The sequence below is a fragment of the Cebus imitator genome, unplaced genomic scaffold (genome assembly GCF_001604975.1).
Source record: "Cebus imitator isolate Cc_AM_T3 unplaced genomic scaffold, Cebus_imitator-1.0 Scaffold657, whole genome shotgun sequence".
In the NCBI taxonomy this organism is placed as follows: Eukaryota; Metazoa; Chordata; class Mammalia; order Primates; family Cebidae; genus Cebus; species Cebus imitator.
In genome coordinates, this window is record NW_016107972.1 from 339,844 (window position 1) to 409,533 (window position 69,690).

The following is a 69,690-nucleotide window of genomic DNA, read 5'->3' on the forward strand; positions in this document are numbered from 1 at the left end:
GCTCACGCCTATAATCTCAGCACCTTGGGAGGCCAAGGCAGGAGGCTCACTTGAGCTCAGGAGTTTGAGATCAGCCTAAGCAACATAGGGAGACCCTATCTCTACAAAAATAAAAAAAATTGCCAGTCTTGATGGTGCATGTCTGTGGTCCCAGCTACTTGGGAGGCTGAGGTGGGAGGATCACTTGGGCCCGGGAACTTGAGGTGGTGGTGAGTCAGGATTGCATCACTGCACTCCAGCCTGGGTAACAGAGCAAGAATCTGTATATGAAAAATAAAGTAGGCAGGTGCAGTATCTCATGCCTGTAATCCCAGCACTTTGGGAGGCCGAGGTAGGTGGATCACCTAAGGTCAGAAGTTCAAGACCAGCCTGGCCAACACAGTAAAACCCCATCTCTACTAAAAATTCAAAAAGTTAGCCAGGCATGGTGACGCGTGCCTGTAATCCCAGCTACTCAGGAGGCTGAGACAGGGAACTCGCTTGAACCAGGGAGGTGGAGATTGCAGTGAGCCAAGATTGCCTGGCGACAGATCAAGACTCTGTCTCAAAAAAAAAAAAAAAAAAGGGTAAAATATGAGTGGTAAAGACAATCCTGATGAAGTCTCAGATGGAAATGAGGAAACGTGTTATTGGAAACTGGAGGAAAGACTATTTTTGTTACAAAGTGGCAAAGAATTGAGCTGAATTGTATTCATGTACTACTGCTTTGTAGAAGGCAGAACATAGGAGCCGTGAACTAGGATATTTGGCAGAAGAAATCTAAGTGTTCAGGGTGCTGGATGATTTCTCTTGAATGCTTATAGTAAAATGTAAGAAGAGAGAAATGAATGAAAGATGGAATTTATAATCAAAAGGCAAGCAGAATTTAAGCCTTTGGAAAATTTTTAGCCTTGCTATGTACAGAATAAAAAAGCATGTTCAGGAGAGAATACCAAGCGGGTAGCCAAGCGAATGTTTGGTAAGGAGATTAGCATGGATGAAGGGGAGTCAGATGCTATTCATCAGGATAAAGAAAGAATGACCCCAAAGGCATTTTGGAGATTTTTGAGGCTGCCACTCCCATTATAGTTCCAGAGCACCAGGGCCTTGAGAACTGAATGGTTTCAAGGGAAGGGCCCAGGGCACCCATGGGACCTCAGGACTCACTGCCCAGCTCTGCCTTCAGTTTCTGCTCCCCAGATTCTGGTACAGTGTTCCTTAACCATCTGAGCTGGGGCTCAAGTGGGCCTAGGTATGGCTTGAGCTACTGCTCTGGAGGGCACAAATGGCAAAACTTGGCAATGTTTCTCTGGTGCTAACTCTGCAGGTGCACAGCGTGCACGAGCTGTGGAGGCGTGGCTACTTCCACCTAGATATCAAAGGATGCTTCAAAGAGCCTTGCCAATGCCTAATGACCATGGGAGTGGAGCCGCCGAGAGTCCCCACTAGGGTAATAGATAGCAGAACAGAGCTATGAGGTCAGAGATACTGCAGATAGCCCCCACTTGGGCAATGCTTAGTAGAGCTTTGGAGGCAAGGCCGCCCCCCAAGATCCCAGACCTGTAGAGCCACCAGCATGCAACGTCAACCAAGGAGAGCCACAGGCACCTGACTTCAACCCTTGAGAGCCTCTGTTTGGGCTGTGCTCAGAGAAGCCATGGGGTGGGGCTGCCTGGGGCCTTGGGGTCCAACCCCCATCTTACTGTGTCCAGAAGGTGGGACAGAGTTGGAGTCAAGGATTATTCTTAAGCCCCAAGACTGAATGCTGTTTGCCTTGCTGGGTTTTGGACTTACCTGGGCCTGTTACCCCTTTCTTCTTTTTACTCCCTTTTGGAATGGGAATGTCTGTCCTGTGCCTATTATGCCATTGTATTTTGGAAGCACATAACTTGTTCAATTTCACGGGCTCACAGCTAGGGGAGAATTTACCTCAGGATGAATCATTTTTTTGAGTCTCACCCATATCTGATTTAGACTTTAGACTTTTGAGTTGATGCTGAAATGAGTTAAGACTTTTGGAGCTACTGGAATGGAAGGAATATATTAGGTTGGTGCAAAAGTAATTGTGGTTTTTGCTATTACTTTTAATGACAAATATTTTGCATGTGAGAAGGACATGAATTTTGGGAATCAGGGGCAGAATGCTATGGTTTTAATGTTTACATACCCTCTAAAATTCATGTTAAAACTTAAATTGCCAATATTGTATTAAGATGTGGGGTAGGGCTTTTAGGAGGTAATTAAGTCATGAGAGCAGAGCCCTCATTTATGGGATTAGTGACTTTATAAAGGGCTGGATAGAACTGGCTAGGACCCCCTTTTTGCCATTCCATCCCTTTCAGCGTGAGAGAATACAGCATTCATCCCCTCTGAAGGTTACAGCAGCAAGGAGTCATCTTGGAAGCAGAGACCAGGCCCTCATCAGATGTTGAACCTATTGGTGCCTTGATCTTGCCTTCCCAGCCTCCCAAACTGTGAGAAATAATTTTTTTTTTAAATAAATTATCCACTTGCAGGTGTTTTGGCTACGACAGCAGCCAAGATTCACACCATCATGGACATAGTTTGCTTAGAATTCTCTATCTGATGATGCTGTCACTGGACATGTCCTGTTCTGTTTTTGGATTCTGTAGTCCCTGGGCACTCACTATCATACTACTTGGCTTATCTTTACCTTCCTTGTGCCTTTGCAGCACTTTCTGGAGAGTCCTGGGTGGAAGCATCTGGTTGGCTGAACTTAAGTCATGGGCTGTTTGCCCTGCTTGTTAGGTTCTAGGAGAAAGGTACTGTCTCTTCACTTTGGCTACCATAATGGAAGACAGAATCTGCCTTGAAATGATCTTAGGACTCTCCTCAATAGGAAGGGATTCATATGCCTGTTCAGAGATAGCTGCTAACCCCAAGGAAGATAATTCTCTTATTGAACTGGATTCCTATTTGCTCCATTTTATTATAACACCCAACACCTCCCCTGCTGCCGCCAGCCTGTCCCCACTCCAGGTCCAGGGATGTACTTTCCTTTTTGTGTTTCTTGCCAGCCTCTCATGCAGTATTTTGGAATTCAATTCTAATGTGGCTGTGGATAGGGTAGATCTCCCATGTTCTTTACTTTTTCATATTCTTTAAAAAACAAAAACAAAAGCAAAAATCTCATGGACTTTACTCCTGCTGAGTCCTGTGAGAATCTCTGAATCCAGTTTGATTACATTCTATAAATTTTAATGAACTTATTTCCCTGGTTCAAAAAATAGTTGCTCTTTGTAGGAATTCCCTGATTCTGAGCACTGGAGATGCATAGTTCACACCCTAGAAAGACCTAGATACCCATAATATAAAATTCCTTGATCCAGTTTTTTGACTCTTTGTAAAGCCTTTCAGATGTTGAGAAGTTTGGGACATTTTCACTTTTTGGCATAGTAAATATTATATATATATATATATATATATATATGCATATATATATAATTTTATTTTTTATTTATTTGTTTTTTTTGATAGAGTCTCACTCTGTTTCCCAGGCTGGGATGCAGTGGCATGATCTTGGCTCACTGCAACCTCTGCTGCCCAGGTTCAAGTGATTCTCCAGCCTCAGGCTCCTGAGTAGCTGGGATTACAGACACCTGCCACTGCTCCTGACTAATTTTTGTATATTTTGTAGAGATGGGGTTTTGCCATCTTGGCCAGGCTGGTCTTGAACTCCTGACCTTGTGATCCACCCGCCTTGGCCTCCCAAAGTTTTGGAATTACAGCTGTGAGCCACAGAGCCCAGCCTATTATTATATGTTTTTAAGACAGAGCCTCTTTCTGTTGCCTAGGCTGGAGTGTGGTGGTGTGATCTCAGCTCACTGCAACCTCTGCCTCCTGGGTTCAAGTGATTCTCCTGCCTCAGCCTCCTGAGTAGCTGGGATTACATGCGTGAGCCACCATGCCCAACTAATTTTTGTATTTTTAGTAGAGACGGTGTTTCACCATGTTGGCCAGGCTGGTCTCGAACTCCTGACCTCAAGTGATGCACCTGCCTCGGCCTCCCAAAGTGCTGGGATTGCAGGTGTAAGCCACCACACCCAGCCACCATAGTAAATATTAAAGAATTGTATAGACAGAGTTACAAACATTGTGGTATGTTTCAAATATGTGCATGTTAAGTGCTCTTTTAGCAGATGTGATAAAACACAATTGTATATATAACCTTATTTGTAAATAATATCAAAAATCCCATTGATGTTGCTATTGGACTGGTAAAGTTCTTGGTCTTGGCCTGTCCCTTGTTATCTCTATTCTAGATATGTCTGCCTCTGACATACCCTGCTATCATCTGCTTGGTCCTTCTGTAGTCCTCTCTAGAGATGGGAAGCCATGTGGGCTCCCTATCCTTGGTTCTGTCTTGGCAGGACTGACCGCCATAGGATAAGGCTGGTTCTTCCCATGGCTAAAGCTTGGCTTTTGCACCTGTTATCCTAACCTAATACCTGGATGTCACCTCTTGGAAAGCTTTATGGACCCTGTGCTGGAATTGACTTCCTGTGTCTGCCCTTCTTGGGAATTTACCCTCCCTTTACACAAGAGTTCCTATTTTTGGTTTTAGAGATTCCTCTGGGTCATTGCTGAGCTGAACTGATGGAGGTTCCCTGAAATTGGCAAATGACCTAGATAATCAGGCCTCCTAACCTCAGCCCTCTGTGATACTTTGCTTTTCTGTTTCCCATCCTGTGGGGTTGGGTGGAGCAAAGGATATGGTCATTTAGAAATAGTATTTTTCACTTAACAAAGACTTCAAACCCAGGAATAAGCATAATCTCCACCAGGGAATGCCACTTAATTGCATTAAGCTTCTTAGATTTATCAGATTAAGGATAAATCTGATTTATCAAAACCAGGAGTGACTAATATTCTGGTTGACAAAATCCAGATTTAAGAGGATAGTGCTTGTTAGTTGGATCAATGAGCTGAAGTAGATATGATGGCATTTAATTGGTGCAGATGTCATATTTGTCACTTTCATTGCCCAAATTCTCAATTACATAAACTCATATTTAGTAATAGCTTAGTGGCAGCCCACTTATAAAAGGCTCAGGGGTTTTAGTTGGAAATCTTTCCAATTTACTCTAAAACTAGCATAACCCTAGTTATAAAACATCTTCACGTTGGCACACACAGCTGTCAAGGAACAATTTTACTTAGGGCTTTTGGTAAAAATGTAAAATATAAAATGAGAATATGTGGTGTGATGAGATAAGGATTCCTGAACACTTAATTCAAATAGGCATTTTTTGGTGAAGAAGTATAAATTACTAAGAGAGATTTATGACAAAGAGAATTTGAACAGACAACTAGTTGCTGAAGATAGTTAAAAAGTTTTTGAAGAATGACATATAAAAAAGGCACTAAATCCAATTGGCTTTACAGGCAAGTGAAGTATCCAAACTTTCAAGGAATTATACTATTAAAATGATTATAGGCCTGAGTATAGGATTCTGGGTGGAAAATTGTGTTTCTCAGGATTTTGAAGGCATTGTTCCAGTGTCTTGTAGCTTCCGGTATTGTTACTGCAAAGTCTAATGTCATTCTGATTCTTGAGCCTGTGTGTGAAACTCTGTTCTTCTCTGGAAACTTGTAGACTCATCTCTTTGTCTCTGAAAATTTTCAGTAGAGTGGACCTATACTTATCCACTGGGCTAGGCACTCAATGGCTCTCTCAATCTAGAGATTATTGAATTTTTTTTCATTACTTTCATTCCCATTTTTTTTCTACTCCTCTTTTCTGTAATTTTTGTTAGAACTTCTAGATTTGTCCTTGAATCATTTCTATATCTTTTCTTTTAAAATTTTTATTTATTTATTTTTTAATTGTACTTTAGGTTCTGGGGTACATGTGCAGATCATGCAGGATTGTTGCATAGGTACATACATGGTATGATGATTTACTGCCTCTATCCCCCCGTCACTTATATCTGGCATTTCTCCCCATATTATCTCTCCCCAACCTCCCCCCCCGCTTTCCCTCCCACAGCCCCCCAACAGAACCCAGCATGTGATGCTTTCCTCCTGTGTCCATGTATTCTCATTGTTCAACACCCATCTATGAGTGAGAACATGTGGTGTTTGGTTTTCTGTTCTTGCGTCAGTTTGCTGAGAATGATGATTTCCAGATTCATCCATGTCCCTACAAAGGACATAAACTCATTGTTTTTTATGGCTGCATAGTATTCCATGGTGTATATGTGCCACATTTTCCTTGTCCAGTTTATCATTGATGGGCATTTGGGTTTGTTCCACGTCTTTGCTATTGTAAACAGTGTCACAATGATCATATGTGTGCATGTTGTCTTTATAACAGAATGATTTATAATCCTTTGGGTATATACCCAGTAACAGGATTGCTGGGTCAAATGGAATTTCTGTTTCTAGATCCTTGAGGAATTGCCACACTGTCTTCCACAATGGATAAACTAATTTACACTCCCACCAAGAGTGTAAAAGTGTTCCTATTTCTCCACATCGTCTCCAGTATCTGTTGTTTCCAGATTTTTTAATGATTGCCATTCTAACTGGCGTGAGCTGGTATCCCAATGTGGTTTTGATTTGCATATCTCTAATGACCAGTGATGATGAGCATTTTTTCATATGTTTGTTGGCCTCATATATGTCTGTATCTTTGTCTTTTACTCTAGTTTCTAGGGAACTTCATTATCTTTCAGCCTTTCTATTGAAGTTTTCAATTCTACTATTATACTTTTACTTTCCAATAACTTGGTTTTGTCATTGTTGTCTACGTATCTGTTTCTTAGAGTATTATCTTATTCCTTGGCTGTAATACCCTCTTTATCATATCAGAAAGACATTATCATATTTTTCTGAATAAAGTAATAATAGTTAAAAATGTTGTATTCTCCATGCATAATCTCTCTTTTCTCTGGAGAGCTTTATTCTGATTATTTTAGACTCTTTCATATTAGATGATTTTCTCAAATGCCTGGGATCCTTAGCCATGTGCTTATATTTAAAAGAGGGTCACTAAAAAGCTGTCTGACCAAGAGAGAACACTACTGTAAACTATGGACTTTGGGTAATAAGGATGCGTCAATGTAGGTTAATCAAGTGTAGCAAATGTACCTCTCTGGTGGGGGATGTTGACGTGAGGAGGCTGTGCATGTGGGAAGTGGGCAGAGGATATGAGGAAAATCTCTTTATCTTCTGCTCAGTTTTGCTGTTAACCTAAAAATATTCTAGAAGAGCATTTTTGAATATTCAGAAGATAAAGTCTGTTCAACAAACAAAAACAAAACATTTGTTTTGGACACTCTAACCATTGCAGTAGGCAAAGAAAAACTCAACTTAATGGGGAAAAAAAAGCTGTTTGGACTATCTGTGTGCATGATTAGGACTTCCTGACTGTGATTTTCACTGTGTGGCCATCTAGCTGTCTATTTCTTGGGGAGCCCCTGGTGCCCATGTCTTTAGGTTTTTTCTTTTGGATCTGTCAGATCCACTGACAAGACTCTTCCAAACACTTGCATAGAAAATATATACCTGGCTTCCAGGAGTCTCAAGAAAAGTAGAAATAACAAAAGGAAAATGGATCCTACCAGATATTAAGACTATATTGGCCAGGTGTGGTGGCTCACCCCTGTAATTCCAGCACTTTGGAAGGCGGGTGGATCACGAGGCCAGGAGTTCGAGACCAGCCTGGCCAACATGGTGAAACCCCATCTCCACTAAAAATACAAAAATTAGCTGGGTGTGGTGGCACACACCTGTAATCCCAGCTACTCTGCAGGCTGAGTCAGAAGAAACACTTCAACCCGGCGGGTGGAGGAGGTTACAGTGAGTCAAGATTGTGCCACTGCATTCCAGCCTGGCAGATCAGCCTGGACAACATAGTGAGACCCTGTCTCCACAAAAAAAATACAAAAATTAGCCAGGCATGGTGATGTGTGCCTGTGATCCCAGTTACTCGGGAGGTTGAAGTGGGAGGATGCTTGAGTACACGAGGTGGAGGCTGTAGTGAGCCAAGATCACACCACTGCGCTCCAGCCTGGGCAGCAGAGCTAGATCCTGTCTCAAAACAAAATAAAACAAGCAAAACAAACCAAAAAAACACCAGAAAGATTGTGTTAGAAAGCAACACTGATGAAAAGCATGGTGGTATCATATAAATTGACAGATTAATGGAACAGAATTATAGGTAGTCTATAAAATGTAGTGTGAAATGTAGTATAGTGAAGCTGTTACCACAAATTAGTATAGGAAGGAATATCCAATAAGTGCTGCCAAAACCATTGATTATTTGGTGGGTAAAGTTAGCACTTCACCTTTTATGCTAAAATTAGGTTAATTGTTCATGCTTTGTCTTATTTTGTTCAATAATTATTTGTCTCATATTATGTTCAAGGCAGATTAAAGTATTAAATTAAAAATAATATTAGAAAGAGGATAACAGTGTAAGCCCAAAATAACTGGAAAGGAAAAACATCCATAAATTTGACTACATACAAATTAAAAACATCTGCAGACAAAAGAACAAAATAATACAGAAAAATTTTTTATAACAAATATGCCGGGTAAAGGGTCTATATCCTCTGTCTACAAAGAGCTTATACAAATTGATCAGAAAATAGTAAAACCTGATAGAAAAATGGGCAAAATACATTCGTAGAAGGAACGAAAGTGCTGAAGAAGTATACGTTAAAAACTCTACCCTCACTAGCCAGCTATGGTAGCTTATGCCTGTAATCCCAGCACTTTGGGAGGCTGAGGCAGGTGTATTGCTTGAGTCCAGGAATTAGGGACCAGCCTAGGCAACATGATGAAATTCCATCTCTACAAATAAAAAAATGCAAAAATTAGCCAGGCATGGTGGCACACACCTGTAATCCCAGCGACTAGGGAGGCTGTGGCACAAGAATTGCTTAGGCCTGGGAGGAGGAGGCTGTAATGAGTCCAGATTGCACCACTACACTCCAGCCTGGGAAAAAAAAAAAAAAAAAAAGTCTACACTCACTAGTAATCAGGCCTCACCATTGAAAGGTGATACCATTTTTCCCCTGTTTAATTAATAATAGGCAAAGGAATTTAAAAATTATAATAATGCATCTTATGTATACCTTGAAATGAGCACTTTCATAAAATGCCACTGAATATATGAGTAATTTTTTTTTCTGGAAAGCAACTTGGCAGTCTGTATCAAAAACATCCCTGAGCAACAAATATCTCAAGCCCCTTCCTCCTTCTTCAGAGCCTTGAAAATGCTATTCCATCTGCCTGGAATTCTCTTCCCCATCTCTTCCTAGATCATTCTGTTCAGGCTGTGAAGCCCAGCTCCTCCAGGCAGGCTTTCATGACCTCAGGCTAGATCAGATTCTTTCTTTTTTTTTTTAGCCTCATCCATCAGCCAGTGTTTTGGGAGTCAGTTTTGGGGAGAAGGCAGAAGGACCCACTGTTCAGTATGTAAACTTCCACTTAATTCCTTTTATTTATGGTGCTCCTACCCTCAATTATGCCTGGCATTTCTCGATTTTTTTTTTTTTTGAGACAGAATCTCGCTCTGTCACCCAAGCTGGAGTGCAAGTAGCTGGGACTACAGGCGTGCACCACCATGCCCGGCTAATTTTTTAGTAGAGATGGGGGTTTCACCATGTTGACCAGGCTGGTCTTGAACTCCTGACCTCAAGAGATCCACCTGTCTCGGCCTCCCAAAGTGCTGGGATTATAGGCATGAGCCACTGCACCAGGCTGCATTTCTCGATTTTATCCTCTCCAGAGAATAAACGTCCACCCCTTCACAGAGTTGGGAAGGTGTGGTCACCTCGCTGCTCAGTGAAGGGAGGGAATCCCTGGGGCCTAGGTGCTTTCAATGAACACTCTTGTTTTTAGCTCCACCTCCATTCCCACTCAGAGGCAGTCTGTGGCTTCATTTCTTGTAATTTGTGCTTTCTGTGTTTCTGAATCATCTACAATGAATCACTTCCACAATCAGAAAAAAACCCCTAAATTTTCTTTAATTAAAATTTCCTACCTTTTGACCCAGTAATTTCACTTCTTGGAATGTCTTTTTTTTTTTTAAGGAAACAGAAAGTTGGAAAACATTTAGGTATAAACATCTGCATCACAGTACAGTTTATAATAGAGGGTGATTAGCTGCGAACATTCTAAAAATCCAATATCAGGGTCATGGTTTAAATAGGCATTAATAAAGCCTTTAAGTGGTATTTCCAAAAATATATTCTTAATGACATGAGAAAAAACTTATGATTTGTTGTAAAATGAAAAAAAAGCACAATATAAAATTGTAGGTATATCTTTACTAAGATTTTATTTTAAAATATACATGGAAGAAGGCTGGAGGGAATTACTGCTGAATATTAACAGTTGTTACCTCTGGGTGGTGGGGTCTCATTCACTGTCTTCAATGATCATCCATTATCTTTATAATTCAAAAGAATTTTTATATATGTAAAGGAGGAGAAAATTTAAAAAATGTAATCTTAGGCTGCATTAATAGAAGTAGAAGTTTTTTAGGGCAAGAGAGGCAATAATCTGGATTCTGACCAACCAGAGTGTCATGTCTAGCATACAGGGAGGGTGGCACATGGTAAGGGGAAAGTAGGCTGGGCGCAGTGACTCACGCCTATAATCCCAGCACTTTGGGAGGCCAAGGTGGGTGGATCATCTGAGGTTAGGAGTTCAAGACCAGCCTAGCCAACATAGTGAAAAATACAACTGTTAAAAGAAAATACAACTATTTTAGTCTCTACTAAAAATACAAAAATACAACTATTTTAGAAAAATACAACTATTTTAGTCTCCACTAAAAAGATAAGAATTAGCCAGGCCTGGTGGTACACACCTGTAATCCTAGCTACTGGGAAGGCTGAGGCACAAAAATTGCTTAAACCCGGGGGGCAGAGATTGCATTGAGCCGAGATCATGCCACTGCACTCCAGCCTGGGCAACAGAGTGAGACTTCATCTCAGAAAAAAAAAAAAAAAGAAAGTAAACAAATTGCAGGTTGGCCAGAGACTTCTGGAAATCAGGATTATCTGGAGGAATGGGAGGGAAAGGCAGGCTCAGGCTGGACCTGGTGGCTGTCTGTATGTGGCTGCAGTACTATTTGGGAAGGACAGAACTGAGTGTCCCATGGCTCTGGGATCAGAGCCAAGGCTGGAGAGAGATTCTTAGAGGTGGAGAGAGATGTTCTGACAATGCTGTGATGATACCTCTTCCTGCAAATGTCAATGGTCATGCTGAAGTTGGTGTGAAAAGGAAGAATCCCTAGTCAAAAAACTGGAGGTCAATGATAGAACCATAAGGCCGGAAAGCCAGTGGCTAGTGAGCCAATGTGTTAGATTGGGAAGAAGTTTTGACATCACCCAGCTTGACAGCCTTCTACTTTGTTTATGTGCAGCTTGTGATGTCCTCATGCTCCCATGGGTCATAGATAAGGTGACCTTGGGTTATGCAAAATTCCCAGTGCACTCCACATAACCCCATCCTTGTCTTTCCTATTCAGGAAGGCAATGTGAATCTAAGTGACTGGAATTAATCTTATTACAGAAACAACCTTGACTTCTTTCTGATTCATGCAAAGTAGCAACATCACTCGTGAGTTTCAGATCAATGATGAGTGACAAGTTACCCCATGCAACGCTCCTCATACCTAATTGTCACGTACATGTTTCTTATCCAACTCTTTCATTTCACAATGGGGAAATTGAGGCCTGGAGAAGGGAAACAGCCACAGTCAAGCGAGTATGAGAGGTGTGAGGTAGGAGCCGAGTCTCCTAACTGCAAACGGTGGCTCTTTCTGTAACTGAGAACCATCAGCTGTCAACCTAGATTTTGGTTGATGGCAGCAAGGGAGAGACTGGTGAGAGGTAAGAAGGAAGCAAAGGAAAAGAAAGGTGTGAACCTGCTGTGTTCACAGGGAGATGAACACAGCCACATCACCAGGGAGATGCCTGCATCCAACAAACCTAGCATTTTCCAGAGCTCCTGCCTGAGAGGGTTTCATGGTGAAACCCCATCTCTACTAAAAATACAAAAATTAGCCGGGCACAGTGGTACACACCTGTAATCCTAGCTACTGGGGAGGCTGAGGCGCAATAATTGCTTGAACCTGGGAGGCAAAGGTTACAGTGAGCCAGTGCTTAGAGGTGAGGTGGGGCCATGAGGGTGGTCGTCTGGGTTGAATCGTGCCTCCTGCCAGTTACATGGAAGTTTTAACCCCTAATACTGCAGAATGTAACCTTATTTGGAAATAAGGTCTTTTGAGGGGTAATCAAGTTAAATTGAAGTCGTTAGGGTGGGTCCTAATCCAATATGGGTGATGTCCTTATAAAAGGGAAATTTAGACACAGAGACAGACACAGGTAAAGGGAGAACACCAGGTGAAGATGAAGGCAGAGATGGGAGTGATGCGTCTAAAAGCCAAGGAGTGCCGAAGATTGCCAGCAAAACACCAGAGCTAAGAGAGACACATGGAGCAGTCTCCCTCACAGCCCTCGGAAGGAACTAGCCCTTTGGATAGCTTGATCTCAGACTTCTGGCCTCCAGACTGAGAATCAGTTTCTGTTGCTTAAGCCTTGCAGTTTGTGTCACTTTGGTACAGTACCTGGCAAGGGAATACAGGTGGGACAGAGCTTACAGCCGCTCTTCACTGCGTAGCCTTCACCATACCCCACCCCAAATGGTATGATCCCAGCCCCACAACACTGTCCCCACTCTTAAACCCCCAGCCCATATGTCCTTGTGTTTGTGTGGCCACCAGTCTAGGACCCAACTCGTCTTGCCAAAGGTCTGAGTTCCTGAGCCCCAGCCTGATCCCAGCTCTGACACTAAGCTCAAAGTGGGTGAGCTTTGAGGGAAGGGAAGGATGCCATCTCTGCTCACCAAAACCTTTCTTCTCCTACCTTTCCAAACTAGGAAAGTTTGGGGATAACAGAAACACCAAACAAGGGTTCTCAGGCCCCTTGGGTAATGCTGGCTCTAAAAGGACAACTTTTTTTTTTTCCCCTTGAGACAGAGTTTCACTTTTGTCACCCAGGCTGGAGTGCAATGGCACAGTCTTGGCTCACTGCAACCTCTGCCTCTCGTGTTCAAATGATTCTCCTGCCTCAGCCTCCTGAGTAGCTGGATTACAGGCATGTTCTACCATGTCTGGCTAATTTTGTATTTTTAATAGAGATGGGGTTTCTCCGTGTTGATCAGGTTGGTCTCAAACTCCTGACCACAGGTGATCCACCCGCCTCAGCCTCCCAAAGTAAAAGAACAACTTCTAACCTGCAGCCTCTAGCCTCTCACCCTGGCCAGAGGAGAATCTCTTAGACAAGGACCTCAACTTCCTGGGGTCATGGACTTCCAGTGTGCGAACAGCCTCCTTTTTGAGGCTTTCAGGATTGAGCCCAGCCTCACTCAATCCAGCAGTGGTTCAGATCCCTGAGAGGTACTGGCGATTGCTGGAGACTAGCTGGAGAAGTCAGGAGGGCTTCCTGGAACCTCTGTTAGCCTGGCTGAAAGGTGTGAGCTTAATTTTACTGCATGATTCCTGAGCCAGGCACAGTCATGTACTTTCACTTATTTGGTTTCCCATCACTTGTGAGGCAGGTGATGCTATTTGCATTTTAGGGAATAGAAAACTGAGACTTAGAGAAGCGAAATAATTGACTCCAGACCACAGCATTTAAACTCAGGGCCCTCTGATGCTAAAGCTCATCTCATTATTCTGCACTAAGGCCTTTTCCAGGGTCCAGTAGTATTTAAAGGATTGGCGGAATTTTGAGGTATGGGGTCAGGGACACGGCATGCTGACACAGGAGCAGGGTGGGAATGTACTGGGTGAATCTGGGGAGCCACGAGGAAACTGGCCTGATCGATTTAAGGGATTCAGAGGGAACAATGCAAACCACAGCTGGAAGAGGAAGAGGGTGGTAATTTTATTAGGCTGAGCATTCAGACTTGCTGGGTAAGCAGCAAGTGAGTGAGTGAGCTGTGGATGAGGGGTACAGAGCTGGTGTTTTCAACACATATCCTGATGGGAGAGGGGCCAACTTGCCAGCCTGCTGTAAAGGCATCATGGCTTTCAAGAAGGATGTGGCCGTATCAGATAGGCCCCCTTCCCTTCTTCAGCCCTAGCCCAAGAGGTCTCCCTGGAAAGGGAGGACAACCAGCTTGCCTCTGAGGGTCACTACCTAGTGCTCTCCCCTGCCTGGGTCACCTTCCACATAGGTCAATTCTGCCAGCAGTGGACCCATCCTCAGCCACGCCTCCTGTATCTCGATGGCTCATCAGGACCTAAGTGCCCCCTCAGCCTGTCAGTCCCTCCTCTGACTTTGCACAAGCAGTGTTCTCTTTCCCTCCCCAGTGAACTCCTAGTCAAGACCCAGTTCAATTGTTCATTTTGTTTCTGCAGCCTTGGTGACTCATTGGCAAGATTCAACCTCTTCCACTTCTGTACATTGCCATTGTCCTTACTGAGGTCTGGGTGCATGGAGAGCAGATAAAAAGCAGATCCTTAAGTTGCTCCTCCTGGTGGGCAGACTAGAAAGGGCCAAGGTAGGAAGGACAAGTGACCTAAGCCTCCATTCCCAAATACCAAGGATGAGGATGAGGTGGGGTGAGCGCAGGGCCTGCCTGAACTGGACCGTGAAGGGTTTGGCTGGCAGGCATGCTTGGGGAGCAAACCATCCAGTATGGAAGCACTTTGCAGGGGGCAGTGTGGCCAGATTAGCGACGGGCATGGGGGAGGCAGGGCAAGGACACTTATGCTTAATGGGCTGGAGCAGTGGGGACGAAAAGAAGATAGTGTCTGAGGCTTTTCAAAAGGCAGAGCATTTAGGAATCAGGGCTGTTGGGGCCAGAAGGTATGAGTTTGAGGGTTCAAGGTGCTGGCTGGAGTTGGGGGTTGCAGAGACCAAAGAGATTATGGACCAAAAAGAAAAGGAAGCCTGGGCAAAATAACTCAATCCCTCCCACCCCCAGCACATATGATTGTATAAATACACACCTAGCTTGTGATCAAGTCCTGTTTATTTTAGAAGCATGAACAGCAGAACTAGGAAGGAGTGATGAAAACAAGGCTCCAGTTCCCTTGACAGGGCCAGATCCGGCATAGGCTCTGTCTGTGAGATCAAGGCTGACCCAGCAGCCTCAATCTGCCTTTTCCTGTGAGGTGAGGTTGTGAGGCCAACCTGCGCATGGGTGACTCTTCCGTAGGGTGAGGTTGGGGTAAGTTGGCTCTGGGTCCCTCTGGATCAGTTGCAAAAGGCCAGAGGGCCCCCAATACCCTTGGCCAGGAGCCTCCCATGCTGACCCTGTCTGTGCTCAGGCAAAGCCACATACTGGAGAGGAAGCCATAGTGCCTGGTGGGCACCAGGAAGGCCTCAGGTGTTCAAGAACAACTTGCAATGCGGCTCTATGGCCAGCAGGCATCTGCTTCCCTGGCCCAGTCATCAATGCAGAGCCTTCAAGGCGGGGGCATCCCAGGCAGCCATACTTCTCAGGACCCCTCTGTTGGGTGACATAAGCCCCAGGCCTCTATACATACTGCTTCTTAGAAGCAGAGCTGCTGGGGCGACTGGGGGATTTTCGGCCATTCTGAGGGGGTGGGTCCAGGAAGAGAGGGGGCCTAGAAGAAGCCAGCCTCTCCTCCGTAGTCAGGTTGGCCCAGTTCTGCTCACTGGATGAGAGCCCATTGTAGGTGGGGCATGGCGGGGATGAGGGCCCCTGGCCCATGGGGAGGTAGAAGAAGACCTGGTCCGTGTAAGGGTCTGAGGAGGTGCCCTGGGTTGGGGGTGCGTCTTGGCCCTGCGGTGCCTTCATCCCCCGGCTGAGGCAGCGACACAGCAGATGCACCAACTCCAGCAGGTTAAGCACCAGGGAGATGAGTCCAACCACCAGCATGAAGATGATGAAGATAGTCTTCTCCGTGGGGCGAGAGACAAAGCAGTCCACGAGGTAGGGGCAGGGCGCTCGCTGGCACACAAACACAGGCTCCATGGTCCAGCCGTATAGGCGCCACTGGCCATAGAGGAAGCCTGCCTCTAGCACGCTCTTGCAGAGCACGCTGGCCACATAGGTGCCCATCAGTGCTCCACGGATGCGCAGGCGACCATCTTCTGCCACCGAGATCTTGGCCATCTGACGCTCTACAGCCGCCAGCGCCCGCTCCACCTGTGGGTCCTTGGCCGGCAGTGCCCGCAGCTCTCCCTCCTTCTGCCGCAGCCGCTCTTCTCTCCGAGAGAGGTAAATGACATGGCCCAGGTAGACCAGGGTGGGCGTGCTGACGAAGAGGAACTGCAGCACCCAGTAGCGGATGTGGGAGATGGGGAAGGCCTGGTCATAGCAGACGTTGGTGCAGCCCGGCTGGGCCGTGTTACACTCGAAATCTGACTGCTCATCACCCCACACTGACTCGCCGGCAAGTCCCAGGATAAGGATGCGGAAGATGAAGAGCACTGTCAGCCAGATCTTGCCCACCACGGTGGAGTGCTCCTGGACCTGGTCCAGCAGCTTCTCGAGGAAGCCCCAGTCACCCATGGCTCCTGGGCCTCCGTCTGCAAGGAGACAGAGTGTGTCAGCATGTCAGCATGGCATCCTTCTCGTTCGTCCAGCAACAAGTCTGCAGGGACGTCTGCCTTGCCCGTCCTACCTACAAAGAAACCCAGGCTCAGGAAGGGGAAGGACCAGCCTGGGGGCTCCCACTCAGCAGTGCAGGCAGGACCCAAAGCAGATTTTTGGATGTTGGCTGCCAACCTCTTTGCATGGTCTCATTCTGCTATGGCTAAGGGCTCTACCTAATCACACATCTATGTCCCTCTTGTCCCCGAGCCATCGCCCCAGGATGGCCACAGGCCAAGGAAATCTGGGTGGAGTTGAGGCTCCTTCGCCTATGGGAACAGAATTAGAGGAACTTATCCAAGGCTGTGCAGCTGGGCTATGCCCTTCCTCCCTTTTGCCCAAAGTTGGCTACCCACAGAGCGCAGGGGCTGGTGCTGTTGGTAGAGGTGTTATCTTCTGCTTCTTAGGGGGCTCAAAGCCTCAGGTCCTTGCTCCCGGCTTCATATCTTACCCAGCTGGCGTCATTCTAATCTTTGAGCCACAGGGGCTGGGAGGAGGGAGAGCTTTTAGAAGCTGAAGGCAGCAGCATCCTTTAGCTCCACCTGTCAGCAATAATGACCATGGACTTCTTCCTCCACCTCCACTCCCACCCCCTCCCACTCCTAAAGCTGATGCTGCCAAATTCTAGACTCTTGAAAGGAATCGTTCACTGCAGGGTGAGGCACAGGCCACAAAGTTCCCAAGGGGGAAGTGCCTCTTCCCAGGTGCAAAGCTGTTTCTAGCCAGGCTCTGGAAGCGGCCCTGGGTTCAAATTTGCGGCCCCTTGGATAAGGAACAAACCTCTGGGCGCCTCAGTCTCCTCCACAGTAGCGTGGAAACAATAGTATTCCCACCGCCTCCGGTTGTTATAAGGATTCCATGGAAAGAGGGTGGGAGCCTGGCCAAGGCCACCTGGGTGAGCGCGGCTCTGTCGCTGCTGCGTTCCGCAGCAACCCCGGTCCGGGCCTCGGAGGACCCAAGACTCCGCCCGGCCTCCTGCGAGCAGGTGGCGTCCCCGGTCCCCTCCTACCTCGCGACTCACCACCTGCCTGCCGGGCGGCCCAGGTGGAGGTGGGGACGATGGCCGGAACGGCGCCCGCGGGAGCCCTGCTGGACCGCGCGGGCGGCGGGGGCGCCTTAAATAGCGCAGAGGGGCGGGGTGGGGGCAGGAAACGCGACGGGGAGGGCGGCGGGCGCTGGAGAGAGGGCGGGGGCGGGGACTGGGAGGTGCAGACTCCCTAAACCCACTTCGGGGAGGTGGCCCTGTGATTTGGGGTGGAGGCAAGAGGGGCTGACCTACTCCTCTTCTCCTCCGTTCTTTCTCCATCAGGTATTCCAGACGGCAAACTCTCCTTCTGTAGTTTCTTTGGTGGGGGAAGGGGAGTTCTCCCAGGCCAGGCTCTCTCAGGGTGGCTGGTTTTGAAAGGGCTGCAGGAAGAGCTGTTGATCTGGGCTACTGGCCTGGGGGCCTGTGAGGGTGGGTGGATGGGACTGGCGTGTGGGGACCCCTCATTTGCTAGGTGGCCCTAGTGTGCCAGGATGAGGTGATCCAGGCTGATTACGGTGTGGAGAGCCACAACGCGGGACAGGGGTTGTAATCCACACTTCCAGCATCTGTGGTAGAGCTGGGGTCTGCCTACACCTAGCCCTTGTTCTTCCAGAATTCTCAAACATCTCCATGCCTGGGCAGGCTACACAATCAGAGACCATTAAGCAACTGCCATAGACTCCTTGAGATGGGGTCGGGGAACCGCCTGACCTTTAGCTTAGACTCAGTTCTCATGCCTGTAAATGGTGGCCGGGTGATGCGGGGACATCCCTAGGAATGAAAGGGCTACGTAGAGCTTGCATTCAGGCATCACAGGTGGGTGAACATCGATGAGGGTCTGCTGTGCTGCAGATGCTGCCTGGGGACCTGGGAATGCCATGATGAACCAGCCAAACCTGCTCTCTGGCCTTCTCCCTCACTGGCTGCTGGTACAGGGATTGAGCATATCAGCACTTGGATAATGGTAAAATGATAAATGTGGAAAGCTCTCCTGAGAGGCACTGGATGATTCCCAGGGGACTTGGTTAGGAACATTTCCCGGAGGAGAGGAAATGCTCTTCCCCCTCCATTAGCCAAGTGGAGGGGATGAGCATTCTAGGTAGAGAGGCAGCAGGAGCATGGCTAGAGGGCCTGGAGCTGTGGGGCCCTGAGACGGTGGCCACTACCCTCAGTGCTGAGACTTTGTTGGTGGCTGAGCCCAGGAGTTGAGACTTTGCTATTGACTACTGTACCTTTAGGCAAGTGACTCAAATCCCTGTGCCTCAATTTCTTCCTCTGCAGAATGAGGATAGTAATAGAATCTACTCTGTAGGGTTGATGGCATATAGTGTGTACCATCATCAAAGCACATAGTGTAATGGTGGTAGATAAAGTTTTTCAAGCGAGTAGAGGCTAAAAACATTGTGATACTATAACAAAAAGGGCCTGTGGGTTGTTCTTGGAGGGTGGTAGGGGCTGGTGCAGCTGAGGAAAGGGAAGGTGGCAGGGGGCTACTGGCGGGGGGGAGGGGGGGCTGGTGGCGCAAAAGTCCCTGTTCCTCCACAACAGGATTCAATCCTTGGATTCCCTGGGCCCCAGGGCTGGGTCCCTAAGGGTTCTGTCTTCGGGCCCAGCAGGAGGACATCTTTGGCGGCGAGTGGGGACACTCAGACCTGAGAACTTCAGGGATGGCTGCCCCTGGGGGGGTCCGGCTGAGCTGGCTTCCCCTCTAGTCTTCTCCCTCAGGGCCAGGCTGAACTGAGTCTCCTGGATTTCTGAAGCTGACAACTGCCCCATTTAGTTCTGACCCTTGAGGGCATGAGAACCAAGGCTCCTGGAGGCTGGTTCTCACCACGCCCCCACTGCAGCTCTGCTCACTCCCGAGTTCCTCTCCTGGGGCTGGCCCCAGCTCTCCCAAAGCCTTTCTGATTCGGTCTATTGGGAAGAGGCAGGAGCGAGGGGAGAGCTGGGGAGTGACGTCAAGGCTGCCCTCACCCTGCTCTGACCTCTTCCTCAAATTAGGAGGTTCGAATAACTCAGCCTCTTCCCCAGAGGATGAAGAAGCTGGGATCAACCAAGACAACAGTTACCACAACCTGGCCTTTCCACCTGGGAAACGTCCCGGGAACCCCACACTTCCCTGCATTCCCACTGCCCTGGACCTGTTCAGGCTGCCACCACCTCAGTGGCCTCCCAGCTGGTCTCCTGGCCTCTGGCCCCACCCCTTCAACCAAGCCTCCACACTTCCCTAGGAATCTGACCAACATTGCTCTGCTGAAAAGCCATCTATAGCTCCCTATCACCTTCTGGGTAAGCCCTAGGCTCCCCAACCTCCAGTCCTAGGCTACTTCTCCAGCCTTACTCCTCACCCTTCTCTCTGTGACCCAACCATATCTCACTGCTGGGGTTCTCTGTGCACTCCTGCCTTCGTCCGTGCTGTTCCCTCTGCATGGAGCACCCTCATGTGCCGACCCCTGTGAATCAGGACAGGGGTTGTTTGCCTTCTCCCAGAAGTCCCCGTGCTGTCCTCCTCTGGGCTAGCTGTACCTTTGTGCTCTCCGTGGCTCAGCTACTACCCATGCTGCATTGTTTTTGTTGTTATTTAAACATTTTTATTTGTGTTAAAAAGCACCTACCATAAAATGCATCATCTTAAGGGTTTTAAGCGTACAGTTCAGTAGTGTTGAGTATATTCATGTTGTTGTGCAACATATCTCCAGAGAATTGTCATCTTGCAAAACTGAAACTCTGTCTCTAGGAAGCCACTCCCCTCTCCCCCCTTTCCCCATTCCCTGGTGCATGGTCTACTTGTCTTCCATTAGACTGTGAGCCCCTTGAGGGCAGGCAGCTGGGTCTTTATATCTCCACCATTTAGCAGTGCACCAGGCCTGTATGTAAATTTGTTAATTCAACAAGTAGTTTGGTGCAAAAGTAAGCTGAGCACCTCCTGTGCACTGTGACGCTGTCCTACACATTGGAAATAACCAAGGAACAACAACAAAAAATCCCTGTCCTCGGGGGTTTTGCATTCTAGCTGGCCAGAAGACAGATAATAAAATGTAGAACATGTTAGATGGCGATGAATGCTGTGAGGGAAATAAAGTAGGGAGGAGTGAGAGTGCAGGGGTGGCAAGTTTCAATTTCTTTTTTTTTTTTTTTTTTTTTTTGAGACGGAGTTTCACTCATGTTACCCAGGCTGGAGTGCAATGGCACGATCTCGGCTCACCGCAACCTCCGCCTCCCGGGCTCAGGCAATTCTCCTGCCTCAGCCTCCTGAGTAGCTGGGATTACAGGCACGCACTACCATGCCCAGCTAATTTTCTGTATTTTTGGTAGAGACGGGGTTTCACCATGTTGACCAGGATGGTCTCGATCTCTTGACCTCGTGATCCACCCGCCTCGGCCTCCCAAAGAGCTGGGATTACAGGCTTGAGCCACCGTGCCCGGCCTCAAGTTTCAATTTCTAATAGAAGAGGAGAGGATGTCTCACTCAGCAGTTGACATTTGATGCCAGCCCTGAAGGCAGGGAGGGAGCCCTGTGGCTACTTGCGGGCATAGCATTCCATGTGGAGGGAACCTAGTGTGCAAAGGTCCTGGGGAGGGAGTGTGCCTGGTGCTTCCTGGCTTGGGGACAGCAGGAAGTCACGTGGTTGCAACAGGTGAGCAAAGAGAGGCGTTTAGCAAGGCAACAGGCAAGATGCAGGTGGGGCAGATCTTGTGGGCTCTTGAAGGCCTGTGTAGGTTGCCTTTGGAGATTTGGGACCGAGGAGTGTTGTGGCCTGACTTAGATTTTGACAGGATCACCCCAGCTGCTGTGCCGGGAGTAGACTACGGTGGTGGGTGACAGGCAACCGCCTTCAATGTAGGACTTGCTGTCCAGCTGTGTGAAGCCTAGCCAGCTGACTGCCTCCACCTATTAGGACTTCCAGGGGTGCTTCTGCTGTCTAGATGGCCATGTTCTTCCTGGGATGGCCTCAGGCCATGACTGGGCCAGGGGATGGCCAAGGCCTCGCCTTTGCTGTTCGATGCAGAGCTCCCCACGTCCCAGTCTCTGCTTCTGAGCTCCCTGGGACACGTCTTGCTGTCAATCCTGCTTCCTGCCCTTTTCCGCTTATAGAAGCCACTCCCCAGTGTACCCTCTTAACCCTTCCTCAGGGTCCATGTCCCAGAGTCAGAGGCAGGAAGCGAGAGATGGAAGCAGTCATCTCAGTGAGAGATGATGGGCTGTCAGTTTGGGCTGCTGTAAGACTGAGTAGCTTAAACAACAGACATTTATTTCTCATAGTTGGGAAGCATAGAAGTCGGAGATTCAGGTGCCAGCATGGTGAAGTTCTTGGTGATGGCCATTTTCTGTTTGCATTCTCACATGGAGGAGAGAGGGACCATCTCTTTCCTGTGTCTTCTTATAAGGGCACTAATCCCATTCAGGAGGCTCCATCCCATGACCTAGTGACCCCTGAAGGCCCCACCTCCTGATGCCATCACACTGGGGGGTAGAATTCAGCTTATGAACTTTGGGTAGAAATTCAGCATATGAACTTTGGGAAGACGCAAACATTCAGTCCATATGGGGACTTGGATCAGGGTGAATGAATGAATACAAAGGAATCTCCTGTTTATCTTGGGCTGCGGGGTGACTGTGACGTTATACAGTAGGTGTAGATTTGAAGACTATATGAAATCCCAATCTGTCATATGCATGATTGAAGGGAGTTTGCAGTGAATACTCATGTGGTGGGGAAGGAGGATGTAGAGGCATGTACCTTGAGAAGGCCAAGGGGACGTGAGGGCCACCTTGTGGCGACACGATGTGTCCTGCGACTTGGTGGTGAACCGTAGTCACCCAACACATACTGGATGAGATCAGTGAACTGCACTGCTCGGAACAGCTCCAGGTCAAAGGCAGGCTGTGCAGGGCTGGAATGTCCCCTCCTCCATGGTCCTGGCCCATAGCCTGGAGAAATGGGGCCAGGACTAAACGCTCAGTCCTTGCTGAGCATTAATTCTTTGCAGGAATAGCCCGTGATGTTCTCTGGTTGCTCTGACCTCCAAGCCACCCTTGACCAGGCAGCCAGAACCACCCAGGGAGATGCTGGAATGCATATCGGCAACTAGGTGGAGATCACCCCTCCCTGAGACCTTTGCAACCCTCCAGCCTGAGCGGAGGCCGACCTCCAGTGCATCAGGCAGAGACGTTCTTGAGCACAGTCATACCTGGGAATTTGTTAGATACATTGGTGCTGTGCTAAAGTTTTACCTACAGTGCTTCCTTCTACCTCTACAACAGTCCTCTGTGTAGGAAGAACTGGGTGCCATGCTGACTCTGTTCTCCTGTGCTCTCCACCCTGCCCTGTGCGCTGGGAGGCTGAATTGCCCTCTGACTTCTGGTTTGGTTAAGTAAGTGGGAGCCACTGGCCGGCAAGCAGGAGATGGGAAAGTGAATTTGGGGGATTTACCTGGTTGCTGGCATTGGCTGCATCCCTTAGCTCCTGTTCATTGTTACTCGCTACTAACCTCAGGGTGCTACAGTGTCCATACGGTTGAAAACGGTCTTTCTAGGAAACTCCCTTTGAAGTTACTTGGTTTAAATGTGCCATCTGTTTTCTGCCAGGACCCTGATTGGTACAATTCCCATTGTACTGATGGCAAGACTGAGGTTCTGAAGGCCTGCCCAAGATGTAGTATGCTGAAGCTGTGCTCAGGAAGTGGTCAAGCCATGAATCCATCATGGGGGTGTGGGAACAGTGTCAGCCAGCCCTGGGCTCTTTAAATTTGGCTGGCTTATCTACCCTCTAATGGCCACCCATGAGGGCACAGGTGACCCACTGGCTATTCTGTCTCTGCGACGACCTCACCTCTCCTTGCTCGCTGTGGCACTTGGCTCACTGGCTCCCGAATTGCTGGCTCCCAGCCTTGGCTCTGATAGTCACTAAGTGTTCCTCTGGGTTAATATAGCCTTGCACCCCGTTTTGCTTCCCATTCTGGTCTGGCCTTGGGTATTGGTGTCCCCTAAATTTCAGGTCATGACAGAACACCGGAGCAGGGCTGTGAGCCACCTCAGGGGTTGGTTCGTGCGCGAGATGAGCCTGTGTTCCTGTCTCTTAGCTCTGCGGGCACAGGTCCTACCTCCCTGTACAGTCCCAGCATCCTGCCAGGGCCCTGGTGCAGCGAAAATGCTCAGGGAAAATGGGATGAGCCGAATAAAATGTGGGTGAGGCTGGGACCGCATGCTTGAGGGCAGACTACCTGCCCTGTTGAGTGCACATAAGGAGTGAGAGTATGAATAACAGAGATTGTGTGCACACAGGGTGGGGATGTGTGTTGTGATGGCAGTGACCGGGTGACAGAGGAGGGAGTGTGGTTTGTCTATAATGAGAGTGGCAGTGATTGTGTGTGTACTCAGGGCGGGGTCTCATTATGAAGGCTGGAAGCGCCGTTGCAGAGGGAGCCCAGTGCTCTCTTGTGGCCACAACTAGAATCTCAACATACATATCCGTAGGTTCCACCCCAGCCTCCTCCTCTAATAGAAACCCCGCTCCCAGCTGTCAACCTCAGTGCCAGCCTAGCCCAGGTCCAGCTGCAGCTGCAGCCACAGCCACAAGCACCCACCCTAGCTCCACCCCGAGCCATGGAACTCTTTCTCTTTCTGAGGGCTACCTTCCCTACCTTCAGGGTCCTGTGGGTGGGAGTGTGGGAGAACCAGGGACAGAGCCAACCTGTATAAAACACAGCCTTTATTGATTTCAAGGAAGCTGTCTGGAGGATGTCCTATCAATGCATCCACCCCGAGTCCTTGGGAGCAGGGTCTGAAAGGCTGGCACCAGGCTGAGCACAGTTGAGGGGAGGAGGATGGGAGCATCCACTGCCTGAGGCTGAGGGAGTAGGATTTGGAGGAAGGGGGCTTCCACTGAGCCAAGTGATGACCTGGGGGACCCCTGGGTGTCTCCAGCACCTCTTGTCAGGCTCACTCTCAGGCCCCCAGACCTGCTGCTGGGAGAAGACCTCCTCTCCACTGCAGGAATCTGGGCGGCTCCTCTGGAGGGAGTGGAGATGCCTTAGATCCACCTAGTCTAGCCCAGGGCGAGCGTCTCTGTTTGCGTGGGCTCCAGGGTTCTGTGGCTGCTGCTGTCTCTGCTTGGGAGCACTCCTCACCTCTCTTACACATTATGTCCTCAGAGAAGCCCCTTCCTGGGTTAGCTAGAAGCCCTGCTAGCAGCACCCTAAGTGGCCCCTTGCACGTGTAGATAGTTAATTCGCTTGTTTCAAAGTCTGCATCCTTTGAGGGCTGCCACTGGTCTGTGGGTTACCTATACCCGGGTAGAGAGCCCAGTGCCAACTGTCAAAACATATCTGCCAAAAATGAAGGTTGCATAGCTTAGTGAATTCAAAGTGGGGCCACTCAGCCCTCATAGGACCTCTCCATTCTGCCACACCGCCCTGCCTGTCCCACGGGCAGCCCCCGTGTTGCCCCGCCCCTGGCCTGTGGTCAGATGGGGGTCATGTTGGGTGCGGAAGCCTGCAGCTTGTTATTGCCTGGGTCTGGATCCAGCTCACCTGCCTCCACCAGCTTGTGGTGGCAGCGGCAGGTGGAAGCCCGGCTGGCAAAGGACGAGGGGGTGCGGCCCCCTTGAGGCTTGTCCTTGCGCACGGCTCGCAAGACCCTGTGGCAGATGAGGTAGCAGAGCTCGCAGATGGTGAGCACAATGCAGACAGCGGAGGCGCCCACCATGAAGTAGGTGAAGATTTTCTTCTCGGTGGGCCGGGCAATGTAGCAGTCCACAGTGTTGGGGCAGGGGGCCACGTTGGCACACTGCACCAGGCGTGGCATATCGAAGCCATGCCAGAGAGTGTGCAGCAGGTAGAGGAAGAGGAACTCGATGATGAGCTTGAAGATGAGGCTGAACAGGTAGGTCCACCACAGGCCCCCGTGCTTCTTGCCTGCGTTGTCGTACAGCTTGGTGCACTGGTCCCCATGCTTCTGGCGGTGCCGACGCTCCCGCTCCTCACGGTACGCCACATGCAGGATGACCAGCAGTGAGGGGCACGTGACAAAGATGAGCTGCAGGGCCCAGAGGCGGATGTTGGAGATGGGGAAGAAGTTGTCGTAGCAGACGTTGGTGCAGCCGGGCTGCTTGGTGTTGCAGTCAAAGTCCTTCTGCTCGTCCCCCCACACGCGCTCTGCAGCCACCACGTACACCAGCACCCGGAAGACAAACACCACGGACAGCCAGATGCGCCCGAAAGCTGTGGAGTACTTGTTCACGCCGCTCAGTAGGGCCTGGAGTGTCTTCCAGTCCATGGTGCCTGGCTGGGGCTGTGCCTACCTGAGAGAATGAGAGGGAAAACCATCGTGTGAATGAATAAGTGACTTTATTGAGCATTTACTGTGCACCATGCAGTGTTCGGAGACCTGACTTGTGCAGTCCTCACAACGAACATTTGAGATCAGAAATGTTATTCTTCCCAAGCTGCAGATAGGAAACTGAGGCACAGCAAGGTTAGGTAACCTACCCAAAGGCACAGAGCTAGTATGCTGGAAGGAAGCAAATGTGCCTTTGCTGATAATAACAGTCACCATTTATTGAGCATTTACTCTGAGCCAGGCATGAAGCTAAATACATAAGCAGAATCTCATGTTCCTCACTTACAGATGAAACTGATCCCCTCTGAGCCTGTCAATCTCCACCTACCAGGCTCAAGGGATCCTCCTACCTCAGTCTCCTGAGTAGCTGGGACTACAGGTGTGCACCGCCATGCCCAGCTAATTTTTCCAGCCCCCTTTTTTTCTTTATAGTACGTAGTCACTATTTGAAATTAAAGAATATGTTCTTTTTATTGGTCTTATTTAGCATCTGGCTTCCCCTCTAGAATGTCATCTTGGTCTTGCTCACTCTGCAGTCGAACGATTTCAAAACAAGTAGTATGTAGTAAGTGCCTCATAAATGCTGGCTACTTATTACTGTGAAATTTAGAGAGGTCAAGTCACTCACTTAAAACAAGAGGTGGACTCAAGGCTGGACTGGGGTGCTAGAGCCTGTGCTCTTCTCTACCTCCTCTTCCCTTCCCCGCTGGACTCCTGCCCCAGACCAGATTCTTGAAAGTGTTACTTTGTGGATGCCTCACTACTGTCCTTGAAGTTGCGATTATGAGTCCCATTCTACAGAGGGGAAGCTGAGGCTCAGAGAGGGGAAGTAAGCAGTCCAAGGTCTTACAGCTGCTAGGTGGTGAAGAGAGGAAACCAGCTTAGGTGGGGGGTGCATGAGGGCTTCTGATCTGACTCCTGGGAGGATACTAGATCCAGGGAATATCTAGAGACAACTCCCTGCTCCCTGTGCTGGGCCTGAGGGAGCCCAGCCACCCCCAGCCATGCTTGTTTCTGCTGGTGGGCAGGTCTTTGTGGTGGAAAGATGTGCCTTGTTCAGGCCTCAACTCACATCTCCCTCCCAGTCCTGGAGTGACTCAGAGGGTGTGGATGGGTGGGTCTGCCTGAGTGTGACTTGTTTCTGTTGTGGGTGTGAGAGCACCTGCCTGCCTGTCCATGCGTGTGTGTGTGGGCCTATGTGTGTGAGTCCCACTGGAGCTGATTTGTACCTCTGAGCATGTGTGATGCCTGTGAGGCCACCACCCTGTCCCAAACCGCCATCATTCTGGCCTGTGGTTATGGCCTCTTTACTGGCCTTTCACCTTCCCTCCTGTGCCCTTAGAGTCCATTAAATCAGTTCACGCCACTCCATTGTTTAAGACTCTACTAGTTTCTCACTTGGCTTAGGGAAACCCCAGATTCAACATTCCCACCCTGCCACACTGGAATAAGGGCCCTGGGGGCTTTTTGTTGATTCCTTCTGCCTGGAATGCTCTTCCTCCAGAACCTCACATGGCTGACCCTTCTCATCACAGAGGCCTCTGCTCAAACCTCATCTCTTTAGAGGACTCCCCAGATTACCCTGGCTCTCAAAGAGCCCCTGCTCCTGTCACTCTGTGCCTGTCTCCTTTCTTTTCTTTTTAATTTTTTGAGACAAGGTCTTGCTCTGTCACCCAGGCTGAAGCGTGGTGGTTCGACTTTGGCTTATTGCAACCTCCGCCTCCCAGGCTCAAGGGATCCTCCTACCTCAGCCTCCCGAGTAGCCGGGACCACAGGTGTGCGCCACCATGCCCGGCTAACCTTCCCAGCCCCCTTTGTTTTCTTTATACCACTTAGTCACTATTAAAGAATTTGTCCTATTTTGGGGTCTTATTTATCATCTGGCTCCCCCTCTAGAATGTCAACTTGGTCTTGCTCACTGCTTTATATTTAATGCCCAGTGCTTGGCACATAGTAGGCTCTCAATGCTGAATGGGTAAAAAATGAACACTAAGTTCTCGGGAGGCAGCTTAGAAGGAGGGGACAGGAGGGGAGGGCAGGATCCTGGTGGGGGGTGCAGCCTAGACAGGGGGCTTGGGCGAAAGACTTCCCTACCCTGGCGAGAGGGAGAGAGCACAGTTCCTTCTCAGCACCTTCGCCCTCCTGCATGCATTTCCTTGGGGAATCACAGTCTGGGCAGGATGGGGCAATTGGGAAGACCTCATTCCTGGAAAGCCTCCTCTTCTCCCCTACTCTGCTCCTTCTAAGCCCCGGTGGTGGGGGAAGGCAGTGGCATAGCCCTGAACAGGGAGTCCCACTTGGATTCAAACCTCAGCTCTGCCATTTAGTAGCTGGGCGATTTCCAAGAATTCCCTAATCTCATTGACCCCATTTACTTATCTCCAAAGGGAAATACTTTCTACTTTCTGGGGCCATTGTAAGAATCTTGAGACTGTTTCCTCCCAGCCCCCCACTCACCTGGTGGGAGTTCTCAAGAACCCAAGTGGATGTGGGAGCCCTGTCTCCCAGGACAGAGAGCAGAGAGGGACCCTGACGGCTGCGTCCACTTGACACCCTCCCATGGCTGCCCGCCGGGGTGCAGCTCCCTCCTGGGCCTCCGCCTTCCACCCTCGGGTGCTGTCTGCCCAGTCCCTCCTGACACACCCCAGAGAGGAGACTCACTGGCAAAGAATTTCCTTCCAAGTCTAGGCTAGGCACTGGTGGAGCCGGTTCTGATTCCCCCTGCTCCCCGCAGAGCCAGCTCCCAGCGCAACCGTTTTCTCCCAGACCCCCAGATTGTACTCTGCCCAGCTTTGCCTCCAGCCCCACAGTGTCCCCCAAGGATAAAGCTTCCCTTCCTCCCCAGGTTCCCTCCATTCCAGGCAGTTTGGGAGCCTGTGGACTTGGGAAGGGGGTGTCTCGGAACCTTTCCAAAGCCAGGACCCCTTCTGGGCCCAGGACTGAGAGGCGAGAGGGCGGATTGGGAGGGGCGGGGGGGGATGTCCCCGCAACCCCTCTTCGTGCCCCATCCCAGCCGCGCAGGCAGGCTCAAGCCCCAGCCCTGCCGCTGGGGGTCGCCGCGAGCGCTCAACGCGCTGGGGGTCCCGCCCCGCCGGGTCCAGCACTTACCAGCAACAGCGCGGCCGACGCGGAGCCCTGAACCCTGCGACCCCGGGGCCCGCAGCAGAGGCGAGGGCGCAGGAGCCGGGCTCGGCAGTGGTGCAGGCGGCGGCGGGCGCACCCCGGGGCGGCGCGGAGGAGGGAGACGGAGGGAGCCGGCTCCTAGACCCGACACTGCCACGCGCTCCCGGGGCAGCCTCCCGAGGGGCTGGAGGCCTGTCTGAGCCTCGGCTTCCTCAGGCGTGAAATGGGGGCATCGGTGGCCATGGGCAGGGCTGTCCGAAGGCTCCAATGAGATCAGGGGCGGGAGGCATTCTGCAAACTGTTGAGTGCCTCGGCTGCAGGTCCGACTGCAATCAGGACTCGCCCACGCTCGTTTACCGCGGGTACCTTGCCTGCTTCCGGCCCAGCCCGGTCCCCGCCAGGCGCGGGACCTTGACCCCGCGTGGGGCACTCCTCCGGGGAGGCCGGTGCGTTTTGGAGAGCCGGGGTGGGGGGCAAACCTTGTGCCCACAGGAGGAAGGGGCACAGCGAGTCCTGTACCAGGAGAGACGTGCAGGAGTGAGGGCGGGGTGGGGGGCGTCACGGCCTGGAGGGACTCCGAGGGGCAGACTGCGACCCGAGCTGTCGGGTCCCTAGTTTCTTGTTTTCATTGCCGAATCAACCTGTTCATATTCAACTATATATTCTTTTTATGTTGAACCTATGGAAGAATGCTATCTACACTCTTCTGCACTTTGCTTTTTTCATTTTGCAAAATATGTCATTTCCCCCATTAGTCTATATAGAGCTGTCTTGCTCTCTCGCTTTAAAAACAGCTGAATAGAATATGTACTGTAATATGTTTAATAAGTCCTATTCTGATAAAAACGAAGGCTGTTTCTAGCCTTTTATTTCATTTTATTACAAATACCATCGCAGTAAAATATCCCCTGCCAAAGCAGGTGGGTCTGCGGCTGGGGCGGGGCAGGGCTGTGCCCGGGGGGATAAGACCATTGTGCTATTTACTAGTGTGTCATGACCGGAAGCTCATAAGAGCCCGCGGCACCCCAGCCTTTTTTGGAAAACCCGAGGGTTCCCAGCCTCCCTGGGAGTCCCTGGATCTTAGGGTGGGGCCCGAGTCCTCTCTGCACATGTGGTGGCTCGGAATGGCGTTTGCCCAGGACTGTCCTGGTTTATGCCTGCAGTGCTGGCATCATTAACAATGCCTTCTTTTACTTTCAAAAATGCCCCAAAGTTAGGAGCATCAACTATGGTCACCCTCCTCCTACTCATTTTGATAGAGAATGAGCACTGAGTTGGGAGCCCCGAGGCATCTTTGCACCCGACACTGTCCCAGATGCTTTATTTCATCCTTGCAGCATCCAGAGGAGGAAGGTCCGATCCTTCCTGCTTTTAGGAATGAGAAAGCTGAGGCACACAGGGGTGAGGTGACTTGCTCAGGATCACACAGCTACTAAGCAACAGAGCCAGCTCTGGAGGCCTTAGCAGTGCTGTTTCCAGATACATCAAAGCCACAGGGCAGAGGCTCCCTTGCACTCACTGGGGTCTTGGTCCTTGAACATCTTTGCTGAAACTGATCATTGCCGGGTGGCCCAGGTGCCCATGTCGTGTTCTGTGCATGGGTGACGGCAGAGTGAGCCTGATGGTGTGGGGCCCCGGACTCTGCCATCTGCTGCTTTGCTCACTGTCAGAGCAAGACTCGCTCCGCTCTACCTCCCCTCCTTGTCACTGTTTGACTTCTTTGAACAATGTTCCTATTGCTACCATGTCACTAAAAACTGCCTGTCAAGGTCTCCATGGATCTCCACAATGCTAAATCCAGCAATCACACCTCTGTCCCCATGCCCCTTGACCTTCAGAAGCACCTGGCACAATGGACCACTCTGTCCTTTTAGAAATACTTTCTTCCCTGCGCTTCCTTGACACCACAGGCCTCACATCCTGGTCTCTAAATGGGGCATGTCCCAGGGCCCAGTCTCTTTCTTCTCAGGTGTGCTCACCTGGGGCTCTAGATGCTATTCATTCAACGCTGGATGTGACTACTCCCTGAACACCAGACTGCATCCAGAGTTGTCTACCTGAGTACCAGGGTCCCTAGTTTCTTGTTTTCATTCCCAAAGCACCTGTTCATGCTCAACTATATATTCTTTTTACATTTGACCTATGGAAGTATGCTATGCTATCTACACTCTTCTGCACTTTGCTTTTTCCTTTTCCTTTTTTTTTTTTTTTTTAGATGGAGTCTTGCCCTGCTGCCTAGGCTGGAGTGCAATGGTGCAATCTTGGCTCACTGCAACCTCCGCCTGCCGGGTTCAAGCGATTCTCCTGCCTCAGCCTCTCAAGTAGCTGGGACTACAGGCGTGCACCACCACACCCATCTAATTTTTGCAGTTTTAGTAGAGACAGGGTTTCACCATGTTGGCCAGGCTGGTCTCGAACTTGTGACCTCATGATCCACCTGCCTTGGCCTCCCAAAGTGCTGGGATTACAGGTGTGAGCTATCACGCCCAGCCTGCTTTTTTCATTGAGCAAAATATTAGACATTCCCCCATCAGTCACTATAGAGCTGTCTTGCTCTCTCATTTTAAAAACAGCAGAATAGTATATTTACTATAATATATAGTCCTATTCTGATGAAAATTAAGGCTGTTTCTAGTCTTTTATTTTATTCGATTACAAATACAATTGCAGTGACTATCCTTGGATAATCATTATTTAACACATTTGAAAATTATATTTACAGGATATATTCCTACAAGTGGAATTTTTGCCTTAAAGTTGTATGTACATTTAAAATTTTGATAGATGTTGTCCAATCATCTTTATAGGTGTTTCAGTTTACACTCCATGAGACAAGGGAGTGCCTGTATTCCCATGTACTTAACAATAGAGAGCATTATCAAACTTTATGATCTTTTTCGGTGATATCTCGTTATACTTTATTTTGCATTTCTCTTGGTATGAATGAGATTGAGCATCTTTTCATATATTTAAGAGCTGCTTTTGTTTGTTATTCTGTGAACTGTCCTTTGCTCATTTTTCTATTGGATGGTTGAGGTTTATTATTTATTTCTCAGGAGCTCTAAAGAAATAAGCCCTCCTCTGCCTGTGTTACAAATAGGAAGGATTCCCTCCGTCTCTGCTGTTTGACACCTGTAATTTGACTTTATAGATGGGGGTTTTGCCATACGTAGCTAAACATGTTTTATGTAGTCCAGTGTGTTAATCTTATCTTTTATGGCCTTTGGGTTTGTTGTGATTTTGTTGTGAGAATGGCAATCACATTTTTTCCCATGGTTGCTTCTAGTTGAAGTAGTATTTTAATGATCTATTAGGTTGGTGCAAAAGCAATTGCAGTTTTTGCCATTACTTTCAATGTCAAAAACCGCAATTACTTTTGCACCAACCTAATAGATCATGCCACTTCTGTATGAAAACCTTACAGTGACTTAGCATTAACCTTAGACTGATAGCAACTCTCTCAATGTTGACTCCCAAGGCACCAGGCAACCTAGCCCTACCTCTCTCCCTATCTCTCATCCGCTTGGTCACTTTAGTGGTCTTCTTTCTGGTCCTTGAACAAGCCACATTCAGGGCAGCCTTCTGTTTTTTGCTTTGGCTGTTCCCTCTGCCGGGACTGCCTTCTTCTGACTCTTCACCTGGAATCTTCCTCCTCCTTATTCAGGTCTCACCTTCTTATGGAGGTGTTCCTTGGTCCCCACCTCCAAAGATTCCTTGCCCCACTTCCTCAGCAGACACCCTTCACAGCCATCTCTGAAATTATCTCCAGGAGAGCAGGGAACTCGCTGGTCAGGTTCCCGCCACATTACCAGGGCTGAGAGTGTACAGACTCTCAGTCACTATTTGTAAACACTGGGTGGGCATAAGGTTATGTACAAAAACTATTTCTGTGTGTGTCAGCCTGGAGAGCCGGGTGTTAAGGGTGGTATGTGGGCCACGTGTGTGTCGGCTTTGATGTGTATGGTTGTGAATGTGTGTGATGGTGGAGATGGCTGGGATGGTTTGGGAGGCTGTGTGCATATGTGGCTGTGTGTCAGGTGGTGGTGTGTAGTGGTATCTATGTGTGTGGTTGGGCTACTCTTCTCTGGTGACCAGGTAATTTTATCAGCTAGGCCTGTCATTCTGACCCTGCCAGATGCTGGCTCTTCACTCTTGACATGAGGTAATGCCTCCAACAACTGGCCTTGGCTTTTTCTGGAGTGAGCTAGCAGAGTTTCCCATTCCAGAGAGAATGGCTCTGAGGACCTTAAGGCCTTGTGGTCCCACACTAAATTTCTGCTCCCTGAGTAGGGGAATCTGTAGGAGGCCATCTAGGCCTTCCCCCTGCCTCAGGACAAAGCTGGGTTGCACCAGGGCTTGGCAGCCGCCCTCAGGGTCTACACCTGCTCTCTGGGGGTGGCAGGGCTTGGGCTTGCATCTCTCCCAGCCCTGGCCTTGGCCCAGGTGTTATTGTTCCTAGGCCGCCCTCTTCACCTAGAGCTCTGCCCAGGCCTCAGGCAGGTGCTTCCTGGGATGGGCAGGGCCCTCACCTCTCAGACTGAAGTTTTCCATGTCTTTGTGTATCTGCAGCAGAGGCATGAAGGCCCTTTTCTCCATTTCGTGGAGAGGTGGGGCAGGCAGAAGCCATGGAAAAACAGGTCAGGCAGAGGGATGGGGGCTTTCAAGCCCCGCTCAGGCATGTCTGGGGCTGCAGGCAGGGAGGAGGCGATCTTCCAGGCCCTGGGCTGGAGTGTTGCTTACTTTCCAAGACACTTAGAGTTGCTCGAAACTTCTGCCCACACACCTTTCTCCTCAAATGGAGGTAATACGTGACATTGTTGAGCTGCTGTTGGGAGCCAACCGTGCTAACGTGCATGTACACTTTCTTTCCCACCATGCACCTCCCGCCACCTCCTCTTTCTCCTTCATCATTGATCTTTTGCTCTTTACTGGATCTTTCCTGTTAGAATAAATGTGGATATTTCTCCATCTTAACAACAAAACACCTTAACCTGAACCCCACGTCTCCTTCCAGCATCTGCCTCATTTCTTTCCACTCTTTTTCAGCTAAATTTCTCAAAAGACTTGTCCTGATTCATTATCTCCATTTTTTTTCTTTCATCTTCTCTTGAACTTATTCTAATCAGGGTTTTGCTTTCTATATGACACCAAAACTGCTCTTGTCAAAGTCCCTATAGTTAAACCTCACGGCCAAGTTTCAATCCTCATCTTTCCCCGAACCCTGAGCAGCGTTGAATGAGGTTGATTCCTCTCGCCTTGACACTCTTCATTGACTTCAGAGATGTCACACTCTCCTGACTTCTCTTTCTGCACTTTCCTTCTCATTCATTCTCCTTTGCTGGTTCCTCCAGATCTCCCTGACTTTTAAATACTGGGGTACCTTGGGGCTCAGTTCTTGCACTCCTTCTCTTCTCTGTCCTCCCTCACTCTCTTGGTGACATCATCCAGTCTCAGGGTAAAAAATATCAAAATTCAGCTGACAACCCCGAAATACGTATCCTTAGCCCAGACTGTTCCTCTAAACTCTGTACTCATGTTTCCAGCTGTTAGTCAACTTTCCCCTACGAAACATCACAAACCTGTGTTAAGCTCCTTACCCACTAGGATTGCCAGATTTCGGAACAAAGCAAAAACACAAGCAGGACACCCAGTTAATTCTGAATTTCAGCTAGTACATGGGACACACATGAAAAAATGGTTTATCTGAAATTTGCATATCTGGCAACGTACTTACTCCTTTTCTTCCTCTCTGACCTTTTTTCTCACTTGTTCTTCTAGTAAATGGCAGTTTTACTCATCGACGCACTCCGGCCCCAAACCTTAGAGTCTTCATTGATCCTCTTTTCCCATATCCCACATTCAATGTCTGTGAATCATTTTGGTGCGACTCTCAAAATATTTTCAGGATCTGGCCCCTTCTCGCTGACTCCATTAATGTAATTGGGGTAACATGAAATCGAGAACCATTTCTTTCCTGGATCATTGCAGTAGCCTTGTAACTGGTCTTCTTGCATTAGCCTTTGCCCCTATCCATCTGCTGCTAGCACAGCCGCCAGAGGGATCATGCTCCTGTTTGCTTAAAAATGCTGCACCAGCTTCCGACTCACTCAGACTGACAGCCGAGGGCGTCAGTATGGCCTGTCAGACTCTACACAATTGGGTCCTTTTCAGGCCTCACCCAGAGGCCCTGGCCTCATTTCCGTGTCTCTTGGCTCACTGGCGGCCCTGCCTCATTGCCTTCCTTGTGTCCTGGGTCTGTGCCACGTGTTTCCGGGTCTCAGTGTCCCTGCACTTGCTCTTTCTTCTCTCTGAAACAGACTTACGGACCTTCCCTGGCCTCCCCATTGAAAATCATAGTTTCCTTCCCAACCTTCCCTACTCCCCTGTCTGTTTTATTTTTCTCTGTAGCAGCATACCCATCTGACATATACTATATTTGTTTGTGTTTTATGTTTTCATATGATTAGAAATCTTCGAGGATAGCCATTTTCTTTCTGTTGTGTTCACTGCTATATTCCCAGTGCCTAAAACAGTGCCTGGCACTTAGTAGACACAAAGTATGAGTGAAGAAAACCCCCAAAGCATGGTAAGCTCCTGTCCCAGGCCAGTGCATGGCAGTTGTGTCATCCGTTCCCTTCTAGCTCAGCATCGCCGCCTCCTGGCTGTCAAAAGTTCCTCCCTGACCAGCTGCCCTCCTCCAGGAAGCCTTTTTTGGCTGAGCCTGATTTTTCCTCTCTCCTTCCTGCCACCAGGTCAGAATCCCCGGTGCTCAGGGGTCAAGCGGGTTGCGTGCCTGGCTGGAATCTGTCTGTCCTCATCCAGATTCTTCCCTCCTTCCTGATGGGAGGAGGCTCTTTGCTTGGGCTGTGCTTCCAGCTGCAAGGGTGTGGGGCACCAGAGTGGTTGGGGAAGCCAGCTCAGGGTGAGGTGTGTGCAGCAGGCCCTGAAATCAGCCTGCAACCTGTCATCTGGGGGCGTTTGGTGCCTTGATCCTGGGCTGAAGAGGCGATGGCGATGGACTTATGCATAGAGCTTAGATTGTATCTGGGCTGTAGGGCCATTGTTCCTGGCCTCACTGTCTCCACAAATTAGAGACACCCTGACATAAGCACCTGATAAGATGGTTTGCCGTGACCTGAGCTGTGAAGCATGAGGAAAGGAGCATATTGGGAGCGGCAGAAGAGAACAACAGGGTCATCGTGCCTGGAGTTTGCTAAATGATCTATATGTTTGTAAATGTATTCGGGTGCAACCATTTTTTTCTTTTTTTAAATTTTTATTTCAATAGATTTTGGGGAACAGGTGGTTTTTGGTTACATGGGTTACATGGATAAGTTCTTTAGTGATGATTTTTGAGATTTGGTGCACCTATCACCTGAGCAGTGTACACTGTACCCCTTGTGTAGTCTTTTATCTCTCACCCCCTCCTCCATCCCCACAAGTCCCCAAAGTCCATTCTATCACTCCTATGCCTTTACTTCCTCATAACTTAGCTCCCACTTGTAAGTGAGAACATATGCTATTCTGTTTTCCATACCTGAGTTATTTCACTTAGAATAATGGCCTCCACTCTATCCAAGTTGCTGGTGCAGCCATTTAAAAATTTTTTTAATTTTTAGAATTTTACTTTAAACTCTGGGATACATGTGAAGAATGTGTATGTTTGTTACATAGGTATCTATGTGCCATGGTGGTTTGCTGCACATATCAACCTGTCATCTAGGTTTTAAGCCCTGCATCCATTACGTATTTGTCCTAATGGTCTCTCTTCCCTTGCCCCTCACCCCACAACAGGCCCCAGTGTGTGATGTTCCCCTCCTTGTGTCCGTGTGTTTTCATTGTTCAACTCCCACTTATGAGTGAAAACATGTAGTGTTTGGTTTTCTGTTCTTGTGTTGGTTTGCTGAGAATCATGGTTTCCAGCTTCATCCATGTCCCTGCAAAGGACATGAACTCATCCTTTTTTATGGCTGCATAGTATTCCATGGTGTGTATGTGCCACATTTTCTTTATCCAGTCTATCATTGACGGGCATTTGGGTTGGTCCCAAGTGTTTGCTTTTGTAAATAGTGGGTGCAGCCATTTTTGACAAAGCCATTGGAACATTCTGACATGACCTTAACAAACCATTTCTTATTATGATGAAAGTGCACAACAGAAGCTTCACCCCATCCCACACGCATCCCCAAGCCTCACGCCAGCACTTAACCCATCCCAAAGCCTCGGGTAGGGTATGGCTCAGGACCAGTTGTTTTCACACAGCCAAATTGTCTTCTGCCTCCAGATGCCCTGCCATCGTTGGGTCTGAGTTTCCCAAGAGACATGTGTGTTTGGATGTCCAGAGGCAGCTGTATGCATGAGACTGGGTCTCAGGAAAGAGAAGAGGAATTGGAACCCTCGTGCGAGTTGGTGCAAATGTAAAATGGTGCAGCCTTTTTGGGAAACAGTGTGGCAGTTCCTCAAGCACTTAAACACAGAATTACCATAGGACCCAGCAAGTCACTCCTAGATATACATGCAGAAGGACTGAAAACAGAAACGTAAAGACATACGTGTACATGAATGTTCTTAGCAGCGCTGTTCTCAATAGTCAAAAGGTGGAGACAACCCAGATGTCCATCAGTGGATGAATGGGTAAATAAAATGTGGTCTATCCACACAATGAACTGTTATCCAATCATAAAAGTGAATGAAGTTCTGATACGTGGATGACTCTTGAAAACATTATAAGCGAAATAAGCCACACACCAAAAGGCAAATAGTGTATAATTCCACTTTTTTGAAGTATTGAGAATAGGCAAATTCATAGAGACAGGAAGTAGGTTAGAGGTTACCAGGGGTACCAGAGGTAGGTGGGTGAGTGGAGGTTATTGTTTAATGGGTACAGACAGAACTCTTGTTGGGGGTGAAGGGTGATAAAAAAAAGCTCTGGAAATAAATAGTGGTGATGGTTGTACAACGTTGTGAATGTAATTAACACTACTAAACCGTGCACTTAAAACAGTTAAAATGGTCATCTTTATGATAACTATATTCTATCACAATATAAAAATTTAAAAAAAAAGAAGAGTGGAAATACAGATTTTGGAGTCAATAGTGTTGAGATGGTAGTCAAGGCCATGGGAGAGGATGTAATCGCCCAGGGAGGTCATGAAGACTGAGGAGAGAAGGTGGCCTGAGACGGAGCCCCAGGACCGTCCTAATTAGAGAGGGGCTGAAGAAGATTGAAAGGGAGTGGCTGGAGCAGTGGGAGGAAGAGCAGCTGAGTGCTGTCCCAGAAGCCCAGGTGTATTAGTCAGCACCCTTAACTGCAAATGACAGAAATGCAGCTTGAACTAGTTGCAGGCACAGAGGGCAATTCATCGGTTTATAGAAACATGGGAAGGCCAGGGGGATCTTGGGGCCCCAGGGGTATCTGGAATTAGGTCTGGGGTGCATCTGGAGCCCCTCTCCTGCCCTCTCTGACTGTTGGCTTTCAGGTTACTGTTAGCTTCCCAAGTTTTGCCATGGTACTCTTCTCTCAGAAACGGTTGAAATCATCTGTGGAAGAATTCTGATTGGCCTCTCCTAGAGGACACCCTGAGGGCAAGGGGCCTGGGCATCAGCTTGGCAGGTGCCTTTAGAACCCCAGTTTAGAGGAAGAGGAGAAATGCTGAGTGAGCAGAACAAATAAGGACTCCATGGTGTGGGGGAGAGGCTGCAGAAGGAAGGCCATCTACCCTGCTAAATGCCTCATCACACAAGACAAGGGCTGGAAATCATCCACTGCGCTTAGTGACAAAGGAATCGTAGGTGAACTTGGCAAAGGCAGGGCAGTTTGAATGGATGGTGAGGACAGAGACAGATCATAGCTGGTGGGTGACTGAGTGGGAGGTGACGAAGTAGAGACAGTAAGTCAGACATCTGTTTTATGAGGCACAGCTGTGAAAGCCAGGAGAGAGATAGGAGGTAGCTGCAGGGAACGTGGGGTCAAGGAAGGGTTTTGCTTTTGTCTTTGGATGGGAAAGATGTGAACATGCTTAAATGCTGAGAGATACAGCAGAGAAGTAGGTGTAAAGATACAGAAGAAAGCAAGGAGGTGGGGAGAAAGAGGATTTTGTGCAAAGGCCCAGGGTTTAGAGGATTAGTGGGCCCACCCCTTTGTGCTACCGGAAAGGAGAGAGAGAGGTTGTGGATGAGCATTGGTCTGTAGGTTTGGTGGCAGTCGAGAGAAGAGCATTCTTCTCAGATAGCTTCTACTTTCTTTAAGAAATATTATGTAAATAAGATGGAATGTGCTAGAAAGTTTGAGGAGAGTGGAGAAATTGAGGAAGCTGCCACCGTGTACAACAACAGAGAGACCAAAGCAGAATTCATCAGGTGGCACCGAGCACCCAGGTTAGGCTGGACAGCAAGAATTTGCAGTGGCCTCACTCTGGTTGTGTGGTTTACTCTAGCAGAGTCCAGCACAGGGTGGAGAGATAGAAAAGCCCCATTGGATTGATCGGGGCCTGGAGTTCTGCTAAGGAGGGACAGAGGGTAGTGGGAATGTTGTGTGACAGCAATTCATTCCAGTCACCATCTCAGCAAACACTCATTACCCTTTTACTGTGTGCTGGCCACGGCGAGAGGCCTGAGGATACATTACCAGACCAGACAGATACTGTTCCTGCCCTCAGAGAGCCTGCGGTCTAGTAGGGAAGGCAGCTCCCACGTGAGATGAGGGTGATGATAAAGACAGTGTGGAGCTCAGGCCTAGGCTGGGTGCAGAAGGAAGGGAATGTAGGGCAGGGAGTCCGGTAGATTGGGAGAAGGTCATAGGGTCAAGTCTGGAAGTCCCTATGGGGTCATGAACAGATGGTGAAGGAGGAGCTAAGTGAGGGGATTGGGGTGGAGGCGGTGGTCAGAGCATGGGAAGACCTGGCCCTGTCTCACCATTTCCTCCTTCCCTCTTGACACAATAGCTGACCCGTCCTTCCCTGGTCTAAGTCTGAGCCTCCTTCTTGTTCTGGATCTCATTCCTTCCATCTCTCTTTGGGATCTTGACCCTCCTCTACTGGACTCATTCCACCGCTAAATAATTCTCAATAATTCTTAAAAACATTCTCACGCCTCTCCCATCATTAAAAACTCTTCGCTGGTCCCTGATTCTCTTGCCAACAAACAAACACCCGTTCATTTCTCATCTTTTCACAGCCACATTCACCAGCCAGCTGTTCACACCTGTCTCCATGTACCTGGCCCTCACTGTCCCTTTGCTGCCCTGGGACCTGGTTTCTGCACCCCACTCCCCTGCACAGGCACCCATGACCATCTTGTGAATTGAATGAACACTTTTCAGTTCTCATTTGATTTGGCCCGTGTCAGTGTTTGGCTCTGATGATCACTTTCTCCTTATAGAAACACTCTTCTGGCTTCTGTTGACACCATCTTCCTCTTCTACGATGTCATACTCCTGTGACTTCTATGGCCTCTGCTTACCCTGCCTGTAGCTGTGTTTCCCCCATGTGATTTGCCCTGCAGGTCTCCATCCTTGGATATCTTCTCATCTCTCCCCTAGTCTCTGTATGGTCTTACCCACTCCCAAGGCACAAGCTTCTAACTGCTGTAGAGTCCCCGTTACGTCTCCAGACAAAAAGTGACCCCCCATATTCCCATTGAGAAGGGCCTCAGAAATGTGTGGGGGCCAATTTGGATATATAAACTTTTAGTGTGGTTGAAATAAAATGTACTTTATTAACTTTGTTATATATTTTAAAAATCACAAATTTTGTATAAAACAATGTATTAAGAAGTATTACTTAGTTTTTCTCTCCTCATGCTTTATGAAGTAATTTTATTTACATTTTTAACATTTTTCTCTAACATCTGAGTTCATATTTTTAGTGCTTTGGTTGTTGTCAACATTTTACGAAACATAAAGACTTTATTTCTGCCTGAGTTGTTTGTGACATAGTACTTTTTGGATCTGTGTATGATGCTGGAGATTTTATTCTTTGCCATGAAAGTCTGGCTGCATAATATTAGGTTGCATAAATTTAAAAAATATCTTCCAGTAGGCGTCTATTTGTCATCTCCATAACATAACCGCTTCTTTTATTGTTTTAAAGTAATTTTTAAAAAAGGACTTGCTTACATAGATAATACTTGCAATTGTAGAATCCTGCCCTTGGGAATAATGATTCAATCTGTGTGAAATGCCTTTGCCTTCACTTTTTTTTTCCTGATTCTGCCAAGCAACCTCCATGACTATCCAAAACTTCATTGATTGAGGTTATTTCGGGCTAATGAGTTTTCTCCAAAGAGTGTTTTGTTGTTCAAAATGCAATAATTGAGAGCATGCCCCCCAAATGCAGGGGACTTTGTAAGGACTTAAATGTAAGACAAAGCCTTCCAACCTAAAGGGTAATTTTGGAGCAAATTCATGTCTTATATTCAGGCATTTATGCTGACAACTCTTAAATAGATATTTCCTGACTAGTCCTTTTCCCTCTTACGTCAACAGCCTACTAAACATCTCCTCCTGGGTGCTCATCACCAGTCAGTCAATCCATTTTCATTGAGTGCCTACTATGTGTCAAGCACTGTTCTAGGGGCTGGGGGTTAAAAGGGTGATGACAACAGAGTCCCACTTCTTAAGGAGCTCATCCCAGTGAGACAATAAAGAGAATAAATATGTAAAAAAAAGGAAGAAAATTTAATATACTAGTAAATGCTACAAAGCAGATAAAATGAGGTCACATAATGAAGAGTAACTGTGTGCCTGCTTCTTCTGGGGAGGGTGGGTCAGCAAGGGCCTCTTGGAAGAGGGGTTGTCTGAGTTGAGATGTGAATGTTGGGGAGACAGACATGTCAAGCTGGGGGGAAAGGAACTCGGTCAGCGAGGCAGGTGCAGATACCCCAAGATAGGAGAAGGCCAGTGTGGGTGGAGCGTGGCAAGAGGGAGGAGTGAAGGGGGGTCAGTTTGGAGCAGTAGCCAGTGCCTGGCCCTTTAAGACCTTTCAGGCGATGGTAGAGTTTGGCTTAAATTTATTTTTCTGGCCATCATGGGAAGCCGCTTTAAGGATTTTAAGTCAGGGAGTGACTCAACTGGTCTGACTGACATGCTAGAAAGATCTTTCAGGCTGCTATGTGGAAGAAGAATTTTAGGGGAACAAGAGTGGATGCAGGGAGACCAGTTGCTGCAGGTGTTCAGGTCTAGAAATGAAGTGACTCGCCTGGGACTGAAGCACTTGGAAAGACTAGGGTGTTGGATATGAAGTCACCAAGTGCTTGGATTTTGAATATAGTATTTTGGAATTATAGCCAACATGACTTGCCAATGGTGCCAATGTGATTATGAGGTAAGAGACTCCAGGTTTTTGAATTGAGCATCTGGATGGATGGCGATGACATTTTCCAAGGTGGGGAACAGGTGGAGAAGACTGAATCTGTTTTGATTAGGGGGAATTAGGAGTTATATTTTAGATGACCAATAGGAAGTTGAATACAGGAGTCTGACCCTCATGGGAACAGTTAGGTCTGAACACGTCAGTGTGGGAGGCTTATGAGTGGTTTTATGGGTGGTACTGGATCAGGTCACTGAAGGGGAAATGTATAGAGAGGAGGAAAGAAGGTATAGAGCTTGGTCCTGGGGCATCTTGCATTTAGAGCTTAGGAAGAGTAAAGAGACGCAATGAAGGACATCAAGAAAGACCCATCAGTGGGAGGAAATGCAGGAGAGGCTGCTGCCTGGGAGCCAAGGGAAGACAGTGTTTGAGGAGGGAGCTCTCCATGACTGAATGATGCTGAGGGAGTTAGACCAAGCTGAAGAATGGGCCATTGGATGTGGCAGCTTGGAGGCCCTTGGGGATATTGACAAGAGCAGTCCTGATTGGAACAAATTAAGGAAGTGGAGGCAGCAAATATAGACAACTTTTAGAGGATTTCATTGTTTTGGCAATAAGGTAGCAGCTGGAGGAAAATGGGATGTCAAGAGAGAATTAAAAAAAAAGAGAGATATGAAAATATTGTAGCATATTTGTAGGAAGGGAAGTGGTGAGGTAGGAGAGAGAGGCCCCAACTTTGGGGCACAGTCTACAGTAGGTGAGGGGAGAAGGGATCCAGTGTCCAAGTGGAGGGGGTGCTCCAGGAGCAGGGATGCTTTGTCTACGTTACGGGGGAGGAGACAAAGCTGTAGCCACTAATGTGTGAGTTTGGCAGATGTGGTGGTGGTGGGCGGAGCCGAGCTGGCCTGTTTCTTCTATTCCCAGCACCCTATGATGCCTGACTATCAGCTTAAATGGAGGATTAGGAGAATGGGGGCTGGAGGTTTGAAGAAAGAGAAGGATGATAGAGTCATTTTGGAGAGTAGTGATAATGTTTTAGGAAAATACAGAATTTCTTAGAGGCGCTGAGTGTCCACTTGAACTTTGTGGCCAGAAGTTTAAATGGAGAGTTGGGTTTAACTGGAGTTCGGGTCTTGCCAGGTGAGTACTGGAGAGGCATGGAAAGGGGAGGGAGTGGAGGACATCTGCAAGCTGGTGATTGTGTGGGGCTCTGTGGAGTCTAAGCTTAGAGAGGAAGGCAGGGAGAATGGGAAGGAGTTGGGGAACATAGTGGTGGGTGAGTAGATGGGCCAGAAGGATTGCTGGAATGGGAACTAGGTTGGGTGAGCCGCATAGACGGGAGATGATGCAGCTCTTGGTGTAGACAGGCCTAGGGTGTGAACACACAGGTGGGTGGGTTGGAAGGGTGGAGAAAAAGACTGTTGAAAACAAGGAAGTCAAGGACCTGAAAGGTCAAGGTGTTGAAAATGGAGTCACTAAGAATGGTAATAAATGTAGATGTAGAAGCAGATGGAAGACAGTGGACCAGGAGCTGAGTCATCCATGAAGGAGAGGGAAAAACCTGGACATGTTATTTGTATCTCAAATTCAACATGTCTGAAACTGAAGTCATCCACATCTCCCTACTCAAGTAAATGGCACCACTGTTCACAGCCAGAAACTTGGGTGTCACTTTGATCCCTACACCCAATTAAATTACTACATCGTTTGGATTCTGTCTTGGAAACATTTCTTGAATCCATCTACTTTTTTCCATCCTCAAGGTGCACACCCTAGTTCAGGCCATTGCTGTTTCTTGCTTGGATGATTGCACCAGATTCCAAACAGGAAGCCCTGCCTTGGCCTCGCCACACTGTACCCAGAGACAGTGCAAATTGGATCTTGTCACTTCTGTGCTACATCTTTCTAGGGTCTTGTCATTGTCCTCAGGATAAAGTCCAAAATCATTAGTAGAGATTCACAAAGAAAGCACTGCAAGGATCTGGCCTCTGTCCACTCCAGCCTGACTCCTACCTGAACCCCTCACCTGGCCCAAGCCCTCTTGAGTTCTTTCCATCTTTGTCACCAGGTATGCTCTCCCTTTGCATAGGCTGTCCCCTCTGTCTGGAATTCCACCCCTGTCGCTTGGCAAAATCCTCCTCTAGATGTCTCAGGGAGCCTTTTTCTGGATGCCTGGATGTTAGATCCCCCTCCTTCTTTCCCCAGCTTCCCCAGTGCGCCATGAGTTTGGTAGCTGTCCTCTTCTCTAGAATGTATGCTTCATGAGATCAGGGACCATGTCTGATTTTCCCCAGATAATTCCTTAGCATCTCATGTGAAACTTTCAGATAAAGGGAATAATAAATAACAAATATTTCCAGGAATGGAAGGTTCTGGAGGTGGAACAGTTCTGGATGATGACCAGGTCTGGGTTGGGGGGTAGCTAGCTACCCACTAGCTACCCACCTGCTAGTGGGTAGCTAAATGTGGCAAAGGTGGTTATGGGATGAAAAGGACAGGGTGATGCACAGGTGACCCCTAAGTCCTTGGGTCATGGGAGAATAGCAAGAGGAGAAGACCTTGGGCTATGGACTTGGTCTTTGACAAATTAGGAGAAGTAGGTGGCAATGATGTGGGCAGGACAGAGGGCAGAAGAGGAAGCAAAGCGGGGATTTTTCAGGAAGGTGAAGGTGGACAGGTGTGAGTGGTGGTGAGAGCAGTGTGAGTCTTGAGATTGTGGGTGGGATTGAGGATAAGATATCCTGATGGCTGAAGTGGTTCTTAGTCCCAGCCTCCCCTGAAGGTCTTCACTTGGCTCAGTGGCTCGGACTTGAGACCTTTGGGAGCAGCATCCAAGGAGAGGTTGCCATGGGAGATGTCAGGTCCTGGAGTGAGCTCACCATAAGCTGGACCTAGCAGCTGCCACTGGACAATGGATCTGGAATCTCAGGGTGTTGGCTATGGGGGGGTTCCCTGGCCTGGACTTGGGAGCTACTGTGGTCTGAGCAGCGTAGGGCTCTCTGGCTCTGAACTGGTCAGGAGTGCCACCCTATTCTCTCAGGCTGCTGGTCACAGCTCTAGTTTGGATTGGAGGTGGGAGCTCTGGTTTCCTGGAGTCAGGAGTTTAGTAGATGGTATTGGTGCCCTGCCCATGTCCCCTTTACTGGGGGACATCCATTCCCCAGCTACTGTGAATATTGGCTGATTATGGCTTATGGCTGCCCTGAAGAGTTGATTTTGACTGAGTGAGAGCCACTTACCCCTTCCTGTCAGCCCTCCTGCCACTGGGGGTGCTTGACGTAATGATGGACTGAACTCTGGTGAGACTTACGATCTGAAGCCCCTCATCCCACAGGGATTGGGCTAAGGCTGCATCTCCCTGAGTCTCCATCCCTGCTCAGCTTAGCCCCTCCCTCCCCCACTCCTCTTGCTCCTTCCTTCACATGCATGCAAACCCCTGCCTCTGGCTCTGCTTCCAGGGAGCCTGCCCTAAAGATGGGTGACTTCGATCTTATGTCATAATCAGGCGTGGGCATGGAGGCTACCTGTGGACCACAGGGGACACAGCTCCTGACAGCCTCAGCAGATCTGTGAGGGCTGGAAGGGTCTCTTCCCCTTTCTAGATCCAAATTTGCTTACCTAAAGGTGAGACCTTTATGCTAGCTCTAGTTAAAGCAACAACAAAAACAAAACGAACAAACAGATGCTTTGCTGAACTCCTCAGGCTAGGTGTGGTGGAAGATTCAGATAAAGGAGACAGGGTTCCTTCCCCAAAGCAGCTCACAGACTACTCATCTCACAAACATTTATTGAAGGCAACAGGGACCTGGATGACTCAGTGACCTGCCCATAAAGGGCTCACAGACTGAGAGGAAGACACTCAGGGGAGGTGACAATTCCAATTTGGGGAGAATGGCAGAGGAACAAGCGAGGCTGGTACTTGGAGAGATGGGTAAAGTTGTCCTAGAGGTTCAAGGGAGGGTCACCAGAGGAGGTGGGAAGGGCATTCTGGCCAGAGGGAATCACGTGACAAAGGCCCGAAGAATGACACCATGTGATGTGTCTGCCTGGAGGACCCACGAGCCTTTTGATATTATTGGCAGGTAGAAAGGAGGGAGGAAACTCGAATGAGGTGGGGAGGTCAGCGGAGGCCAAGTTCAGGGCATGGGTCTGGTGATGGTGGAATAATTTTTTTTTTTTTGAGATGGATTTTCGCTCTTGTGGCCCAGGCTGGAATGCAATGGCATGATCTTGGCTCATCGCAATCTCTGCATCCCAGGTTCAAGCAATTCTCCTGCCTTAGCCTCCCAAGTAGCTGGGATTACAGGCATGCACAACCACCCCCGACTAATTTTGTATTTTTAGTAGAGATGGGGTTTCTCCATGTTGGTCAGGCTGGTCATGAACTCCCGACCTTAGCTGATCCTTCCGCCTTGACCTCCCAAAGTGCTGGGATTACAGGCATGAGTCACCCCACTTGGCCGATGGTGGAAGAATTTTTAAAGCAGGAGGAATGACATGGTCAGTTGCATAGACAGATGAATCACTCCATCCTGTAGTGGAGGGCAGATGAGGGAGGTCCAGTAGGTGGTGAAGTTGTAAGGAGAGGAAGAACAGATTCAGGTGGCATTTAGGGTCTGGAGTCAGTGGGATTTGGTGCCAGTGGGGATGTGGGGTGTGAGGGACAAGGATGACAGGCCTTCTCCTGGCTTGGGCAGCTGGGTGAGTAGCTGTGCCCTGTATGAGATGGGGTGGGGCATCTTCCAGGAAGCAGGTCGGGGAGGAGGTGATGAGGTCGGCTTGGGAGTGGCCAAGTATGAGATGCCTGGGGGCTTCCCAGGGAGTTGTCTATCGGGCCTTTGGGGGCCTTGGAGGCATGTTAGGGTGGAGCTGTGGCTCTGGGAGTTGCTGAAGTCTGAGTGGTGGTGGGGTGGGGGAGTATGGGATGAGGTTGCTTGGGGAAGTGGTATCAGTGAAAAAGAACGTGAAATTCCATAGACTCCAGGATCCAGGAGGGACCTGTCAGCTCAGACACTCTCAATGGACCCTGGCCTGGAGGATGTGCCTCCTAGGCACCTTGACAGACTTCCATCCCTGGCTTGCTCTCAGCTCCGCCCCTCCCACTGTCATAGGGGACTCACCTATTTGGGACCTGTGCTGGGCAGGGCTAGAGAGACCTGACCCACACTCATTCCTGTGATGGACGCTCATTGAGAACCGACTCCTGCTGGGCACAGGGTCTCCTGGGGTTTCTCTCCTCCCAATTTTGGTCAGCTGGTTGCAGAACCCAGAGGCCCCTGGAGTAGCCTCTGCTTTTGGGCACTCCCCACCGCATCCTGGGGGCATACTCTGTGTGTATTGGGGGGTGATGGGTGAGCCTGGATCTGAGGTTCTGGTGCTCAGGTGCTCACCGAGTAGTCTCAGCATCCTCTCTGAGGTCCATCTAACCCCCCATCCCCCGTTTTCCTGTCTGCGACTCCCCACCTGGTCTGCAAAGTACTGAGAAAATCATATTTATTAAGAGGTTTGACATACACTATCGCCATATACAAAATCTTCACTAGCCATCAACCTCCCTCCCCTGAGGCTTAGGACCTAGGGACCAAACTACCCCCACCTCCCGCATTGACCCCTGGGTGAGCTTCCTGAGCCCCCACAGCCACCTTCCTCACCACCCTGCTATGGCAAGGATGCCACTGCCCTTTCCTGTTTTCCTGGGTGGCCTCATGTATGGGGTGGGGGGCACCTGGTGATCCTATCTGGTGATCTCGCAGGTTACGGATACCCACCTGCATCCACTGGGGCTGACCCGGCCTTCATGAGGACAGAGTTCCCATCCTCAGGGTGCCCTCCCTGGGAGAGGACATATGGTGGGCACGTATCAGGTAGGCGCTCCCGGCGCTGAGACCGCCGGTGCCTGGGGCCGAAGATCTCCATGCACCTCTTGCCCACCAAGTAGAAGACCTCACTGAGGTTGAGCAGGATGCAGATGGCAGCTGTGGTCACCATGAAGTAGGTGAAGACCTTCTTCTCTGTGGGCCGGGAGATGTAACAGTCCACAGTGTGGGGGCAAGGCTCCACGGAGCAGGCCACCACGCGGGGCATGTCGTAATCCTTGTAGAGGCGGTGGAAAATATAGAGGAAGCCGGTGTCCACGGCGGCCTTGAAGATGAGGCTTAGCAAGTACGTCCACCACAGCCCGCCCCGCTTCTTGCTCGGGTTGTCATACAGGGAAGGGGCATTGGGCCCATGTTTCAGACGGTACCTGCGCTCACGTTCCTCGCGGTAGGCCACGTGCATGACCACGAGCAGTGAGGGGCACGTGACCAGGATGAGCTGCAGGGCCCAGAGGCGCACATGGGACACCGGGAAGAACTCGTCGTAGCAGACGTTGGGGCAGCCAGGCTGCTTGGTGTTGCAGACAAAGTCCTTCTGCTCATCGTCCCACACCTCCTCGGCTGCCACCACGTACACCAGCACGCGAAAGATGAAGACCACAGACAGCCAGATGCGGCTTAGCGCCGTGGAGTACTTGTTCACGCCACTCAGGAGGCCCTGCAGAAATGCCCAGTTCATGCTGGCTGTGTCCTGGGTACTGCACGTGGACAGTCTACACCTGGGTGCCACCCACCCACTCAGGCCTTGGGAGCCTTGAGGTGTGGGGGGACCTGGAGATGGGCACCCTGAATGCCGGTGTGATTGACAAAAGTGTTTCACAATCACCGTGTCTTCATGTCCTCACTCCCATTGACTTGGTAAGGTAGGGATTGCCCTTGTCCCCGTTTCACAAAGAGTAAGTGAAGGCCCGGAGATAGCCGCCCAAGGCTCCACAGATGGGAGTCACAGAGCTAGTCTTGCACTTTTGTCTTCAGCTTCCAGAGTTAGGGTCTATTTTATTCTACAAAGTAATAGATACATGTGAAGACAAGCATCCTGCATGGACCTGCTAGCCAACCTCTCTTCCCCCAAGTTTCAGCCCACGACTTCTAGAGAGATCATAGGAAGGTTTGAATTGGACGATCTGCTCTGCCGTCGGCTGCCAGGGCTGGGCCAGGGCAGGAGGGGTAGGAGCGTATCCTTATCAGTTGTCAGATCCATCCCACTTTTACTGAACACCAGCGGGAGCCTGGCCCTGTACTGGGCACGTTTACATCAGTCCCTTGGTAGATCCCGTAACAATCTTCATCCTTACTCCTTGGCTCTGGCTTCAGGAAGGTTCTCAGCCCTGGCATTCCTGCCCAAACTAAACAGAGGTGCTTTGGAATCACGAGGACCTGACATCCTCCCTGCTGACCCATGTATTGGTACTAGGGCCTGAGGGCTGACTGTCCTGACCACAGTGGGTTCCTCTGGAATTCCAACCATTCCAGCTTTAGGAAGGGACTGGGGAAGGGACTGAGGATCGATTCTGGCATGGTCTGCACCACCCATTTACTTTCTCTCAGGGGCACCCCCTCCTCCGTCCACTTAGTGGCTTTTTGCTAGCCAAGTTTCCATTATTTCCTTCCAGGTCCCTGTCCTATTGACTCCGACCTCCATACCCCCTTGTCTGGAGTCCCCATCAGGTCCCACCTGCAACCCTCCCCTCCTCTTCCCCTTCTCCTTCCCCAACCCCAAGCCCTGACTCTGCTCTCAGCCTCTTTAGACATTGTGTGCCTGGCACATTTTCAGAGAAAGAGGCATTGCCTGTTCCCAAATAATCTATTTACCCGTCTTATTTTTTTGACAGACTGTCAGCTTCTAGAGGGCAGACCCTTTACCTCTGTCTCCCTAGGACCTAGCACTAGCCTGGCCCAGTGAACACAAAATAGATGTTTGTGAAACTGAACTGAAACCCATTTCTTCCTGATCACTCCTCTTCCCTGGACTTCTGTCCTCCCTTAGGTCAGGCAGGACATTCCTTCTCCTCCTTGGCACTTCCCTGGCATCCTCTAGGGACCCCCACACTCTGGCTCCCTCCCTAAAGCCCAGCCCACAGCCTGAGGTCCGCTGGATATCCTCAGCTCAGCTGGCTGCTGGCTTCCTGGCTAGCCTCCTGCCCTATTTGGTCCTCACCCTTGTTGGGTCCAGTAGCTGCTCCCTTGTCCTTGGGCTTGTCCGTCTGCCCCAGGACTTCCCGGAGGCAGCTTTTGTTACTCACTGTCTTGCTGGGTGGGGCTTTCTGGGCCAATGAGCCAAGCGAGAGTGATTGGGGTGGGCAGGCAGGAGGGCGGACTTCCCCGGGCACATATTCAGAGCAAACACCTGTGGCTCTTCTCTCCTGGCCCACGCCTCCTCTCTAGCCTGGCTGGGCATGGCTGGGCCTGGCTCCCAGGCAGGCAGGTATGTGGGTGAGACTGCTCTGTGGGGCTCAGGAGCCTGATATCATGCCTGGGCCTAGGACAGCACCAGTGGGATTGACCCCATCCTCTTCCCGTTGCCTCCTTGCCCCACCTCCCTGTCCTTAAGCCTCTCTCCTGGCCTTTTCCTGGGAAGCCTGATTCTGCGGTCCTCAGCAGCTGACATCTGTGGAAGGGGGCAACCTTAATTTAGTGCAGGAATGGATCCCACTCTGGTCGTGGGGATATTTCTGGGGACTGGAGCCGGGGAAGCTCTTGGATTGTGTAGGGGCTGGGAGCGGTCAGCTATGACTTTTCCAGAACAGGGCACCCACAGCCCTGGTGGAGCAAGGAATGCAGGTTGGCAGCATGAAATGCTCCAGTTGGCACGGGGCCAGGCACAGCGTTGCTGTTGGTCCTCTGTGGGCTGGGGCCTCTGGGGTCCTGAGGAAGGCCTCCAGGGAAGCTGGAGTGTGACCGTGCAGATGCTGGTGGGTGGCCTGGGACCTGTGTCCCTGCTGGGATGATGACGTTTAATGTGCAGCTAGGGAGGGGCCTTCTGCTTCGTTTCCTACAGGCATTTATCGGGCACTTCCTAATACCGATGATTAACATTTATGTGTCCTTTTCCAGCTGGCTAACCCTGTCCCAGCCAGGAGCTCATCAGTCCTCAGCACAGCCCACAGGCTATGGGAAAGTCACTTCCACTTCTCTCCAAAATGGGTTAATAATACCTATTAATAATACCTATTAACCCATTTTGGAGAGAAGCGGAAGTGACTTTCCCAGAGTCGCAGTGGAACTTGGACTTGACGCAGGCATTCTGAGTCCATGACTTCCCACTGCAACATGCAGCTCCCCAAGGACCGAGCTCCATTCTCTCTGCAGACAACCCACAGGCCTAAACTTGCCACGGGGGATAAAGGCTCGATGGGAGCATGAGCAAGTAGCATGTCCCCTGGAGTACTGGAGGGCCCCCTTTCTGGAGGAGAGGAGGCCCCTCCTCAGGCTGGATCAAGTGCAGCCCTTTGCAGGGGCAGAGAGACTGACTCAATGAATGCATGGGGGTCACAAAGGCCGCACAACTAGAGAGCACCTGGAATCAGCAAACGAGTTGACTTTTATTAAGCCCTGACAGTGGGCCACACACTCGAAGGTGCCTACATGTGTGTTCTTCTATGAATGCCCCCTCCTCCTTCCTCCAGCCCTGTGCAGTAGCCCTCACGATCTCCATTCTACAGAAAAGGAAACTGAGCTATAGAGTGGAGGGGAGCTGGTCCATGGCTGTCCAGCTGGGGCAGGTGGCTGGAGGGGAGGACTAGGAGTTGGATTCCAGACTGTCAGAATCCTGTCTCTTGCCTGCCCCCACCTCACGGGTTAGCGTCCCCACTCTCAGGTTGAACATGTAAGAGATGCTAGAGCCTCCCCATCCAGGCCCAACCTGCCAACCCGGTCCAGGCAGCCCCTCACAGGATGGTTTTCTTCACATGGTCTCGAGGGCGGTCTGGTAAGAGAGGAGGATGACTGTCTGAAGCCAGAAAGATGAGGTCGCCCGAAAGGAGGTCATCCTGTTTGCAGGGAGAGGTGGCGCCGTGTGGGTGATGGCCTGTGCACATGGCTCGGGCTTTCCTTGCTGCCAGGCACTCGTGGCACCTCTTGCTCACCAGGTAGATCAGCTCCACAATGTTGAGCAGGATGCAGACGGCCGCTGTGGCTACCATGAAGAGGGTGAAGATGTTCTTCTCTGAGGGCTTGGAGATGAAGCAGTCCACTATATTGGGACATGGATCTGCGTGGCACTTGACCACAGGAGGGAGCATATATTTAGGGTAGAATGAGTGGAACACATAGAGAAAGGCGATGTCCACACTGGCCTTGAACACCAGGCTGCAGACGTACGTCCACCAGAGCCCACCCCGCTTCTTGCCGGGGTTCAGGTAGAGGCGCCCACCATCCTCCCCATAGGCTTCTTGGTGCCTCTTCTCCTGAAGCTCCCGGTAGGCCACGTGCATGACCACAAGCAGCGAGGGGCACGTGACCAGGATGAGCTGCAGGGCCCATAGGCGCACATGGGACACGGGGAAGAACGCGTCGAAGCAGACGTTGGAGCAGCCAGGCTGGCGTGTGTTGCAGTCGAAGTCCTTGTGGTCGTCACTCCACACGCGCTCGGCCGTCACCAGGTACACCAGCACGCGGAAGATGAAGACCAGGGACAGCCAGATGCGCCCGAAGGCTGTGGAGTACTTGTTGACCCCACTCAGGAGTCCCTCAAAGATCCCCCAGTTCATGGTGGACCCAAGCGTCGGCTGCTGCTGCAGGGAAACGATAACAGTGATTTCCTACATTTATAAAATACTCGTTCTGAGCACTGTGTAGAACTATGTCACCACCCTTCCTGCTTGCCACCACTAGAGCTAGGTTCTACTACTGTCCCCATTTTATAGAGGGAGGAAGCTGAGGTTTAGAGGCATTATACAAGGTTACACAACTATTAGTGCAGAGCTGGGATTTGAGCATAGGTAATTAAGCCCACAACCCAACTCTTACCCATAAAAGTGGATGAGGGCAGGTCCAGGGAGCCACTGATTCCTCCCAGGGCCTGAGGCTCTTGTCTTAGGGTTCTGCAGAGTGAAGATGTATGGAGTTGGGACATTCTGCCTGCTCCCTCTGTTCCAACCCTGGCCCTCCTTCTCAGGGGGCTGAGCCTTGAGATGGCTTCACCTCTCCTTTCTGAGCACTGCTATCTCTTCTCAGACAGCTCCTTCCCCAGGGGAACCTGCTCTTTTTTTTTGTTTTTTTCCTTAGCTCAGGGATGGGACTGGAAAGGAGGCTGGAACCTTGCTCCCAAGCCCCAATCTGGTCTAACACTCTGTAATTAGCCAGGGAGAGTCCTGCTCAAGTGCCACTCATTTGAAACATGGCCAGTGCAATCCAGCTGAAAGATACAGTAGGCAGCAATACATTCTCTTCATATAGTAGGCTTCCTAGAGGAGCCTGTATTCCAGTGTTTCCCAAACCAGTGTTCCCTGGAACCCTGCCCCATAGGTTGGCAGTAGAAGTGGGAGAAGAGGATTCTGTATCAAGAAAAGTTGGCGAACGTCAGGTTTAGTAAAGTTAAATAGCTCAGCTGTGCTAATAAACTCACTAATACATTTACCAAAAGAGGTATGAAATATGTGGCATTGCCCAAACTCCTTTGCCCACAGAAGCCCTTTTCCTCCTGACATAACTTTGATCATCTTATGGGATAGCCTTTCAAGACATCAAGTGAGAAACACTGCTCCTGTTAGTGCTGCTGGTGAATTTGGCCTGATGAACTCACAGAATCAGATTCACCTCCATTTAAGGACTGTGACTGCTAGGCAGAATAAGGGGTGCCCACTGCCTCACCTGCAAGCCCTCTGCCTGATTCCTGGGGATGGGGGTGTGTCCACCCAGATCCACGCACTGTTGTTTCAACTCACTGTGCACCCTGGGACCCCAAGGAGCCTGTCTGCGTAGCCACTAAAGGGCTCGTGCTGCCCTTCCTGTGCTGGCCCAGGCTGAAGCTCTCCAGGCTGTCTCAGCCTCTGCAGGATCACCTGCAAAGCAGCGTTGTGATGACAGCCAACATCCATGAAATATTCATGCTGTGCCAGGCACCGCTGTAAGTTCTTTGCATGAATCAAGACATTATTCCTTCACAGCAGCCTTAGGAAGGGGCAGGATATTTTTTATTCCCAATTTACAGATGAAGAAAGAGGACCACAGAGGGGTTAATTAACTCGCACAATGTCACACAGCTAAGTGGCAGAGCTAGGATTTGAACCCAGGCATGCTGGATCTAGAGCCCACCCGCTGGGAACTGCCCAGCCTTAGGCCTCAGGCCCTTTCCTCAAGCCTCGATGAGCTGCCTGCCTGTCTGTGTGCAGACAGATTCTGTCCTTCACCTTGTGCGTGGCTCCTGGGTGGCTACGGGTACCTTTGCCCCTCACCCTGTTTCCACACCACCTGCCACTTAGACGGGGAGTGAAGGGGGGCTCTGCTCTGAATCACCAGCTTGCATGCTCAGCCCTGTCTAAGGTAGGCGGGACTCATGGCAGCTTCTCGGGGAACACCCAGGGAGGCCCTTGCCCTTAGCCCCCAGGGGCTTTCACCCAGCCCATCCCTACTTGGGGGTGGCGGGGGTGGGGCGGGGCTTTGCAGGCCCAGGCAGAGCTACTCTGCCTGCCTAGCTTCCGGCCTGGCCCCCTCTTAGCTTCTCTCCCACTCAGTTCCTTGCTCCCACCTTTGCCCGGCTGGGGAGAGCTAGAAGAACCCAGAGCCCCTTATTCCTCCACCATCAGGACGCAGGGTGGCAGATGTGTCCAGGCGGCCCCCCCATCCCCACTCCCCACCAGAGAAGTGTTCTCTTGCCACGGGGCAGGACACATTGGACACAGATACCCTTACCTGAGTGGGTACTCCTTAGGGCTCTCCTGCCTCCCGGCAGCCGGCATTAGCACTCAGCAAGCAGCTGGAATTTCATATCCAGAACTGGGGAAGGTTTTCGGAGAAGCCCGTTGAATCCGGCTCCGGTTCCCGGGAGATAGCCTGCCGGGTGTGCCGGCCCAGCCCGGGAAGAGGAGGAGCTGGGGCCTGCCCTGCCATTGGCTGGGACCCAGCTTCCCCAGACTGCTTCTGATGAGGGCTCAGGAAACAGGAGTTCACTGAGCCTCGAATCCTGGTATCCTCTCAGGAGAGCCACAGGTCCACTCTGACTCCTGCTTGTGTTGGAGAAGTGGAGGCCTGTCCTGCGCTCTCATTCCTCTTTGGAAAATTTCCGTTGCTATTTCTTGGGACTCCTCTGGCTTGCATGGGCTGCTCTCCAGGCTCCCCTCTTTCTGATTGATCCTCGGTGGCCTTCCATTCTCATGGCCCCAGTTGCCTTTGGAAACTCCATGCGTTCCAGACTCTGTCTCAGGCCCAGGTGCTTTTGTTTCTTTAAGTGCCATTTACCTGGACGCCCTTCTCCCAGCTTTCTCCCCATCTGGCTAATTCCTCCAAGAAGTTGTAGGAGTTGCATCTGGAACCTCACACCCTTGGATCTAGAACCTCACACACCTGCATCTTTGCTCCAGGCCCCTATATCTGGAGTCTCAAACCCTTGATCCCAGAGTTTACACTCCTGCATCCAGAGCCCCACACGCCTGCATCTGGAGTTTACACGGCTGTAGCTTGACTTCACACCCTTATATTTGGAGCTCACACTCCTGTATCTGGCGTTCACAACCCTGTATCAAGGCCTCACGCTCCTGCATCTGAAGTTCACACCCCTGCATCTTGAGTTCACACCCTGCATCAGGCCTCACACTCTTGCATCTGGAGCCCCACACCCCTGCACCTAGAGTTCATGCCTTGCATTGGAGTTCACACCCCTCATCTGGGCCTCACACCCCTACATTTGGAGTCAACACTCCTGCATCTGGAGCTCCACACTCCTGTTTCTAGAGTTCACAACCCTGATTCTGGGCTCCGCATTCCTGCATCTGGAGCCGCACACCCCTGTAGTGGAGTCCACACCCATACATCTGGGCCCCACACCCCTGCATCTGGAGTTCACACCCCTGCATCTGGGCCCATACCCCTGCATCAGGAATCTCACAGTCTGGATTTGAATCTTATCCCTGCTAGTTTTTGATCTGGGTGGTTCACTTATGTTCTCTGTATGAAGAGACATCCCACATCTGTGATGTGGGGAGTTGTGAAAAGACAGTGGGTGCCACACAGTGTAATGGTTGCATGTGCAGACAGTGGCCTGAATCCCAGCTCTGCCACTTTCTGTGTGATGCCTTGCCTTCTCTGTAAAAGCGGGAAAAGAACAACACCTACCTCATAGGGTGGATGCATGAAGTAACCCAGCCTTAGGGGTAAAGTGCCTAGAACAGTGCCTGGCACAAGGGAAGCCCTATCCACAGTTGCCTGTAATGCATGTAAACCACCCAGCACAGGCCTGCCACGTGTCCTCAAAAAATGTTACTCCCGGCCCCTTTTCCTTATTCCTAGGCCTTTTCTTTCTGAGATACAGGGAAGGCAGAGGAGAAGGGAGGGAGAGACGTACTCACTAGAGAAAATCTCATTTGGATGCATGTTGTCTTTGGGTTTAAACGGCCAAATGCAAGCCAGACAGGAACCGTAGGAGAGGTGGAGAAGGTGGGTGGGGGCGCCTGGTTTCTCATGAGTGCACAGACACAGTCTGTTGGCCTAATTAACTTCCAAGGTGCCCTGTATCAGGAGGTCACATGGGGTCAAGATTCAATAGACAAAGTATCCAGGAACCACAAACACCACATGTCCACAAGCAAACACAACATAGCTTCACATGTGCATACTCTTATACACAGACCACACTTATGGGCACAGCAATGCACACACATGCAGCAGTGGCTTTATTTTATTCACTGCTCTACTCCTTGTGCCTAGAATGGTGCCTGATATCTTGTCCAGTTAGGCTTCAATTTATATTTATTGAATGAATGATGTGTGAAATGCACATGCCCTAGAGAGAGTCACATACATCTATACTGCTTCATGCTCTTTCCAAAAACCTGTTGCCAAGTACAGGAGAGAGGAGCCTATAAAGAGATCAGTTACAACATTGTGAGAAGTCCTATTTAAAGACATATAATAGAGAAGGGAGTTTTAAGTTCTGCCAGAGGGAGACCCAGAGAAGGTAACATTTAAGCTGGGTCTTGAAGGATGTGTAGGAGTTCACCAAGAAGAGATGCTGAGGAGGAGTCTTTGAGGCAGTGGGCACATAGAGTGCAGAGGACCTTTGTGAAAGACAATGGAAGAGCAGTAGAGGGTGGGCTGGGCAGTGGTGGGGGCACCACATGACAAGGTGCCTGGAAGGTCGGCAAAGACCTTCTAGGCCATGAAGGACCTGGAGTGTCATGCTAAGGAGTTTGAATTTATCTTGGGCGCAGAGGGAAGTGTGAGGGAGTTCTTTTCTTTTTACAATTTTTACCTTTCATATGGTGCCGAGGCAGGGGGTAGTTCTAAAAAAGAAAGAGACATGGTCAGATTGGTGCCTTTGATTCTCATTGTTCAAGGTAATTCTATAAGTCACCATGAACACCAAGTTAGTGAATATTGAAGCATTCTTCCTAGAGGACATATGAGGTTAGGTTCCTGCAAGCTTCTGTTTACAACATGGTTATCAACTGATCAATACAGAAGTCTGTTTTATGTGTGTTTCTGAAGACACCTTATTTAATGTATATTGCTGACTCACTAATATTGAACTAATAGCCAACATCATTATAACTCATGACTGAATGAAGCTTGTCGAACACATATTTTTTTTCCATAAGGCTCATCATAGCCTTCGTGTGCTTAGGAACACTAGATGGCGCTTCAGCATTATAATCGGTGCCATTTTAAACAGCAAAACCCCAGCAAAAAGCAAGAAATGAGAAAAATATGGCACTCAATAGACCTCCAATAGAACATGAGTTTAATAGTATTAGAGCTGAAAGGGGAAGGCAGAATGTTGCCTTATTCAGTCACAGCTGGGAACATGTGCATTGGAAGACTCAATTTTTGCCACTCTGTGCATGCTATAGATGGCCATGAAAGTGTCTTACATGTAAATTTTGGACTAGAAATACATCGTGATGAGCAGGAGAATGCACAATAAAGAAGCTGTAAATAATGAAGATCAACTGTATGTTTAGAAAGCTCCCTCTATTTAAGAGAAGAGGCTGGAGGGACTTGTGAGACCAGTATGAAAGTTATTGCAATGATTTAGGCAAGCAAGAGGGTGGGATTCTGGAAATAGCTGGCAAATGCAGGTGGCAGTTTTGGGGGACTGACTGGATGTAGGGTGTGAGGCAGGAGGCTGACCTAGGATGGTTCACAGGTCACTGGCTTTGACGATTTGTTAGGTTGGGCCACTAATAGAAATAAGGGCTATAGAAAGAAAAACAGGTTGTTTGGGGTATCTTAGTCCATTTTGTGCTGCTATAGCAGAAGAGTTGAGAATGGCAATTTATAAATAACAGTTATTTATTTCTTATAGTTGTCGAGGCTGGGAAGTCCAAGATCAAGGTGCTGGTGTCTTGCAAGGGCCTTCTTGCTGTGTCCTAACATGGCAGAAGTCATCACATGAGTGAGAGAGAGAGAGAGAGGTGTTGAACTCACTTTGATAATAAACCCACTCTCATGATAACAAACCCACTCCCATGAAAATGATGTTAATCTAACTAACCAATTACCTCTTAAAGTCCCACCTCCCAACACTGTTGCATTGGGGGTTAAGTTTCAATACATGAGAACACTGCGGGGGCACATTCCAAGCACAGCAGGGGGAGTGAGTGGGAAAGGTGGTGCATAGGTTCGTCATAGATGCGCATGGAGTTAGTGAGTTCAGTGCTATGTGTGCTGAGTTGGAGCCACATGAGCTATCCAGGGCCATGAGGTGGCAGCAATGGCTTGAGTCCTCAGCCCCAAGCTGGTGGTCGAAGCCACAGGAGTAGGCGGGGAGGCCTGTGGAGAGTGCACTGAGAGAAGAGAGTCCAGCAGAGCTCTGGAGAGTGCGGGCATTTTAGGAAGCAGGCAGAGAACTGCTGGCAGAGGAGAGAGCTCTGGGCTTCAATTTAAATCTCACACTTTCAGAAAGACTTTCCCTGCTGCCTGAAACTAGGTCTGGTTCTCCATTATACATTCTCTTGGCACTGTGCTTCTCCTTTGTGACTCTATCACAATTGCATTTTTAGAGTTGTGTGTGTGTGTGTGTGTGTGTGTATGTAGTGTCTTATTTCCTCCTTTGACTGTAATCCTTAAGAGGACCAGGCCCAAAGGTCAAACCATGAGAATCATGCTTGCTGATCTGTTTCCACCATCAGTCACAACACCTGGCACATAGTAGGTGCTTAATGAATATTTGACGATGAGTAAATGATTCTGTTTATCAAGCGTAAAGGAGCCAACGGTGTTCCCAAATCCTTAGGTATGAGGATGTTGAAGCATTACAGTGTCAAGAGCTCAGCTACCTGAATTCCAACCCCAGGTCTTCTGCTTACTGACTGTGCAAGCCCAGGCAGATCTCTCAGCCTCTCTGGACCTCAGTTTTCTCATCTGGAACTTGGGGGCATGGGAGTTCCTACCTCATGGAGTTATTGTGAGAATTAGATGAATAAACATATAAAACATGTATGCCTGGTACATAATAAACACCCAATAAATGCTAGCTATTGTTGTTCTCAGCTAGGACCAATATCTGGGAGTGAGACTGAGTTTATGCTGCTTGCTGTTTTCTTTCCCTCATTATTTGGCCATGGTCTTTGCATGAGCCTGTCTCAGCTCTGCTCAGGGAAAATGGGAGTAGAGGTGAATAAGCAGTCCATGCTCCACCATCACTGGAAGGACACGGAAATACTGCAAATCCAGTTCCTGTCCTTGAGTTGCTTCTGTGCTAGAGGGGACCAGGACAGACCCAGTTACATCTGTTCTGGGGAAGGAGTGGGGCCCAGCCCGCAGAAGAGCTTCATCTACGATTACCTGTTTCTATCCTGAGGCCTGTGCTGGCTTCAGCTGCATAGCTCACTCCTTTACATGGGTCAGATTTTCAGCCCGTGCTGGGAGCTTTACTTTCTCAGGAAAATGAAATGAATTGTGAGTTCCCATCCCTGGACAGTTTCAATGGAGGCTTCATGACTGTTCTTTTACGGAGGGATGGGACTTGGGGGATGCCGGAAGTCCGGGAGGGAGCTGGAGGTGGGAAGGGTGGAAGTGGGCGTGACAGAGAAGAGGCAAACCTGGAAAACAGGGAAGGGTTGTGTGATGGGCAGAATCCACACAGACCTGGGCTCAAACCCCATTTCTACTCCCTAGCTATGTGGCCTTTGTCAACTAGTTTTTTCTCTCTGAGCCTTAGTTTCCTTTTGTTAGAATGTGGAAGGGGTGAGAGTGCTGCTGTGAGGAGTGCTTGGGAGGATCTATGTAAAGCCTGGCGATTTACACTTGGCACACCCCACACATTCCTTTTCTTCCACTCTGTGGGCTGTTGCTCTCTGACCTGTTGGGTGGACATTGGTTTCTCCCCTGGGACGAATGGTCATGCTCATTCCCTATGATGTGCCTCCCTTCCTGGGCCTCTGGACCTACCCCACCAGTTCTGCCCATGCTTCCAAGCTCAGTCCGAGGGGGCTGAACCTGGGATGTGCCCCTTGGTCTCTCCCTAGGATTTCTGAGGCTCTCTGTGAGGTAGGTCATGGAAGTGCTCACCACGCCTGAGACTGGGGCCCAGTGCTTCCAGGTATCCTCATCCCTCCAGCCAGGCCCACACTAAAATGGAATTCTTGGTCTCAATCACACAGTGTTTTGCTGTCTCTGGGCAGGTTGTTTCAGTTCCATTTGGGGCCTCCCTTTTAGAGTATTGAGGGTTCATGAGAAGTTCTTGAAACTTTGGCCACTGGCTGCCACATTTCCCTCTGCTGGCCGAGAGTTCCAAGGCCAAGGACCTCCCTATTGGGCTCCTGCCTGGATGCTCAGAATCTCTGTTGAGTCACGGTCCAGTGTGTGGAACACATGACTTACTGAAGGTAACCAGACAGCTCTGGATTTTAAAACTCGTTCCATCAAGTGGTCAGTACTTGTAGCAGGAGCTATCAGTATCTGCCCCAGATCCTCTTGGCATACTCCATTTCTGTGGTTAGGAGGACCTAGCACAGCACAATGATTTACAGCAGGCAGGACCAGTGTCCAATGGCCAGCACCTGCCGCTCTGCCTGGGGTCTGTGGGCTTCTGGGCCTCTGCCTGCATACGGGGTAGGCTGGAAGTGCTAGTGAATTGATGCTCCACTGGGAAGAGCCCTCGACCAGTGGCTGAGAAAAGTTGCGGTATAAATTCTCCAGCCTCCTCAGCCTTTGATTGAGATAACTGTGAAGCCATTCTCTACTGTTTCCCAGCAGTCCCCAGCAGGATTAAGCTCCATTGCCCATGGAGGTAACTCGCTCAATTAAACAGCCTTCATCAGCTTCCCTCCCTTCTCTGACTCACTGCCCATTCCCATGCTGATGTTTCCTGGGATGGCCTCCCAAATAAACAACTTGCATGCAAATCCTGTCTCAGGCTTGGCTTTTGGGAGAGCCCAAACTAAGACATCTCTTGTTTGAACAGAGAAGCAATCTCATTTCCTGGGAAATTCGCCTATCCTCACTCTAACCAGCCACATCTTCTCTCATTGTGTTGATTGGCCCAGGGGTGGGACCGGCCCCCAATTGAGCTAATCAGTCACACTCATCTGTCTTAGTTGATTGGTCCAATGTGACAACTTAACCCAGGCTGATCTACTAAGGGGCTTTCCCTGGGACTTTTGAACATGGGATAGGGAGAGTGTCCATCTGATGATAGACAGAGTGAGAAGTGGGGCTCCGGACTTGCTGGTAGCCTGCTGTTTGAAAATGTTGCTTTGCTGAGTGAGACAATGATTCTGAGACAGAAAGGGAAGCAGAAAGAAAAGATGGGCAAACGAGTGCTCAGAAGGCAATGGAGTCCCTGGCTTGATCCGTCTCTAGAGCCCAGCAATAATGTTTTCTCTCCTGGATGCTCACACACCACTGCATTATCCTTTTGTTTTAGCCTGTTTAATTTAGGTATCTGTCATTTGCAGCCAGACGTACTCCGTGTAACCTTGGATTTGCCATTTAATAGTGCCTGTGCATAGTAGGTGTTTAACAAGCATTCGTGGACTGACTTGTACTCTCTGGACCCTGCTTCCCTTCCTTGTGTGTTTGGGGTGGTAATAAGTAGCTTGTAGGCTGTTGGATGGATGAAATGAGAAAATGAGAGGGAGAGGGCTGTCTCAGCCTGTTTCGTGCTTCTACAACAGACTACCACAGACTCGGTGATTTATAAAGAACAGGTATTTATTCTCTCACAGTTCTGTAGGCTGGGAATTCCAAGATCAAGGTGTTGGCAACTGTTGAGGATGTGGCCTCTGCTTCCAAGATGGGGCATCAAACACTGTCCTTCAGAGAGGAGGAATGTTGTGTTCTCAAGTGGCAGAGGCAGAAGGGCAAAAACAAACTTCCTCCTTCAAGCCATTTTATAAAGACATTAATCTATTCATGAGGGTGAAGCCCATGACCTAAACACCTCCCCAGAGGCCCTCCCAACACACTGGGGATGAAGTTTCCAACATATGGATTTTGGGGGTCAATTTAGACCGTAGCAAGGGCTCTGTCAACTATGAAGCATCAGACCCAAGCAAAGAGCTTGGTTCTGCCTGTGAGCCAGGGAACGTGTCAGAGAGGATGCCAGAGAGGGCAGGGCATCTTGGGTGAGGTGCTCGGAGTCCTGCCTGGATGTGTGGATGCACAGGCCCTGGTGGCTACTGGCCAGTGAAAGCTGCATGAAGATGATGGGAGTGGAATGGGAGGAATGGCTAGGGGAGACTTTTTTTTCTTTCGAGAGAATCAATGAGAAGGGCAGAGAAGGGAATTAATGTGTATTGACTCCCTGTTATGTGGCATTCACTGGGCCCAACTTCTCGCATACATCAGAGAGTGCACACTGGTGACCTGGAGGCAAATGTTTTGTTTGGCCTTCATGGTGCTAAAGAAATGTTTCAATTATTAACAACAACATATAAAAATCTGGAGGTTCCATACAAAAAGGCATTTTGGGGGAAGTTCTTGAAAAATCAGAAGATCTCATAACATGGGGTCTAGATTTCCCACAGCATCAAGAGCTGGAGCTGACAAGCAGCTGTCCCCACTAAATACTGGAGTCAGCAGGCCCCCTTCATTCATGTATGCCGCTTGTGTGGCCCTTGCTGTTATTAAGTTGGTCATCCTGGACACTGTCAACTGACCTTCCCAATAGCCTTGTGAAGGGGGCACTCTTAGTTCCATTTTATAGATGATAAAACTGAGAGTCAGAGTTACAGTGATTTGCTCCAGACCACACGGTTAGGGATTGATGGAGCTGGGGTCTTGTTGACCCCAGAGTCTAGTCTCCCATAGTATGGAGACTGCCTGGCTATCAGTGGGAGGAGAGGGAGGAGGGAGAGAGGTTTGGTATCAGTGATTAGGAAGGGTGGGGGCACCACAGGTAGAGGCGGGAAAACTTGAGGCTGGGGAGATGATATTATCAGACTAGGCCATTGCCAGTTTGAAGGGACCACAGGGTGTCCACGTGAAGAGGTCCACTCCCAGGTCACGTTAGCACCTGGAGCCTGGGTCTGGTGGTCCGAGGAATAGAGGATTGTGGCTGGAGATATTTTGGGGACCTGGTGGCTGATTGGCCAAGGGGAATGAAGCAAAAGGAGGGGGCGGAAATGCTGTTCAGGTGTCTTGCTTGACAGCCTCAGTGGCTGCTGCTTCAGGAGATCAGGGCTGGGGGGCAGGAAAGGGGAGGAGAGAGAGGTTGGGGAAGTAGGCATCCCCCATGCAGTGGGAGATGGTGCATCCAGTTTGGAGGAATTGAGTTGGAGGCAGATGTCCGGGGAGAGCTGGCTGAGTAAGTGTGGAGCATGGGAGGATGCTCCTGGCTGGAGGTAACGATGCAGAGACAAAGCTGTGATGCCCAGGACAGACAAAAAGGGCCAGACCTGGGTGTCCAGGCCAACTGTGGCCTTAGTGCTTGGTGGAGGTTGGAGGGATGCCCCCCCATTCAGCCTCTCTGACCTTCCACAAGGTAATGAGGATCCTGCCCTCCTCACCCAGCGGGCCCCTCTGTAATCGGCTTCCCTGGGGATGTTTGAGTGAAATGGAATAGCGAGACAGGCAGGGAAGAAGGGAGGGAGAACTGGTTATCGTTCCCCCTCAGCTCCAAGTGGATAATTACACAGCTCTCTGAGCCCCAGGACTGGGCCAAGCGGCAATCCATACAGACAGCCTCTCAAAATTAATGGGACTCCAAGGGGTTTGGGGTTGGGGGGGACCAACGCTGAGAGAGGCTAAGGAGAGAGAAACTAGACATGGGAAGAGACTGTGTCTGACAGAAAGAGCCCAAGATGCAGGGTCTGAAGCAGAGATGGAGGGAAAAAGCAGGGAAATTGAAGCTCAGAGAGGTTAAGTCACCTGTTCAGAGTCACACAGCAGGAAAGCTGGGATTTGGCCTGTTTGTCTGTGTGCAGAGAACATGCTGTTAACCCACTCCGTGGGTGAACCTTCTTGCTCACTGAGAAGGCCCCTGGAAACAGGCCTGCATCACACAAACCCTGCATCAGAGCTGCTTCTGGTCTGAGTGACGCTGGGACCCAGGGAAGAGTAGTGACTTTTGTAGATGTGAGGGAGAAAAGGGAGCAGGTGTGATGGATCCTTCCAGGTCAGCTTGCACTGGGCCCCTCCCTCCCATGTTGGAACTAAGGGTCCCTCTGCATCCCTTGCCCCCCACCCAGCACCCCTTGCAGTGTATCTCTCTAGCATGCTTCTGGATTCATCTGGAATTTGGTTATTATTATAACAATATTGTTGGTATCATTATTGTGGCAATGCTAATCTCTTAGTTTTATGAATGTGCCATGGTTATGAGAAATGTTATCAGTAGAAGGTACACAGGAGCCATCTATACTATCTTTGTAGTTTTTAGTCTTCCAAAATGTTTATTATAAAACCCCCACAACAAACAGCAGATTCCAGCTGTTTATTGAGGGTGGGGAAGGGGACTGATGAGGGGAGAGGTCAGGGCCCCAGAGGGGAACTGGGGTGCACAATGTTGGTGCTGGCCCTCACAGCAGTGTTCTCATTTAGGTCCAGCATACAAGGACCCTGTGGCACTTGAGTTAAACCAGTTGGGCTAGTGTCTCTCACTTATGGCCGCAATGGCCATGTCACCAGGGCGTCAGCCTGAGTCTACACTGTGTGCACTCAAGATTCAGTCCATTAGGAGGGTGAGGATGTGGGGAGAAGCACTAGAAAGATCTTCAACTTACTTTGCATTTGTTATGTGCTGGTGAGTCTCCTAAGCTACGTCATATGCAACGTCAATTTGAATTCTCATCAAATCCCATTTCCTGGAGCAGTCGGAGGCACAGAGAGGTTAGGTAACTTGCCCAAGGTCACACAGTATGTTCTGATCAAAGCTCTTCTGATAGCCAGGATGGGAGACCTTTTGAAGCTTGCCCTGTGAATGGGACACACTTGGTGCAGTAGGACTTCCATGTCTTCCAGGGCAGGAGCCAGGGGGCCAGAAAGTTCAGGAGCCACTGGGCCAGTCCTGGGAGCCAGCAGCTTCTCGGGCATCTCAGCTTGGCTCTTCTCTGCATGGTTGCTCTGTCCTCTCTTATACGTGGTCCCCAAGACTATTCTGTCTGCTCTACTCAATGGTGAAGCTCAGCTTCTTCTCCTGGCCCCAGCGTCCACTGCTCCCAGTCTAGCTGAAGGAGTGACTGATTGGCCCAGCTCCTCTTCCTGAGGACTGGCCGCCCTTGGGTCCAGGTGTCTATGACCTGGTCGGGCAAGACACACAGGGCAGTATGGTTCAGTGCCACGAGTCCTGGCTCTGCGGTGGATTGCTTAGATTTGAACTCATTTCCTCCCTGTGTGACCCTGGGCAAGTGACTTCACCTTTCTGTGCTCTTGACTTATCCTCGGAGGTAACAGTCCTATCCTCCCCCTGTGAAGACTGAATACATGATGCCGCGCGGGCGAATGCGCGAGTACGCGATGCCCTGCGGGCGAATACATGAATGAATATATGATGCTGTGTGAGTGAATGGATGCAGAGCCCTGGCCCAGAGGAAGCACCCGGCTGCCACTGCTTGTTGCCATTATTACTGCTGCCATCATAGAAAGCGGTGTGTCTACTTGGCAGGGGCAGTAAGTGGGGCAGGGAGTGATGGACATGCCTCCTACACCCAGCCAGCCCAGGACTGCTCATCCTCACACTCCTAACCTGTCCGTGAATCGGGGTGAAAGACTTCCTAAGGAAGAGGGGAGTTCAGGCTTCAAGGGGTGTGTGTGTGTGTGTGTGTGTGTGTGTGTGTGTGTGTATGTGTGTACACGTGCAGATGAAGAAGTAATGTTCCTCTTCCCCCCATCAACTGCCATTTCTGAGTTTCTGGGCTATGGCCTTACTTTGTCCCTTATGCCTTGACAGTGACGAAGGAGGACTCTTCCCTACCTCAGCAGAACACAGGTAGATGTGTGTGCAAATGATAGGCTTTTAGGAGAAAAGTAGGGACTTTGCCTCACAATCAGGAATCTTCTAGGATTACAAAAGACTCTGACTTTTGCATCTGGGAAAATGAGCAGGTGGGTGACGCGAAAGAAAGGCAGATCTTGTGGGGAGAGCTGCAAAGCCTGAGCTCCTCCCATCCTGGTCTGTGGAACACCTACTTCTCCCACCTCAGAATCCTGCCTAGAAGTCTCTCTGCACCCCCCCACCCCGGCCGCCCACCTCCAGCTGCTGCGGACGTTGGTGGAGATCACAGGCACAAGAAGCCTGAGGGCTCTGGTGCTAGGATGGCTCAGGCCTCAGGTTTGGGGCCCAGGCAAGATGTGGGATAGGAAGCAAGGCCAGGAGGAGGCTGAATTATCCCAGCAAACAATATGACATTGCACACGTGCACACCTACAAAGCACCTAGAAACATCTCTGGCTCATGGCGAGTGCTACCTCACCATTCTCAAGTGAGAATGAAAAGGCCTGTGCCGGAAGCTGCCGGAGTCCACTGGCCACCAGAACACAGCCACCAGGGGACCCCACACCTGCTGGAGAGAGGAGACACCGGCCCGGGACAGAGGGCTTACTTTGTGCCAGATACGGTTCATTGAATCCCAGCAGCCACCCAATGAGGTGTGACGATCATCTGCCCATCTTCCAGGTGAGAAGATGAAGGCTTACAGAGGTGAAATAGCTTCTTCTGTGCATTTGGAGGATGCCAAGGTGACTTCCTTGCACTTGCTCTTCCCCGTCTGCAGTGCTTGCACTCTGCCCTAAAATATTCACAGGGCCATAACAAATCACCCCCAAATTGAATAGCTTACGATCATGAGTATTTATTATCTCCAAGGCTCTGTGGGTCAGGAACCCTGGCGCAGCTTCAGGGCCACAGTGACGCCCACGGGACCTTGGCACTTTTGCCTTTGTTGGCCTCGTCCCTTTTAAAAGAATATTGAAAAAATTACATTTCATGACTGTGTTGGTATAAAGATATTAATGTTATATATTAAAAACATTTTCTTTGACCTAAAAGTTCCTTCTTTCTCCTAATTTTATTTTTATTTTTTTGAGACGGAGTTTTACCCCATCGCCCAGGCTGGAGTGCAATGGAGCAATCTCGGCTCACTGCAACCTCTGCCTTCTGGGTTCAAGCAATTCTCCTGCCTCAGCCTCCCAAGTAGCTGGAATTACAGGCACGTGCCACCATGCCTGGCTGATTTTTGTATTTTTAGCAGAGATGGGGTTTCACCATGTTGGCCAGGCTGGTCTCGAATTCCTGACCTTGTGATTCACCTGCCTCGGCCTCCCAAAGTGCTGGGATTACAGGTTTGAGCCACTGCACATGGCCATTTTTCCTAATTTTAAAAGAAGTGAAAAACATTTTCACTGGTTCTAAAAGTATTGTGGGCTCAAGGCACTGTGCGTCCTGTGTTTAGTGGACAAACTGGCCCTGAGTGGCTTAGCCAAGTAGTTCTGGCTCAGGGTGACTCATGTGGCTGCAGCCATCTGAAGGCTTGACTGAGGCTGCAGGGTCCATGTCTAGGATGGTGCAGTCACATGGTTGTTTGCAGGAGGCCTCAGTTCCCTGCTGTGGGCTTCTCCATGGGGAGACTTGAGTGTCCTTGTGATATGACAGCTGCTTCCCCTAGAGTGAGAGGAGAAAGTAGGAAGGAATCCTTTTATGCCATATCTTGGAAGTCGTACATGGTCAAATATCATTACTTCTGCCACATTCTTATTATGAGTCATTAAATACAGCCTACATGTAAGGGACAAATGGGAAGTGAAATTAGGCTCCACTTTTTGAAGGCAGTGGACAGACACATTAAAAAACCATCATACTTGGCTTCAGACAGGCCTTCCCGAGGTCACCTAGTTTGACCCCTGTTGCCACCTCCTAAGTTTGCTCTAACACATCACTCAATTTATTGCCGTCTGAGATTACCTTGCTCATTGATCCGATTGTCTGCTCCAGCTGGAAGGTCAGCTCCTCCGTGGGAGGGGACCTTGTCTGTTATCTGCTGTTCTTCTAGGGTCTAGCACAAAGCCCAGCACCCATGAGGCTCTCAGTATTTGCTGAATGAAGGAATGACTGATTGAATGAATGTTGGTGGTGGTGGGGGAACCCGCAGTCACTCTAAACAGGTGGAGGAAGGGGAGTGTGTGGACAGGCTGAAGCTCTCTGCTTTGGGGTTTGTTGTTCTGGGATGGTTTCCAAGGGGATTGGGAAGGAGGTCTCGTAGGGAAGAGGAGGGGGAGCAGTAAGGGACTAGGAGGCCTGGAGGGGCTGGATGACCAGATGGCATGGGATTACCTTGTGAGTAGGGACCCCAGATTATCGGGCCTAGTGGGATCTAGCTGCTACAGATGTAGGAACAGAAAAATCACAACGCGTTGTGGCAGGTGCCTAACAGGAGTGTGTTCAGAACCCATTAGGCTGGATGCTGATGCTGACCGCTGACGGAGGGCCTTGCTTTTGACCACACACTTCACTGTGGACTTTGTTCAATTGCTGGGGTGTTAGGGGATTGCTGAGTCCTGGGGAGACACACTTGGCTGCGTTGCTGCAAGACCAGCTCACCTGCCCGTGCTGCTCCATTCAGCCGCTGGGGGGCAGCAGAGGCCCAGGCTTGGCGGCAGCGCCCCGGCTCCTGCAGCCTCCGCCCTCACAGCCGTTCTCTGCTGCCAGCGACCAGCTCCTGCTCCTGTAGGGGCAGAAGCTGCTGGGTGGGGCGGAGGCCACAAGTTTAGGGTGTTTCAGTCTGTGCTTCTGCTTCTGAATTCTCCCCTGAGCCTTCTCCTAGTATCCTTTCCCCCTCTACAAATCTTCCCGGAAGGTGAAAGCGGAGAGGTTGGAGTGGGGTGGGGGCC

The 69,690-nt window shown here is 49.7% G+C and overlaps 4 protein-coding genes across 7 annotated transcripts; all 4 read right to left on the reverse strand.

Annotated features, from left to right (window-relative positions):
• Positions 1-14,985: 14,985 nt before the first annotated feature.
• GJA4 (gap junction protein alpha 4) lies at positions 14,986-17,698 on the reverse strand. 2 transcript variants are annotated; one of them, XM_017518041.2, is made up of 2 exons: positions 17,603-17,698; positions 14,986-16,529 (listed from the first exon to the last, which is right to left on the reverse strand). In XM_017518041.2, exon 2 carries the CDS (start codon positions 16,510-16,512, stop codon positions 15,511-15,513), a length of 1,002 nt encoding a protein of 333 aa, XP_017373530.1. In that variant the 5' UTR covers positions 16,513-16,529; positions 17,603-17,698; the 3' UTR covers positions 14,986-15,510. The 2 variants fall into 2 exon arrangements, with proteins under 2 accessions (XP_017373530.1, XP_017373532.1); XM_017518043.2 differs by having other exon boundaries at positions 17,615-17,697.
• A 6,618-nt stretch (positions 17,699-24,316) lies between these two features.
• Positions 24,317-29,515, reverse strand: GJB3 (gap junction protein beta 3). Of its 2 annotated transcripts, none has more exons than XM_017518047.2 (2): positions 29,070-29,515; positions 24,317-25,923 (listed from the first exon to the last, which is right to left on the reverse strand). In XM_017518047.2, exon 2 carries the CDS (start codon positions 25,896-25,898, stop codon positions 25,086-25,088), a length of 813 nt encoding a protein of 270 aa, XP_017373536.1. In that variant the 5' UTR covers positions 25,899-25,923; positions 29,070-29,515; the 3' UTR covers positions 24,317-25,085. The 2 variants fall into 2 exon arrangements, with proteins under 2 accessions (XP_017373536.1, XP_037590646.1); XM_037734718.1 differs by lacking the exon at positions 29,070-29,515 and adding an exon at positions 28,419-28,593.
• An 18,352-nt stretch (positions 29,516-47,867) lies between these two features.
• On the reverse strand, positions 47,868-50,514 carry GJB4 (gap junction protein beta 4). The gene is made up of 2 exons (XM_017518025.2): positions 50,426-50,514; positions 47,868-49,268 (listed from the first exon to the last, which is right to left on the reverse strand). Exon 2 carries the CDS (start codon positions 48,944-48,946, stop codon positions 48,146-48,148), a length of 801 nt encoding a protein of 266 aa, XP_017373514.1. The 5' UTR covers positions 48,947-49,268; positions 50,426-50,514; the 3' UTR covers positions 47,868-48,145.
• A 1,271-nt stretch (positions 50,515-51,785) lies between these two features.
• GJB5 (gap junction protein beta 5) lies at positions 51,786-55,421 on the reverse strand. Of its 2 annotated transcripts, none has more exons than XM_017518046.2 (2): positions 55,120-55,421; positions 51,786-52,997 (listed from the first exon to the last, which is right to left on the reverse strand). In XM_017518046.2, exon 2 carries the CDS (start codon positions 52,974-52,976, stop codon positions 52,155-52,157), a length of 822 nt encoding a protein of 273 aa, XP_017373535.1. In that variant the 5' UTR covers positions 52,977-52,997; positions 55,120-55,421; the 3' UTR covers positions 51,786-52,154. The 2 variants fall into 2 exon arrangements, with proteins under 2 accessions (XP_017373535.1, XP_017373534.1); XM_017518045.2 differs by having other exon boundaries at positions 51,786-53,000; positions 55,120-55,420.
• Between the last annotated feature and the right edge of the window lie 14,269 nt (positions 55,422-69,690).

Coding starts and splice junctions, on each gene's coding strand:
- GJB5 (XM_017518046.2), bottom strand. CDS start 52,976: ATGAACTGGGGGATCTTTGAGGGACTCCTGAGTGGGGTCAACAAGTAC.
- GJB4 (XM_017518025.2), bottom strand. CDS start 48,946: ATGAACTGGGCATTTCTGCAGGGCCTCCTGAGTGGCGTGAACAAGTAC.
- GJB3 (XM_017518047.2), bottom strand. CDS start 25,898: ATGGACTGGAAGACACTCCAGGCCCTACTGAGCGGCGTGAACAAGTAC.
- GJA4 (XM_017518041.2), bottom strand. CDS start 16,512: ATGGGTGACTGGGGCTTCCTCGAGAAGCTGCTGGACCAGGTCCAGGAG.